Consider the following 72,089-nt stretch of genomic DNA (forward strand, 5'->3'; position numbering starts at 1 on the left):
TGATATGTGGCAGCATTTTCCACATACAGTAATGCATGAGCCAATTAAAATGATTTGGCATGGGCCAAGACATTGCAGCGATATATTTTATTTCCATGCGGTCAAGACTATAAACTAGCCTACTTTTTATTATAAAATAGCTTCACTGAATCAATTGCTTAAATAAAAACAAACCGATAGAGAATAAATTTTGATAAGGCAACAGTTTTGTCTATGATAGACGAACAGCAAGACATGTTGGAAGGGCATTTTTCCTCCTGTATGCTTGCCAATTTAAATCTCCCTCTCTCGGCGATGCAACTTCCGTTTTCAGCACCATGTACAGCGCCGTCATTCTCATTTTTTCATCGAGAGCTTATACGGCAGCTTGAGGCGGGGAGGTAAACTTTTGGCAATATCAGAGAGAAGGTTTATAGCCGTGTATACGACAGTGTTTGCGCGTCCTTAGGCCAATGTTCACCACAGTCCGTCGCAGCGATAAATAAGTGCGTCCACTGAAGACCGAGCGGAGAGGCACCGATATGAAATGAGGCTATGTACAGAGACGATTCCGTGAAACTGATCTTTCGCTTTCTGCTACTGGGTTGCTGAGGGATACAATAATTATAACAATAATAATTAAAAAAAAGAAAAAAAAGAAAAAAGAATCGAGCGAGTTGCAACGCAAAAGAGAGCCGGGAGGAAAGGACTGCTGTGCGGGGGGACGCAAAGGGACTCGATCTGCATGTGAGACCGCTGGTCCACACACACCGGAGGCAAGAGATGCAGCCTGCGAGCAAGCTCCTGACTCTGATTCTCCTCATCTTCATGGGCACAGAACTCACCCAAGTAGGTTTTTTAACGCCATTTTCCGCTTCCTGTATTAAAAGCTTAATTGGCTCCAGATCAGCCGAGAGATTACCCCCTTATACCTCGTATAAAGAGCCCCGGTGAATTAGCCCTCTACCCCGTTTAAACAGATTAACGGGTGGGATTACATGATGTGAATACATTGTGCTTGACGGGCGCGGATAGATCCAGCAGAGCCCTGTTCAGTTTCTCCACCACCGGGGCTGACAAACGTGCCAGATATAAGGGGGGTGTATTGATGATGACTGATGATGATCTGTCATTTTCCTCATCAGCAAATGGTCAGATTAATCAACTGCAAAGCTATTCTAATAGCCCACAATGTGTAGCCTGTAGCTAAAGAGGCCATTGTTGAATGATAGGTCTCTGCTCTTAAATCACGGCTTCACAATCAAATGCAGTGTCTCAAAGGAGGCGTTTTGAGCATGCTCAATGACCACAGTGTGACTTACTGTTGCCTATGTGAGGTGTGTGTGTGTGTGTGTGTGTGTGGGGGGGGGGGGGCATTTAGTCCAACAGTGTAAAGCCACCCAGCTCAGGAGTAGTAAACAAAATAACTGCTCAATAAAATGCATCTCTGTGCTTCTTTACTGGAACTTGTAATTACTTCCTGCTCCCTAAAAGACCATTTGCAGTACAATACAATAGTTTCTGGTGCATTAAGCTGCTGCCTTGACAAATTCACACAAACAGTATCACTGTAGGAAAGAAAGTGAGGGAGTGGATTTATTTATTGCCAGGCCCTGCCACCACTGGACTGAAACATTTGATGATTTAATTGTCCTTGCTTGAACAGAGAGACATATTTCATGGCCTTCACTGTTGTGTGAATCCAATTGTGGTTGGTAATTGGAGACAAAAAAAAAAAAAATCAAATGTGCCACTGAGGTACTATCAATACATTAATCTCTGTTCCCAGTGTATCTGTAATACTCTCCGAGTGACAAACTCAATAAAACGTGTTGCTGCGCAGGTCGCTGTAGACCCTGCTGGCCCTGACAACCAATGTGTTAGAACAATATTGATGTAATATTGCTTTGGCAGAAATGTGCCACCAATTGATTTCCTCAAATTTATGAGAAATGTCTGTGTGCCGTGAGCGGAACATTTTTTTATTCATAGAGCAACAGCTTGGTTTTGACATTCATGTGGAATTTGATTTGTAATTTCATCAAAGCTATGACCTTACAAACACTTATTGCTAGTGCGATTTAATCTCCCACGTTGAAGAATCAAATGGGCAGTCTATAATCTGAACTGGACATGCAGTGCAGCAGCAGAGTGCACAAAACTGCTGACACAATCGGACAATCGGGCCATTTGCACTGACTGATGGAAGCCATCAGTCAGAGGAGGGAGGAAGCGTGTTTCACTTCAGGTTTCATGACAGTCGGTTCGGGTCCTGCACGCCGCAGGTCAGGGCCTGCGTTACAGTGACACTCTGTCTCTGATGGCCTGAGAGAGTGTGTGTGTGTGTCATCTGTTTGAAGGTAAGTCAATAGCAGTCCACAGCCTTGCCTGTCCGCTCCCTTCCAGGAGAACAGAAACATAAGATACAATGACAGGCTCTATTTATACAGCCCCTGCTCTACAAACCTACAATACATTTCACTGTAGGAAGGCTAGGCCTCTCCACATCTCATCTGTTTGAAGACAGATAAAAAAAGTGAGAGGTGTATATAGACAGAAATATCGAGAGCTTTTTATTGCCAGGTTACTCATGAGAAGAAAAAGCCATCCAGGCAGTTAGGCCTCGACCTTTGATGCTGAACAATGACGCTCTCTTAATGACCACATTAAGCGCCTTGCTTTAGAAATCTGACCAAGTTTCAGACAGTGTGGGGTAGCTGCGACTCTTTTCTTAACATCTGGCCGAGGGATCAGGGAGACACCTGATTAGTAGTACACTCTCCTCTTCAATTCCGCCCCCATTTGTTCACCTCCATCCCCTCCGATGAAGGATTTGGCTTCTGCTTGATGTTCACACAGAGAAGAATAGTAAGCAGCCAAAGTGGCATCTGTTCCTCACCTAGTGGCTGCCCCATGACTTCAGGCCCACATCCTAAAGCATCTCACGGACACCTGACAAAACAGATGGTACCTATATAGCCGCCTCTTTGACACAATGCAACCTACATACCATAGTTCATCCTGCAAACAACCATGCAAAGAATTCCTGTAAAACACCTGCACGTGTTATGGTTTTAGATTTGCTTGCATGCACAATTAAGAATGTATTTTTTTTAATTAATGTAAAATGACATAAAATAAAAATATAGAGCCAATCTGGTAATTCACATGAAACAACTAAATCTACTTTGCCAAGACATCTGCTCACACTTAAACTATAAGGGCTCCAGCAGGGGGAACATTTTGAAACCGTTAGGGCTTTTTAATGTATGAAACAAACAAAAAAAAAATCTATCCAGTTTTATGTGAGAAACTGAGATGGAGTTGAGCTGAATTTCAATATGCGTGGGTGTGATTGGCAGCTGGGGTTGAAGCTATTTATTATTCAGTATGGTTGGTTGAGCGATGAAGCAAAGAGGGGAGAGAGAGAGAGAGAGAGAGAGACAGAGAGAGAGAGACAGAGAGCAAGCCAGCAGAAGAGGAGTAGGTGGAGATATGGTGCATTTTGTAGTTCACTTGCAGGCTGGAAATGGGATTTTTCGCTACTTTATGAACATGTATTACATAGGTTATTGAGTGTGTCGATGTGGTTCTCCTACTGTATAAATACAATCTAAACACCTGTTCGCTATGTAATGCAATAGCCCAGTCAGAAATACTACTTTTATGAAGCCTTAATGTTAAATTTTTCATGTTTGTTGGTAATTTCTGAGGCTGCTGTTTGTTGTATTTTTTTCCTTTATTATAATTATATATTATGTTGTAAGATGCACTAGCTTGTTTTTCCCTACAGGACACCACCCACATACTCTAAATCATGATTTCTGCCCTATATTGTAACGTGAAAATAACTTGGAAGGGTACAGTTACAGTATACAGTACAACACTACATTCTCAATTGTAATTCTCATACTTCTTGTAATTCTCATAATTCTCAATTCTCATACAAATTACTATATATTTTGATCAACTGCATAACTGATGATAGTGCAAGGGTTGCTTTTATCATGTTTGTATAGTTGAGATCTTATTACACCATTATAAAGCAATCCTTCCGCAATAAGTGTTGTAATGTTGTGCAATACTACTGAAAGATTCTGGTGTTAATTTATAAATCTTTCTATAAATCACTCTTGATAAACAGTCTGACTGTTTGATGACTAATGGATTTTTTTTCATTGGACCACTTGGAAAAATTTTATCAGCCCACCTGTGGCATTCCTCCTGATGTGTTAAATTCTGAGGTGTTTTATTAGTGGTAGCACCTAAACTTTTGATCTATGTGTTTCACCTCTACTGAAACCAAATTGGAGCTACATCTGTGAAGCTTAGAAAACTATCTCTATCCGTTTGAAGTATGGCAGTATGACATTAGAGGCTTCTGTGCTGTACGGACCTGCACCATACTAGACTGGACCCTGAACAACAATGCACAGTGGTGCGCTGACCCCTGCTGATACTTTGCATTCTGCGGAGCCATCACCACTTTGAGCTCTCACCTCAAAGGTCATAAAGAAGTGGGAGAGATAAGAGACACAAGAGAGAGGGTTTGGGGGGGGGGGGGGGGGGGGGGGGGGGGCGAGGTGCAGTGAGTGCTCACTTCTATCTTTCAGTTTACCAAGAAAATGCATTATAGAGCTGACAGAAATAGCTGTGGACACAGAGCCACTCTTGCTATTCTGAAGACTTCATGTATAATGCAGCATTGTAGTTTAGCCCATAGGCTGATGGCCTGTTGATGACTTAGTCTCTGGACCAGACCAATAAATTATTTGTCATTTCTGAGAGATGTAATTCTAAACAAAAATAAGCACAATTAACTGCATTTACTAATGCAACCCATGACAGGTTGAGTGTTCTTAATTATGGCATTTATATAGCCTAATGTAAAGTCAATACACATCGACGAGTTGTCTTTTTTAACACTGAGCATCGTTTTTAGATTAAAATATATAGCCTATATATATTGTGTTGCTTCCTTGCATTTTTAAAGCAAGCCCCTCCCTTTTGATTTCAGCAACGCCAAAATCAGCTACACGATGGCGCCAGAGTCACACGAATTGAAAGCTCGTCCTCCATCTGAGTCCAAGCCATCCAGTTATCTATCAATTAAGCACACCCTGTGTCCTACCGCCCCGCTGTCATTGACATGCAACATTGTGCGTTCGTTTTGACATGTGAGCTGTGCAGTCTGTCACTGCAGTGGTTGTTATAGTTTAAATGAAGGCCAGCATTACCATGCAGGGTCCGAGGAGGTTCGCCAAACAGTGTGCCCCCTGTCCTTTCGGGGCAGTGGAGAAAGAAATGTCACTGTCCGCTATACATAATCCCTCAGCGTCAGTGTCGGCCGACTTCAGCCGCACTGCTCATTGTCATTCCCCCTGGGGACAGCCAGTGGCAGCTATGGGCGAATCAGGCGCAATCCCAGATATTACCATGAACGGACCCCAACCTGGCTGACATCATTGCGTCTGGCGTTATAGATAGATCCGTAGTACCTCCTCCTTCCTCCTCTCATCCACTCGGAGCAGCCGATGTGTGTAGTCAGTGGCACTTAATCACAGAGCGCACCAAGGCAGGAGGCGGACCGTCGGGCGTGAACGAAATAGTAACTGTGAGCCGGAGAGGCAGCAGTGCGCGGGACAACGCAGAAAGAGGAGCTATCCAGAGGACGTTTCCAGCGGCTGCTCTCGACTGTCTCTGTCTTTATCTTCCACTGGATCAAGTGTTGCAGTTTTATCTCTGTCTCGACCCTGCCGTATCGCGTCCGACTTGTTCGCCGCCAGTGCTTCGTTGGAGATGTCCAAAAAAAGACCAGCCGAGCCGGAGTCCCGGGTGAAACAGCAAGCTTCTCTGGGCATCATGATTCGCCTCCCTTGTTTCTCACCGGAATCCGTAGAATGAAGACGGCTTAAATAAAGTCCAAGCAGAGCGCAAAGATGTCGGTGCCTTTGCTGAAGATCGGCGTCGTGCTCAGCACCATGGCGATGATCACCAACTGGATGTCGCAGACCCTCCCCTCTCTGGTGGGGCTCAATACTACCAAGCTCACGGCGGCACAGGGAGGGTACCCAGACCGGAGCACAGGAGTAAGTGCGCAAGTTTAGCTTGTTTTTTTAGGCTGGTTGGCTAAAATGAATGTCGACTGTTGCAAGCAAATCACAATTCGTTTTGGTGCGTTTGGTTCATAATTGAGGTGACGCGCTTGCCAGGCGCACGCAAAAGTAAAAAAAAAAGACTTGCAGTGGCATCATAAATATCTTCCTCCTGCGTTTGATGTTGCTCCAGCTGACACTGAGCTCCCGCTCCTGTCGATATGAGTAGCCCGCACTAAGTGGAAAGTTATAGGTTGCACCCCTCCAACTGATAAAAATAGGAGATTCGTAGTGGAAAATTAGGGGACTGACATGATACATTTCAAAGCAGACTTATTGTTTCCGTCTTAAACAGCGGGAGTCCTCATTCTTCCTTTCAGTGTGTGAATGAGAGAGGCGTTCAAAGCCAAGATACTGTTATAGAGTCAAGATGAAGCGTTTCTTTGTTTCTCTGTCAGGCTCCTGGCAGATTCTGAGCCGTTTCTGTGCCAGGATAACAATGAGCGCTCCTCAAGTGTTTGCACAGAAATTTAATACAATGGGTGTTGAAGGCAAATAAATAAATAAATAAATAGTTAAAGCAGTGGATGCAGCCAGCAGATTTACTCAGTTGTCCTCTTAAATGTGCTGTTTTTCTTTCATGGTTTTGAAAAGATGCAAGCATTTTTACATTGCTTTTGGGATTTTATTTGATCATTTTTGCCAGTGACCAGTGTAGCAGTCTGAGCAGTACAGAGGAACACTGAGATATCAAAGCAGGTGCTTGATAGTGATTTCTTTGTCTGGTCAGCACATCCTTTGGCAGAGAGCAGTGCAACTGACTGACAATCGCTGCGATTGCTCCTTTTGGATTTTGTGAAGTCACTCCTCACTAATTGAATGAATCAGCAGTGATTTTTATCGCTGATACGGTGATGAATATCTGTTTTTCAAAGTCACTTTCTCAGTAATATCTAATCAGGTTAGTAACTGGAGTTCTCTCTCTCAGAAAAAAAAAAAAACCTCTTTCTGACGTCATACACGTCACACTATGCACTCCAGGCTTTCACACACCCAACCTAGCGAATCCTGGGAGTAGCTTCAGCTGTCTTTATTGGCTGCATCTTCCCTTTGTGTGGCTTTAAACTACACTGTATGATGGTGCAAAGCGGATGGAGTCTGATGGTTTGTGGTGTAAAACTGGCACTTAATACACTTGATGGACAACCAGCAGCAAAGTGTCCTCCTTTCTCATTTCATTGACAAACAAACAAATAGTAGTATCCCCCTTAAGTTTTTTTTCTATTTTTGTCTGATTTTTCCTTGCCCCCCTCTCCTCCCGCATCGCTGTTCACCTGCCCCCTTTTTTCATTTATCCACTGCTTTGTCTTTAGGTGTTGCCAGCAAACCCAGAGGAATCGTGGCAGGTGTACAGCTCAGCCCAGGATAGTGAGGGAAGGTGTGTCTGCACTGTGGTGGCGCCGCAGCAGTCCATGTGTTCACGGGATGCCCGCACCAAACAACTGAGGCAGCTGTTAGAAAAGGTAATTACCGCTGACCTCCTCAGCAACACATGACCCTAGCTATCAAAGTCTTGCAATAACCATACTAACCGCCTTTACTCCTTTTACCAACAGTACTTCACACACAAAGACCTGCGCACACACACACATACGCTTATCCGTGTTTGTGGTTTTCCAGTCACCTCTCTGCCCGTTGGACAAGTATAGGAATCATGCTCTAATGAGCTCCCTGGAAACCTAACAGGCATCATGGGAGGCAGCTGTACACTCACTCTGTGCGAGTTTTTATTGTACAGCACACATCTAAAGCAACACATCTAATGACGCAACCCGTCTCAATGCCCATAGACTGAAAACTAAGTCAACCCCATTTACACAAAAGGAGCATTTAATCATGTTTATGGAAAATAATTTTTATCCAAAGATGGAGAAAATCCACAAATAATGCAGAGTAGCTCAGTGAGTCACGTAAGCTGCTAGAAAATACAGACAGCTACAGATCACTCCTGAATAAATAGAAAATATGTCATGTTTCTGGAGTTTCTGGACCACAACAGTTTTGGAGAAACCAAATGTCTTAACAGTATGTATTCTACACTTCCACCATGTGTCTGAGGCCCCTGACTAGTTGGCCTGATGTCAGAGTTTGTGAATCATTGCAAGAAGAAAGCCAAGCCAAAACAACATATTGAAAGTCTGTTGCGCTTTCTCATGCACACTGCTCTAATTAGAGCGTTGTAAATAGAGATTTAATTCATTAATCAGTCCAATGTGTCCACATGGCACCGCAGGTCCAGAACATGACCCAGTCTATCCAGGTGCTGGACCAGCGAACCCAGAGGGACCTGCAGTACGTGGAGAAGATGGAGGTCCAGCTCCGTGGTCTGGAGACTAAGTTCAAGCAGGTGGAGGAGAACCACAAGCAGAACATTGCCAAGCAATACAAGGTACAAAGCCAGATCTCCAGCCATTTACTGCCAACCGTCATTCCGTCATAGCTGCTTTGTAGCCCATTCCACACAGCCTTATCCATTTTGTGTTTGTGTGTTCCCACTGTGGAGATATGTCAGAATTGCCTAAACCCCCATTCCACATACCAAGAAATTCATAATGCATGCATCAAATAGGTTAAATAATTGGATACATCAACTCAGCTGCACGACTTAATATCCACATTTCACACCAATTGACTTTATAAAACTATGTGAATGCATTCAAAAGGAGGAGATTTAATTAACATGCACATGGGACACTAAACCCTTTTTTTCTTAAAGGGTTTACTCTCCAATAAAAATCACAAAGAGCTAATTAGATCATTTGAAATGTTTTGCAACTAGTGCTGTCACAGTTCATTGATTACTTGTCAGGAAATAGTGAAAAATACCATAATATCATATTTTCTTAAGGTGACGTCAGCAAATTGGTTGATTTATCCAACCAACAGTCCAAGACAGAGAAAAGCAATAAATCTTCACAATTAAGAAGCTGGAATTGAGGAATTTGGGGCATTTTTCAATGAAAAATTACATAAACCATTAACCAATTTTCTAAATAGTTGAAAATTATTTTGCTGTCAATTGACTGATTACTCGACTTTCAGCTCTCCATTTAACAAAATAAGTTCTCAAATGCTAATGTTATCTAAACATAAACAGAGTATTAAGAACTTTCAAGGAACGAATACACACATACACAAAGTACACAAGATTTTGAATGTGACAAGACATTCGATGCCACCTTTACCTACCTCAAAGTTTTTGCTACTCTGTGATACGAACACAGTTCAGAAGGCAACAAAAACCTAGCCCTTTTTGCAGTTACACACACAAATGCATTGTTTCCTGTGTTCTTACCTTTAGCACTTAAAGAGCAGTTTCAGCAGTTGTATCATTTCACACGCACCTCTACATCTGTGTGATCCCCTCGCCTATGCATGCTCAAAAACCTCATGCATCCAATGCCACATTCAGCGCATGTGTGTCATTTTTCTGTAACACGTCTGAAGTGAATATACTAAGTGTGTGTGCGTTTGTTTGTGTGTCTGTTAGCAAGGTTAGCAAGCTCTAGCCCGTGTCAACAGTTTGTCATTTTCTTGCTTGCAGGGCTAACTTTAAGACATGTAAAGAGAGCCACAGGGAAGAAGAGGCAGGTCAAATCCAGATTCCACTGAACTGGGCCACAGTACTGAGAGCATTTGGGCGTCAAAAAGTTAATTTATCTTTAGCACCATTAAGACTAAGAAACCCCACCCCTCTCCCAAACCAACCTACCACTGATCTCTTCCTGCATGTTACTGCTGTCAAAGTTTTCCATCTAAAAGCTTTTTTCAAACGTAAATACATTTATTCTTATTCTTCTTATTCTTCTTAATTGCTGTTATTCCTTTTTTATTTTCCTTTGGCTTTTGTCTATGCATATTTGGTTACTCAACAAATCTATACGTTAAACTATAGACGTAAAATTCGAGACACTTTGTTGTGTGTGACATGTAAAAGCATGTAACCCTTAATACGATGTTGCATTTTAAACGATGATGACCAATAAAGAGCTTTCCCAATTGTTGTCGGTGTACCGAGGGCTTGCTTTTTAACGGCTGGTCACTGCCGGGACGGAGCCACCTGTTCTGCTCGTCCAGCGGGTGGAGAATATTTTCCGGGTTTGTTTGCTCAGACACACATTGCACAGACAAAACACAGCTGTTCACACACAAACACTAAACATGGACACAAACAGGGGGTCCTCATGTCAGTGAAGAGGCAGGATAGAGTCAGAGTAGCCAGGTTCAGACAGGTGTTTTTTTTTTTTTCTTTTATGGACAGTCTCCTTTTGTCGCGCATGACACTCAACCGAGCTTATTCTAATCCTTTCAGGCAATAAAAGCGAAAATGGAGGAGCTTAGACCGTTGATACCAGTGTTGGAGGAGTACAAAGCCGATGCCAAATTGGTATTGCAGTTTAAGGAGGAGGTCCAGAATCTGACGTCAGTTCTAAACGAACTTCAGGAGGAGATGGGGGCCTATGACTACGAGGAGCTCCACAACAGAGTGTCAAATCTTGAGGAGAGACTCCGAGCATGCATGCAAAAATTAGGTAGGCACAGAAAGTTGTTGGCACACACTTTGCTTCAAACACGTGCATGCACAAACACCCCCACTGACGTCCAGTATGTTGTAACTGACCAGAAAGAGATCCTCAGGCATATTCACATGATTCAGAACATCACAGGAACATTATGTGTGGCTGCGATACTCCACCACTCAAATGCTTATTACACAGTCTTATAACACACTCGTAATTTACACTATATGGTTGTATTTCAAACGTGCTCACCCTCTATCTGACTTTGCTATTGGTATACTCTAACATGTTCAAGGTAAACCAAAAAGTCCATTACAGGGCTACGCATGCACACACAGAACTGGAGTTACATCCTGGTAACTTCTATATCTTCTGTACTTTTATCTCCTGGGGAAAAAAACAAGGCACTAGTGCTGAAACCGTTGGTCAATTGACAGAAAATTGACAATATTTATAAAATCGATTCAATCTAGAATAGTGAAAGACTTTTTTCACTGTTTCATGAAATTTTATGGAATAATTATTTATCGAAATCAAGTTCTGCATGAGTCTATAGTAGCGTCCCTCAAAACTGACTTCTTGTGATGAAATAGATGGGATGTTTAAATATGTCATTAGGCATGAGGTGTTTTACATGGTTCCGCAGGTACACACACAATCACACATGAGTCAAAGGAGGAAGAGAGATACTGATAGCGTTCTCAGTTTGCAAGTTCCCATCACAGTCTTATCTTTGCTTTTAGCTAGTCTCAGTCTCTTCACACCTCTGTCACAGCCCACAGTGCTAATAGATGCACACCCACATTACAGTGACTAAGATATATTACAAGAGCAGAGACACTTACATGCCGTATATCACGGGTATATTGTGTCCCCGTTTGAACTTATTCACAGGGCAAGAAGACAGCAAGAAACTGGAAAACCATTGGTTACAATGCCTACTGTTCTTTTTGGAAAGCTAATCAAGACAAAGTGATTGTATTTAAATTGAATATATAGAGTAAAACACCTGATCTCAGCTTCCCAGTTACTTCCTCTGTCATTATTTCTCTTTATCTATCCATACACATTTCTAATTTTTTTTTCAGTCTTGTCCATGCTTTCACTCTCAGTTCCATGCACATGCCGCTGCTCACATCTGTGGTCAGGCTGCCAAAGATAGGAGAGCAGGGAACTGCAGGAGTTACTCCAGTGTGTGTGTGTGTGTGTGTGTGACATCAGACGAGATAAAGGCGAGGTCACCCAGCGAGGGACTGGCTCAGGCAGAACAGAGGGTGGCTAACTCCTTTCATCTTCACACGATTGCAGAGGCACTCATGCATAGTGCACACAAATACACTCCAGTACACTCCCGTTATTGAGATTAAACTTGCGAAGGTCACTAGACAAATTTGCATCAGCAGATCAACAACAGGAGGGAAAAAGAGAAAAATCGAGAGGGCAGGATAAATTTGAGTATTGAGGAATAGAGAAATTGATAGACGGTGTTAAGGGGGAAGGAGAAAGAGTGATAAAGTGAAGGCAAGCAGGAAAAGTGAAAGAGAGTAACTAGCGTCCCCGCAGAGCTGTCCTTCAAGCTATTTTGTGCCGGAGAGACTAACAGCTCAGCGGCTGCTGGGACACAATGGCCATCGATCAAGGGAACATGCCAGCTTGCTGGGCAATAATCAAATAAATAAATCACCCTGTGTCATGCCCTAGCAATGTGGAGGCACAGAGAGCTTCAGGCAAATCCAGCCCCTTCACCCGTACTGATGAATGGAGTAGAAAAGTCATACCAGCACATAAACCCATCAGTTCCCTGCTCTGCAACTGTTGTTCTCACCTTTTATTTCCTCTGTAGAGAATTATAAAGCATTCTTATAGGCAACATTATAGCATGGCTCACTTGCCACAGGATGAATTTGTCTCTTTCCTATAGAAAGCTCAACCTATCTATTTACTTTAATTTTCCTTCTCCCTCATCTTTGTCAAAGAGTTTCATTTATTACTATTTTAATATAATTTTTTGTTGTTTCTTTCTGTTAATTGCTGTAATCTGGGAACAGGGACTCGTCACTAAAAATAATTAGATACGTTAAAAAAGTCCATTGAAAACTTGCTTTCAAATTTTTTATATATTTTTCTATAACATGAATTATTAATGACTAACGAAGCTAAGTTCAAGAAACAACTGTAGGTATTTATGCATCACTGTGTGGGTATGATGTCCAAAGAGCCTGCCAACAGCCATTAGAGTCTAATTCAAATGTAGCTAAAGTCTGATTGGTGCAAAGAAATATGATATCACCTTTTTCTAACTAAGCCCCATCAATGTCAAAACAGTGAGAAGAGTACAAAGAAATACAGAAATCTCTCATGTGAATTAACCAAAACTGTTCTAAATTAAACAGTGTTTGTGTAGGACCCCATCATTCCTAGTAAGAAGCTGAATATGTTTTCAGGGCCTTTAACCAAAACTGCATGTTCGGAAAGCTTAAATGGAGGAGGAAAGGAAGGCTAATGGTAAAATTACTGCACAAACTGTCAGTTGTAAACATCCACCACAATTAACAGATTGTTCAATCATACTTGCCGAAGTTGCAATGAGTGATTACTTTCGACAACAAAGGCAACAATTACAACGTCAGAAAATGAATTGGCAACTATTTCGATAATTAAATAAAAAATGTAAGCAAAAATAACATTTGCCAATCCCAGCTTCTCAAATGGGAGGTCTTGATGCTTTTCTTTGTCAGACTTAAGAGTAAACTGAATATCTTCGGGTTTGGACTGTTATACAAAAGTAATTTGAAGACAGAAAGAAATTGTAACAGGATTATAAACAATTTTATGGGCAAAACTATAAATTGATTAATCATGAAAATAATCAGAGGATTAATTGATTGATAAATCTGATTTGAAAATTAAAATATTGTTAGTTGCAGCTCTACCGTCGATATTTCAGGTGCGCTCACAAGCTGTCTGATTGTATGACCACTCGTCATTCTTGCCCTGTCGGACTTTGGCCTTGTCATGACAACATTGCAGCATTCCCAAATCTCACCAATTACTTACAGAGTTATCATTACTATAGAAACCTATAGCCAAAACTACAAATAAAAAAGCCCACGTTTAAATAAATAAAAACGATCCTTTAAAAACAAATAGCCCTCCTTCTCAGGAATTGAGTGTTCATTCTATATCTAAATCCTCACATTTCGGGATAAAGGCTGATGGTGTTTTTGTTATATCAGCTCCAGTTCCCATTAGGTTTTCCATTTGCTCTGCCCTCTGCTTCGGCCTTGGCAAATTCAGGCCAAAAGGGGATTAGACCTTGTGTGCATCTCCAGAATACAGATCCATCAGCGGGCTCCCCAGCAGCCTGCAATAGTAGTGTCATCTAAATAGAGGCCTGAGTAGATAAAAATAAATAAATAAATCAATGGCCAATGTATTACTGCGGTCTCTAATCCCACTGTGGCTTACATAAGGGACTCAACCCCCACTGGAAATAGTAGATGTTGCTCATGTGACCATGTGTTTGTCTCTCAGCTGCCGCGGAGGTGTGATCCCCACGCGTACTCACAGTCACGACATATGTTTCGCACAGAGATCCACAAGCACTCAAACGCATATGCAAAGCCATAATTTTCATTATAGAAGTGAACAAAATTTGACCGAATGAGACCACGGAGTCAGCCAGATAACTGAATGAGACTACCAGAGGAAAATCAAATCAAATCTGTTTAGTATGACGTAAAATGACATTCCAACAGAGAAGAGCAAGAGAGATGAAAGGAGTTAAAAAGAAAAAAGGGATGATGATTGTAATAGCTTCACAGAGAAAGATGTTAATGAAAACATAAAATGAGCCATTGTCACAGTCCCGCTCTTTAAATTAGCATATCAGAATGACTCATTACATTCATGAGATAAAGTTAACTCTTCAAATCGACCTTTGTCAAAAAACGGCCTTTGTCTAAATGAATAAATGTGCTGCACTGGTGTTGAGAAGTATTGTTACTTGGTAAAATCATGTCTCTCATTTGTAACTTTGCTCATTAGAAAGGGCACGTTAGTCTGACCAGCTCTCAGTTACCAGGGCCACAGAGACCAGTGTTAGTTATGTCAAATTCCCATTAACACCTCAATCAACACTAATTAACACTACAGCAGCCTACGAGTAGCACGCTGGAGCATAACACACAGAGGCTCCCCATTTCCTATTCCCTTTTCATCTCACTTTCTCACACATCCACACAGAGAGAGTAAAACAGGCATTAGCATGTGTGAATTGAATAATAAGCACCATTTGCACAGAACATCACATAAAGAGAAAGGCAGAGCTGTAACAAGCTGGACATCAACTCCCTCATCCTTCAGGCAAACACATTTGGATTTAAAGTAAATGAAAGTGAATCCCTTTTAATAGATCTGGAATAAGTCTAAATACCCAAATGGGTGTTGCTGTAGATGTTCCCATCTCTCTTCTTCCCTTGCAGCATGTGGCAAACTGACAGGTATCAGTGATCCCATCACCATCAAGACGTCTGGATCCAGGTTCGGCTCCTGGATGACTGACCCTCTGGCACCTGAAGGAGATACACGGGTATGTACAGTACCGCTGCACATAGTATGGATGGGAATTTCCTAATACGATAGTGAATGTACGACTCTCTATCAAACCAAAATGTATCCATAAAGCACAAATTCTCATGCTGGCATCGCGTTCTTGCTCAGAGTTGTATCTTCTTAGTTTACTGTACACCTCTCAGATTTAATCATAATTTTGCCAATTTGAGTGTTTTGCTTTATTCAGGCAAGGTTCTTGTATGAGTGATTGTGTTTAGACAGCATTTAACATTTTAGGTTTGTTTTCTTTTGCTCAATGAAAATCATTTCTCAAAGTAAGTATATTGAAAAAAATCGGATTAAATCAACTTAACCTTAGGTATTTTACCGTCTTTCAGTTCATTGTTTTGGTTTTATGGCACACACTATCTACCCTGCACGTGTAAATAGGCCAGTGTTTGATAACTTGTTTGCCATATCAACTTTGTGAAGTGATGTACAATTTTTGTCAATGTTGCTCCAAGTGGCCCAGCTTTAAGGTGCCCACATGTTTTAGGATCCTCTAGGTTGTGCAATACTGTAATATTCAGATTAAAGTATTTTATGTGATTATCTTTTTATATATGATGCAAAGAACATTCAGTTGATATTTTTAATTATATTGTACATTAAGTCCACAAAGCTTGATTCAGAATTTTATCTTCTTTCTTTTTCTACTTTAAAATATTGAAAAGCCAAAATAACAGCAGACAGCTAGAGTATTTGGGGTATTGTCATCCTGCATGTTTGGCTTTCCTTTCCATCTTGTAATTTGACCCTGCTGGTGCATGGTCTTATCAAGACATGAAAAAAAAAACATATGCACACACACACACTGTACATTCTTTCAGCATTGTTTTACACACTTTGATTATAGTTCAAATCAAAATTTGTGATATAAAAATTGTCTCGTTGAAAATTGCAATAGCAAAACAAAAATATATATAATTCCCCCCCCCCCTGGCCTAGCCACACATTTAAAAAAAAAAAACAATTTTGATTTACTTTTTAAGCAAAAAACACTGGTTTCAACTTTTCCAATGTAAATATTTTCTGCTTTTCTAAGTCTTCTACAGTATGAACACAATTTGAATATCAATTGGTTTTAAATTGTTGGTCAAACAACACAAGCAAGTTGAATATATCATCTTGGGTTTAGGAAATTGTAATTATTAGCAGATTAATTGTTATTGAAAATAATCTTTAGTTGCAGCCTCACAATATTTCACATGCACACATTGGAGGAGACAATGGATACTGTCACAGTGGCTGTAAACCTTTGCTAATGCACACTTTCCCCGTGCTTCATTTTACAAGAGACAGGTACCTGAAGATCTGCAACACAAATAGTTTTCCTAACTCTGAAGTAAGAGTTGACCTTGCAGGTGAAGATCAACTCTCATTGTGAAATTTAAAAAAGAATATCAGCTGAATGCATCTGAGCGATGCTTCTGTTGGCTCAATAAATTTGTCTACTTTCATTACCAAAACACATTAAAAAGAAATGCCAGGGATAAATGTATGTGGTTTTAACGGGAAAATGCCCAGCAGACAAGGAAGCGAGGGAGCTGGAAATAAAGACACATGCTCTTTGTGCACTGGCTTTATGAGACACATTAATAAGAGACAGAACTCTCAATGTCACATGGGAGAAAAAGGGATAAAAACTTTAAGAACAACCAGCAGCATAGGGCACCATAGTTTGTGTAAATTTGCAGTTTCCTAAAGGCTAATTGTCATGATAACACAGGTAAGTGTATATTTTAAAAGATACTCAGCAGGAAGGGCGAAGCTTACTGCTGACTAATATTATATTTAGCATACTGTAAAGGCTACTTTTTTGTAGAAACTAATACGTTTTGAACAGAAAACATGAAAGATGTTCTGCGTTATCAAAGGGCAGACTAAGAAGAATGAGTGTAATTGACGGGAGAAGACAGGTCTGCTCCATTTCTTTTTATCTCTTGGTTTCCTTACCTTGGGGTTTTTTCCTGGCCTGTGGAGACCTGCTTCCTTGATATAAATCATTTTTAAAGTCAATCACAGTAGCACATGGAAGCAGGTAGGAGAAGGGTGTCCTTAGTCTTAGTCCCACTGAGACTAAGGAAGTGTTTGAGCCTCTAGCAGCTCCGGAATAAGAGCTCTCTGCCCACCACCGCAGGGGCCAGCAGGAAGCAGGGTCGGAGCGGCTGAGACAGGCCTTTTAACTAGAATGATGGGCATTATCCCTGCGGGGCCCAGCTCATGCCACCCTGTGGCTGTCATCCTGACTGTTTGTATTGAGAAGCTGCCGGATCTCAGCTTCGTCTGCTCCTGGAGGAATTCTCAGTGCTAACTTAATTGGGATGCGTGTTGACGGTGTGATTTGATTTATTCTGTGTGTGATCTGCATAGAAGATTCTGATACCCAACGCACAATGACGAATGATCATGGTAGGGGTTTCTGGCTCTGAAGCTCTGCTTTGTTTAATCCTAATTCTTCCTTCTCCCTCTTGTCATGATGTTTAGGTTTGGTACATGGATGGTTATCATAACAACCGCTTTGTGCGGGAGTACAAGTCCATGCAAGACTTTATGGCGTCCGACAACTTCACGTCCCACCGGCTGCCGCACCCATGGTCAGGAACTGGTCAGGTGGTCTACAACGGCTCCATCTACTTCAACAAATTCCAGAGCCATGTCATCATCAAGTTCGACTTCCGCACCTCTTCCATCAGCAAGTCCCGGCAGCTCGACTATGCCGGCTTCAATAACGCGTATCACTACGCCTGGGGCGGACATTCCGACATTGACCTGATGGTGGACGAGGGAGGCCTGTGGGCTGTCTACGCCACCAACCAGAACGCCGGCAATATTGTTATCAGCAAGCTGAACCCCAACACGCTGCAGATCATCAAGAGCTGGACAACCAACCACCCGAAAAGGAGTGCTGGCGAGTCTTTTATGATCTGTGGCACGCTCTATGTCACCAATGGCTACTCAGGAGGCACCAAGGTCTACTACGCCTACTCCACCAACTCCTCTACCTATGAGTACATCGACATTGCCTTCCAGAATAAGTACTCGCATATCTCCATGTTGGACTACAACCCACGTGACCGTGCCCTCTATGCCTGGAACAATGGCCACCAGGTCCTCTACAATGTCACACTATTCCATGTTATCCGCTCAGAGGAACTGTAACCATGGAAAATGGATTACATACATAAATACATAGTGTCTGTGTAGAGATATCCCTATATACAAAAATATATCTGCGAAAGAAAAAGACTCTATGGAAAGAACAATCTATTTATAATATCAAATGACTTTTACTGAGAGACTGCATCAACAGTGAATGCGAAGTGGACTGAATGTGCATATACATGAGACTGAAAAAAAATCTAAAATTGAAGGGTTTCATTCCAAAATATATTTGTTATAGAAAAAAATGGGTTATCAGTTAATATCACAAAATCATAGTTGATTGTCGGAAAACTGTTTTGTAAATAAAAGGTCTGAATATGACTAACTAGTCTTTATTTTAATAGCTGCCATTATTTTGTTGGTATTTTATTTTGGAATGAAACTCTGTAATTGTTTGCTGCATAGAAAATGATTGTAAAAGTAGACTAATATATATGATTTAAAAGAATATGAACAGATGCCAAAAAAATAACATCACGCCTTTTTATATATATATATATATATATATATATATATATATATATGGAATATCAACATAAGCTCATTCCTGTGGCTCCGGTTCTCCTGCTGAAATGCTCCCAGCTGAACTTTTCTTTTGGTCAATGGGGGTCCTGAAACGAAGACTGTTTATTAAAACTGTTGGATCCCCAGGTCCAATGGACAGACAGAAAAGTGGGAGGTCAGCCTAGTCAGGAGACCTGATAGCCTAATGGGTGCAGCCTGTCATATTGTTTTTATCAAGTACAGTAGCAAATCAAAAGTCTGTAGAGAAACAGCAAACAACAATAACAACATCCACTAAAAGACCTGAAGGCACTGACTGTTGACAGCGCTGTTGTTTGAGATGATTTTCCTGTGTTAGTGACTATGTGTCAAAAAGGCTTTCTTTGCATGAGTGTTTTCTATCACTCCAGTCTGCTCTTCTGAATGTCTTTTGCTGTATGATACTATTTAAAAAAAAAAGGAGGGTGGAAGGGGGAACAAGATAGAATACCTTTGGGATTTTAGGATTTACAAAGAGACTCACTTTTGTTCCCTGCTTCTTTGTATTTAGTTCTTGTTTTGTTTATTTATATTTCTTTGCAATTGCAATCATTTTATTTTTCAAAAGTTCTTGTATCACTGTAACTGTTGGCACCGGTTTTGCCTCTCTGTATTTGTTTATTTGGACTGCGTGGGAGGAATCTATCTAGCTCACATCTCGCTGACGAAAAAAAAAAAATAGAATGTATCAAGTATTGTATCCTGGGAACTTGGTCCTCCCATCTTCAATTCACATCAAGCCCCTGTTGCAGGGAGTTTTCTTTTAGAGGATAATCCTGTCTTATGTCATGTTCCCCCCACCCCACTGCTAGTGAAGGATAATGCAGTTTAAATGTATACCCATGCAGAGGACAAAAGCTTTTCACTCTTTTTGCGCTTTGCTGGACATGTGTTGTATCTGAGATGAGATAGTTAATGATTCGTGTCAATAAAACAGAGAAATCTGATGCTCGGATTGTTGCCTTAAAAAGAGCTAGAAGCTGCCATGTGACGGCACACTTAGTGCATGATTGTCCATATAGAGATGGAACTAATAGTGTTATTTCCTGCATTTTGAGTTATTCTTCATTTAGACTGCACAGAGTGGACACTGTTCTTTTGTTGAGTTGTGGGAAAAGAGAACATAGCATTTACAGACCCTGTCACATGCGAGGCTATACACCTTTTGAATGAAGAAATTATTTCTCTAACAAATGAAAGGTTTAATCTATAAGAAATAAATACATTGTTGCTAAGTTTAGGTATTGTCTATCAGCTAGCAACCTTTAGCTTTGCCACTTGGTTTACATACATTTTCAGTATTTACTTTGATAATCCCAGCATTTGACACTGATTACTAGATATCAAATAGGTTTTAATGGTTTGCTAAACATTTCTTTTACTCAGATTTTCCTGCCTGACAGTGTTTTAACTGGAATAACCCCTATTTGTGTTTCTTTTCCATTACCTGACATGTTGGGATGTCTTCTTATTAAGGCAAAACGGTCCACTTTTAAGTCTCTCAACAATTTTCTCTCCTTCTTTGTTCTCCACTCCATTTCACTTACCCCCACAACCACCCTTTTTTTCCCCTCCGTTATCGCCTAGCCTGTCTATCTTTCCCGCTCTTTGTTGCTCCACTCCCTCACTGCCTCTTAGTCCTCTGATGTTTCAATCGATGAATAAATGATTGCTTCTATTTTCACTCCAAGTGCTTGGCCAACACAAGCTGCTTTGCTCCCCAGAAATAGTTAGAGATGGGAGGATTTGGGAGACAGACAGAGAAAAAAAAACACAGAGAGAGAAACATGTTCGGCGGAAGGTCTCACAGCGTATGACACGATGAGCTGTCAGTCAGGAGCTGAATTTATTTGCATCTTTAAGCAGTGATTGGCGCATCAAGAGACATAACGGCACTCTGTCTAGTCCCAGTTCCCCCTTCCCCAAACACACACACATACGCCTGTGAACCTGACAGTTGCATTTCATTTCATCATTTTGCATGTTGTCTCTCTCTTTTCATTTCTGCACCAATGTCTTATTTACTGCAGACTGAAATAGGTGGAGTAGGCTAATTACCTTGTGCATACCTTGCCCTCTAAATGCCATGTTTACTGCAGCACCACTTCTGGGAGTAAAGGACAGACACAGTGAGAGGTTTGACCTTGCTCGGACCAGCTGTAAGGGGTATTATTCCCCCAAGGACAAAACCACTTATCAGTGATAAAAAGCTAGTGTGTACATGCCAACAGGAGGCTTGCAAAAAGTGTTGCATAGCACTGCAGTTTACACTTACACGTTGTCATGATTGTAGACTTTTCCCCACACCATATTACATAATTTACCTTTACAAGTGACTCTCAGGACAGTGTCTCTATGGCCTCTTTGTTGTTGAGTTATGTAGTGCTATTAAAGCTGACACAAACTGCTAATTGATATTCAACTCAATGATTCATTTGTGCAGCTCCTTTTGCACTCAAGAAGTTGCTACAAATCTATGTAAAGCTATGTAATGTGAAAAGGGGAAATGTCTCAAAAACCATGATGACACACCAAAAACAGTGATCATAAATATACTTGACAGGACATTTGCTTGGTAACCTATGAGGCAGAGCATCAATTCAAGCAGAGCAATGAAGTTGTGCTTGCATTAGCTGATTGATCGGCATCAGCTGCTTCATCCATGCTTCATCATCAGTGGCTCATTCTGCTATGTTATACAGTTGGATAACCTGTTTAAATACAACCTTACACTTCTCAGTGTTACGGATACCTTCATGCAGTTGCTGTTTGCTGCTGCAAATCCCTCCACCACCCAAACATTGTTGGGTATTTAGTATTGAACTGTCCACTTTGAGATGTAGCAGATTGAATACACACGCCTGCAAATACCTGTGTTTTCTTGCCAGACTGTGACATGAATGTTATTGAAAGACCTGCAATTAGATGCTAGTGTCACTAAAAGAAAAGGCCAGACCAATTCGTAAATTGCGGAATCGCAATAATAATGCTTCAATATTAAAATCATCCCAAATTTCCAATACAAAGTGCAGTTTCATTTAATTTCTGTCACTTCAAACCACAAGTGCCAGACACAGTTGGTTTGGCGTCCCCCTTAAGTTCGGCAATCCACCAAATGGTAGTTTCATTTAAGATATGAAAACCTGATTAATCCCTAACTGTCAAGAGAACCAAAGCAGTAATAACATTTCCATGGCCTAGGACCTGCCCTGCACTCAAGCAATTACTGTGAGCCCTTTCAAATTTAATGCAAGATGACATATACTGACAGTTTCTCAAACACACTTTTTTTTTTACGGTTCCATTCCGAAATTTTCCATTTAGATTCATCAAACTGGCAGGGGAACAAAACAGAAATAAAGCCTAGGTCTCACGTTTTCATGGTAGCTGGGAGCAATCTTCAAGCTGAAATTATTACAAGCCCAGTGTGGGTTGGAATAACAGCCAATAATAAATCAATAGAACCATAAAGAATAGGACTGAGAGGGAAAAACAACAGCAATAAAGACAATTCATTTTAATTATGGTGCAATAAAAAAGCAAAGTAAAAAGAACTCTGATCCCTTTTGTGATTCTCAGTGCACTGGTTTCGTTTACAATTGTGTCCTTGTCAGCAATTCAAACACCTGCTCTGTAACAAAATGTCTCCTTAATTACCTTTTTTTAATGCACTGTTCTCAGAAGGGTTTGTGCATGTAAACACACACACACACACACACAGATGTGTGCACCACATATAGACACCACATTACTACACCAAAGCCAAATAAAAGTTTCGTTCTGCGTACAGAATAAGATATCAATCCTGTTTCCTGCAAAACATATTTACTAGTTTGCTTTTCCAAAACATTTAGGAAGAAACATAAATGCTGTCTGGATTAGTCACTGGTTAGTTTGACACAGGAAGCGTAATTTTCTTACACTTCACAGAAGTCAAAGGGAGGCAGTGAGGGTAGATTGTTGGGTATACAGTGCACAGATAGACACCTGAACCCAGGGTTTGTGACCCAATATTGTTAGACTTAGGTTACTGAAGCACTTGGTTAGGGAAAGACTGTGGTTTCAGTTACACAATATCTTTGTTATTTATCAGTTTTCCAATATTTAAACCAGTTAACTGACTTTTTGGTCATCCAGCAGACACACAGCAACTTTAATATTTATTAATAATATTTATTTGTTGCTGAAAACAGCACCCTGCTGCAACTGGAAATGACTGATGCAGTGAGACTGAACCAAGACAACAAAGTGGTGGAAAACCAAAACAATAAGCTGAAAGATGCCACAATACCCATAGAGCTGTGTGTTCATTACTAAACGTGGCCCCTTATACCTACGAGCAGTTATTTGATCTATTGTTAATATAAAATTATTTATTACAGCAGTTTTAACCAAGTGCTTTGAGTTGCCTCAACAGCACCATGAAAATGCTAATAATTGCCAGGAGCTATTTGTAGGGAAATAAGTTAAGTGCACACAGTCTAATTCACAGTGAATGTTTCCTCACTATGTCACTAAGTTGTATATGAATGTATTTTTTAAGGAAGTAAGGCAAGTTCTTTTAAAGTATATATGATCATAAAGGAGCACTAGCGCAGTCTATAAAATTACAGTCTAAAAAATTACACTCACTCATATCCTCAGCACATGGACAGAAGCTACTCTTGTATACATTTTTTTTTTTTATCTAATTAATCCAGACCTAGAAAAGAGTCTGCTTTGACCCTTTAAACCCCTGGCTGCCTGTGGGCTTGCTGAGGACTACTGAGCAAAGCACTGCCCATGCTTCCCACAAATCCTATACCTCAGTCAAAAGGCTTTGGGCATTTGTGGGTGCAACATTTTTATGCATATATGGGAATGCTGTCACGTATTCTTCATCGTGTGGAACGAACCATAACTGTGCTTCACCAAGCATGCAGTACACTTGCTTTCACACTTAAATGGCCACATGTAGTGATGACAATATTGGTGCTCTTTTGCCAAGGGTCAAGCCTTATGTGTTTGTGCATGTGTACTTGTACATGCGTGTGTATTAGTGTGTGGGTATGCATTACTAACAAGCTGTGGAGACAAAATGTGTGCCATCTGTGCACACGGGAGATTTCACACTCTTGTTCATGTTTGAGTTGTGCCAGTATTCTCATCAGGGACACTGGCCAATCATCACAGGGAAGCAAAGAGCAACAAGCTCCAGCTTGTTAGCCAGTCACTTGATGTTCAATAATATATGGTCTCCACCGGCTTCAGAAAGTGGTGTTATGCTTAATACTTGTTTGTGTTAGATTTTGTAAAAGTCCATTGTACATTGATTTTTCCAGCCTGACAAAGTTCTATCAGCTAAACAATTGGTGCTTTATCGTCTTAGTAAATGTAATTTCTCTTTTTAGGCATGCAAGTGAGGAAAAGTGTATCTACATCTTATGTAAGTAGATCATTCAGATGCGTCTTTTGTAACAAAATCTGTGAGCAGTGACTGAAATCTTGAGATTAGGATCAATGACTTCAGTGACTTTAAATTAGTCTTCGGTGAGGTGTGATCCACCAGAGTAGCCTGCGAGTGGTGACTCATGGCTTATGATTCAGTACAGGCATTTCTAATCCCTGCTTCCAGATGATTTGGGGGCAGGCTGCGCCAGAACAATGAATTATTCAGTATCAGCTGTTCACCTGGAATGAAACCAAGTGACAAAATCAAAATGCGGGTGATTGAAATTAAAGAGTGGCGCTGACAAAAAACAATCTCCCTTCCTCACTTGTTTCAGAGCCTATCACAGAGACTCACATTTCTTTAATATCACCACCTGCCTCTGATAAGGGACTTTAAATGGAGCCTCACAGATTGCTCACCTGTGGACAGACTCATTACAGCCGTGTGTCTTCCCTGATATGTGACTGTCTGGTGACTCCACCATGAGATGTCAATATCACAATTACTTTAATACCATAAGGGCCTGCTCACATAGAATGTCTAGCTATTGTCAAATATCTTCAATTTGGAAACTAATTCAGCGCTGTGTGCAACATTACTCAGCTGCTGTTCTGCAGGACTCCTGTCAACACAGCCTGATTACTCTGTTTCATCTGACACCGCGAGCCTTGACAGAAGCAGTGAGAACTGCTTTACATGTAACTGGATCAATACCTCCAGGCAATTTTACCCCATTGCACCCATCAACGCATAATTATGTGCTCAACCTTTCCACCTCAATCACATGAACAGTTTCTGACCTACACTCTAAAGGTTACAACACAAGCTTAAACACATATCTGTCTAATCTCTCGTAGAATTGTAACACTGTCGTGTTGCTGGTCTCCGTCGCCAACTCCACATTTTATCTCTCGCCGTCTCGGCCTCAGTCATCAAGAATGCAAATTCAGAGTGACAGAGCAATCGTGAATTCAATCAGAGAGATAGAGTGAAACAGCTTGGCCCAGATCTATGGGAGAAAGTCGACCGCATGTTAATGATTGAACTCTTTGGTATCTGTGGTTGTGTGTCATTTTGTGTGTCTGTCACGTGATGGATGTCATCTATAAATCTTGAAAAAATGAAAGCAATGAATCTCAGATTAGCCTTTAAATCATGACAAGCTTCAATCCTTACTCTAACATTATGATACATGATGCATAGTAAATCAACCTGAAATCAGAGATAGCAGTGCAGGTATACTTATCTGATGATGCCTGAACATCAATCAGCGTTGACAGATGAACTAATCCTAAACCAATTTTACATTCCAGCCTAAATCCCCCTGATCCCTCTACATACATCTGTACAAATGCACATTAGGGAAATTGGGACATCCATATGTACTTATGTGCGTATGCGTGCTGCCTTTAAGGAAATTTGTGATGCATTTTCAAAACCCTGCAACATCCACACACTGCCCTATACAGCTCTCCCCACCCCCATTTCTGCCCCCAGGTGTACTGAGGCACACAGCAGAATGGAGCAGAGCCGTGTGCGGTGACAGTGACATCCATCGCATGCAATGAATAATCAATGAACACCATCTGGTGCATACAACAGGGGAGCACAGCTCCAATCGTTTACTCCAGGATGGCTTTCACTCTCTCTCCCTCTGTCCCACACACTCTCTCTCTCACCCTACCTTTCCGACTTTTCCCACACATATTACCACTACACAGCTACTGTCTCGCTTTTTCTCATTGTCTTTGTCTCCATCTACATCTCCATCTCCATGCCCTGTTCTGCCCCCACCACCACTCACCATACTCCTCAGTGGCCTCTGTGACAGGCTAGTCATGGTATCCCTCATTCTAATTCAGTGGTACAATTCCCAGGCAGCTAATAAGGTGACCTGTTGGCCTTTAAAGGACACCAGCTTTTATGATTTATAGTAACTGAATAGCTAATTAGAATGGTCTAAAAGTACTGCAAAGACAGTCCAATTATATAATCTAAAGGATACCTGGTTTAGGAAAACTATTTCTTACACATAACTTACAAAGGTCTGACTATAATAGTTATCTTTTTATATTTCATCCCCCTTCTCTTCATTTTACAGCTTTTTTATGGCTTCAGAAATTAAGCAATAATACTGGTACTACCAGCCATTAGTGACTAGGTAGATTTGCATTTTACATTTTCATCAGATGCTGACCTCAGACTTATGCAACTACTGTATCTGGAGTAGCTGTCTGAGCAGGTCTATAACTCCTCTCTGGCTTGGCACTCTATTTAGCCCCCTGTATTTCATCCAGAACTGCTGTCTTGACTCGCCGTCAACCTCCCTTAACCCTCCAATGTCACCAATCCCTTCCATTTCCTCTTTGTGGAAGCCTCTAAAAAAACCCAAACTGGCAGGATCTTAAAATCTTATATATCCAACCCATATCAAAATCAAGGTTGTGCACTGAATCCAATTCATGACAGACGTTACCTCATTGCACTTTTCATATAAAGCAGGACATATTTACATTTACATACAATGAAATGGCTGCTCCAGGATGTCCAAACTCTTGTTATCCCATTTTGTTTATTCCAGTTTTCTCTGACAGGTCACTAAATTCCTCTCCTGAAAAGGGATTGTCCAATCATAGCTTAGCAAGCATAACTAGGCATGCAGGCCTGTTAAGAACGGGATTTCTCCACATGAACAAGAGACTGTAATAAACACGAGTGTGTGGATGGACAAAAAACACAAGCACAAAAGTGTAAAGAATGGATTAAACAGTGTGTTTATCTACTCTAATGTAAACCACAATCATTAGCACGGTCAGCTCATTATCATACACTGGCTCTACTATATACTACTAACAGTAATTTGGGTACGTGCTAATACTCATACTTCCATACTATTATTATGCCAGAAAAATATTTAGTGTCCCAATACATGTCAAACACAGATACCAGGATGTCCTACTATATCGGGTCGCATTTTGCAATATGCAAGCCAGCATGCAACCTCCTGAGGGTGGCTCCAAAAGCAAGTCAATCCCCATAGACTCCCATTTTAAAATGTCCAATTTTCCAGCAGTAATAAAGACATTTACAGCCTGGTACAAAAACTGTTTTATACAAATAGTATAGCTAATTTCTGTACAAGGGGGTGAATTTCTCCATAAGTCACCCTTTTAAATTATTTTAAGGCTTAAACTTATGCTTATACTCACGTTACTGTAATTGAGATGCTTGTTGGTGTACTTGTACTTTTTAAAGTTGTTTTTTAAATCAGTAATTTTACTTTTACTTAAGTATATTTTGTTTAAAGTATTGTACGTTGCTACATTTTCAATCACATCCGTTACTGAGTAAAAAAGAGCAAGGAAAAACTCAGGACTACTTTGGCTTCAAGTTCAAGAGAACAGCTTTATCATGTTGCATTAAGTTACTGCTAATATAAACTGACCATTTTCTGCTGCTGCAACTTCACATCAAAAGCATTTAACTTACTGGCGAAACACAAGTTGACTTTTATTTTGAAGTAGTCACAGGAAATGCAATCTGTTTGGAAACGCTGACCGCTCTCAATTCTTCAAAAATGCGTCTACACAGCAAGACAAACGTCATTTTCAACAGTTTTCTGACAGCGGACCAGTTTGAAATATTGCAGTGAGTAATGCAACAGTCAGGAGCAGCAGACACAGTGAGCTGTTAGAAAAAGAGCTGCAGGCAACAGGCTGCACACCTCCACCTTCTCAGCCAGGTAACCAACTCCTTTTACTTTTGCTGTTCGCAGACTCATGTTGTGTGCAGCATAAAGTCAGATCATGACTGCTCACAGAATTATGGAAAATACCAATAATGCTGAACAATACTTTGTTTAGCTGCCCCAGACTTCTGTTCTCTGTGCTATTAAAAGTCATCTGCAACCACCAATCGGCCTAACTACAGGTGTCTTATGCACAGTAATGGTGCATAGCATCAAAACTAGTTGATTAATGCCAATCAGAGGTCTAAGAGCATTTTCTAGATAATTAGGCCTATCTAGTAGCCAATTTAGACTCATCATTAAGGATTTAGGCCTACCATGTCTTTTAGCAGTCTGTTCACACTGATATAAGCTAATAAAAATGTTCATTTTAAGAAGGTTGAAAATATTAAACAGCAATATGGCTATTATTTTTGAAAGTCTGGCCCTACAGCGTCTGCTCAGAAAAATTTGTTCCTTTGAACAAATGTAGTTGAGGACCCCTGATGTAGAGGTCAGTTAAATAATAGCCTACTTCCATTGGTGGTTAAAAATAAGTTTTCATAGTTTGGTAAGATGCTTTGCTCCAAATAGCCAAAACGACATCAGTGCATGCAGAGTTGGCATTAGCAACTTGCTAGTAATTAGTTATTTATTGTGCTTATGATATCCCATTAAAATTACCACAATAAAAATATGGGTATGACTTATACAGTCCAGTGTTTCCTGTCTTCCCAGTCCATTTTGGCATGCCTGAGTCTAATTTGTTCCGCCACAGTTTCCTAATGAAGCAAAAACATTCTCAAACTTCTCATTATAACATAAAATGTCTTTGTTTTCATCTGTCAAACAAACTAAAATTGAAAGCGCCATATGGCTTTGTTCCTTTATCAAATCTCAAAAGACTGCAGTTTAACAAATCAGTATAAATAAGTTATTTTAGGAGGTTAAAAAAGTAACTAAGTAACTTTTACTGAGTACATTTTAAATGAGCTACTTTTTACTTTTACTTGAGTGGATTTTTATACTGGTAATTTTACCTGTACTTAAGTAAAAGTTCATCAAAGTAATCGTACTTTTACTTAAGTAGAATATTTTTGTACTCAAGAACAAATAGTATTTTCAACAAATTACCCTAATTTGTAAGCTCGTTAAAACTGACAGGCAGGGCAACAGTAACAAAGCTTGAGCAGGGTGTAGCAAAGAGTCAGTTGATTGTGTAATGCCAAACCTCAAATCATGGCTCATCCTTACAGTCTTGCCTGACACTTATTGTGGGTGGAAATGTTTTTCAATAAAGAGGGCTACATATTACAGAAAATACTCTGAACAGAAGTTGTCTGGTGTGTGACTAGACTGTCAAGGTCATGCTCCAGAAAATATATAATCAAATGTAATTTCATAAAGTTCAGTATTGTCTCTGAAAAGCTGAACAGGCCTGAAAACTGGCTGGTTGTATCACTTGATCATCTCTTTTGGCTTTAGTAGAAAAGCAGTATGTGTTCAATAAACATTCTGATTGTTTAGACCACAACATATCTACTAATGTAAAGTGTATTGTTGACAGATTTGCTTTTAGATAGATTTAATTTTCTCAGCAGCATTTCCTCAATTTGGTTTGTGCTATAAACATCCCATAGCGCAGTTTTAATTAAAACTACAAGTGTTCTCTTAGCAAGAGATGGTGGTGGGTGTTTTGTAAGCTAGTATCCTATAATACACATTTGTGCTCCTTTGGTAGGGGATATATCCTCCACTTCAGCGGTAGTTGTGGCAACCTTGAGATTTCATCTTAGTTCTTATTTTGTTACACAAGGTGTTCTACAAGAAGCCATTTACATTTGTTAAAGTTCAGTTTGTTCGAGATGGAAGACCACTTAGAAAAGGTGCACATGCATGCAAATAAGAAAAAGAGAATTAGGCTTGGATAGAGATATCAGACCAGTTGGAAGGACCGGTCTCCCAAATTGAAATATGTACAAAATGTGGGAAAGCAAGCAAAGGCTTCATTAGCCCCAGGGCTGAAGGGGAACTGCCAGATACAGGAAAATGCACTGAGAATTTTATGAAAGCTCATCAAGTCAGCATGCATAGAAAAAGCTTTCATTTCATCCTGGTACAGAACAGTTGTAAATTTAATTTGTGTTATGAAAATATGTTCTTGGCTTGTTAATATTATTGAATGAAATAAAATTTGTCTTTCTCTATTTATCCAATTAGTTTGCACTTATGTATGATATGATACCTGTCGGCATCACGTTCTACCCAAAATCCTATTTCACCATCAGATAAAAAGGCAAAATGCTATCAAAATGTCAATTTTCTCTCAAGTGTGTCCCATTACATAAGAAATGTTTCCTCCTTTTCTTCACTGCCTCATTCTTTCTTTCATATGGCCCAGGAACTGATGTACCAACATGATGAAAAAAACAACCACTTTGTTATCTCCCTTTAGCAGTTTCACTAAAGAATTGTGCTATCCTTTCACAATGTTTCTTTATGTCATGCTGCTAAAAGCTGCTACACCCAAATCAGAGTCCATGTGACACATGAGTAACAATGAATGACATTTTTGCTCACAGTACTGGTTGGCATGGGATCCGACATCTTACTTTTATTTAGGTGTTGCTACTCTACAATGTTTTTTACTACAGTCATTGCTATAGCTCAGCAGGACTTTCAACACTTTAAAAACAGGACTTTCACCTTGTAGGCCGCTCTCCATGTCACATTTGTTTTTCATTTGTTGAAATTCTCTTTACATCCCGACAGCAATCAATAAATCAAATGCTCTTACACATAAAAGAAAAATAAAATTCAGTATCTGTGGCTATCGCAGAAAGATTTAGCTGTCTCTTGCTAGTTTCTTATACGATGCCTACCCCAAATTTACATCACATGACTTACTTACATGACTTAACCTAACTTACTTACATACGTAATGTACTAAACTCAAACCATGATCTTTTCCTAAATGTAACGCAGTAGTTTTGGTGCCTAAATCTAACCATAATCCGGTATGCGCGTGGCAGATACTCTCCAACGGTCACATTTGTTGTTTTGGGAGTCATTGGCAAACAACCTATTCTGTCATTTAGGTAAGAGGACGTGTTGCAGACCATCAGCCTTGATGATCAAAGGAGAAACACTTTTGCTGTATCTGGTTCATTGTCAAAATCACACTTTTTGTCTTCATTTGTTTCAGCACTACAGCAGCATGAAAGTGAGTTAACATGTTTTTTAGACTGATTTTCTATTAAGATCATCATCTTACTTTAAGTAATGTTTTGAATTTTTGCCCACGAGATCGACAGGCTTTATAATTCACCATATGACTTACAACAAACAGTCAGGCTCACTGCAACATTTGACTGTGTACACATTACATCCTTTGTTTTTTTGAACAGCAGCTACTGCATGCTGGTCCTCTGTTGAGTGCCAGGTACTCTCCCAGAGAGACAAGGCTTTGACTTTAATTAATTTCCTGAATGATTGAGCATCGTTTAATCGTCATGTCCTAGCTGTCCAGTGGTGATAGCAATAAAAGCAGCCAAATGGGATGTAGAGGCTAGTTTTATAAAACAAAAAAATGGTCCTTTAAATGAACCTTGCCTCTATTTGGTTCTATGAGTTTTTCTAAACACCACTATTTAAAAGGGAATAAACTAAGCAGACAAACTCAAAAAAAAAATAGGTTACAGAGGGTGATGAGTTATTGAAATAGTAACTAAAATTTTATATATAGGAAGTGTCAGCAGATCCAAATGTGTGACTTTATTGCAAATGTAAAAGATGAGTATGTCTACATTGCCGCTGAGGAACCATGAATGTCACTCTTTGACCTGCTGGGATTTCTCTTTTGTAAGTCATAACTTCCTGAAAACACCAGGAAAGATTTTCCCCAAAACTCACTGGGACGAACTGCTGAGTTGTGCCTGTACTGGCCTAATGCAGACTGATCTGGCATGCAGCCCCTCAATGGCTGCCACACACAAACCAAATATGGCTGGAAGACAGGAGAAGAAAAACAGTCCTTTGTGTTTAGTTAATCCCAAATGTCCCATTGGTCTGAAATGATTTCAGCTTGTGGTTCTTGGCTTGAGATTATGAGCGGAGGTTTTCCAGCTCCCTCGCCATCTGATTGCTTTATTTTCTCTATGGAATGAAGTAATGCAGATGCCACCAGCTATTCAAACACTACATCACTATGGGCCATCAATTACATCCACACAACATGTTAACGAGACAATAACATTTTTACTTTTAATTACAGCTTAAAAACCAAAACAGAAAATTTCTTTCCATTCACCATAAAATGAAGATATATACTACTTTTTACCTTCCTGTTCCACATTCCCTCTCAGTTGGTGCACTTTATCCATCTTTAATTAAGGCAATTTAAGGGACACCCCCCACTGCTCCCTGGGCTGAGAGCTGCCACTGCTGCCAACCTCTTTGTATAAGGCGTAAAAGGATAGCAACATGGTTGAAGGTTGCTTTTAATTAGCTGTGAAGGAATCAATTATTTTTTTATTCCGTATATTATATTATTTCAAACTCAAGTACTGTCCTGGTGTACCTCTTTTTGTTAACTGAAGTGAAGCAGTCAATGCCACTAACTGATGTACTTTGGCAGACAAGCAGGGCCAGTAGACATTATGTTTGCAATTAAAAATGGAAAGAAATGTTTTAACTACACCGTGTTAATGACAAGTTTTATGTTCAAAATTTGCCTTATGCCACCATAAAAATACCTTTGTTCCTGTATGTGGCAAAATATTTGATAATGTGGTCTAACTCCAGCCTAACCTAGCATGTTTGACAGGAGAATATTCCTGTTTGTCATTAGTGAATGCATTCTGTTTCCCAAGCCTGGGGGGAACAGGATAGACTCACACAAAGCTGCAGGACTTGACACTGTATCACCTGGGCAACACTATGTCCTTGCAAGGTTTGATAGCCATTGGCTGGTAGAGCTCTTACATCTTTGGTCAGCCGGCAAGTCTCTTGGTACAGACAGTTCTCATTTGTGTGTGGCAAAGGTTTCGTAGCCCAAAACAACAAATTAAACAATCTTACCCCAACCTCCTTCCTCTGCAGACTTTGTAGTCCTCTAACAACACTGTCTCTTCCTTTGCTTTTGATGAACAACAGTTACAAATACACACATTTGAATGTAAACATATGTTGTTAACCAGTCAACATGCACAATCACAGTTTAGGCACACACCCCTGTGGTTAGGTTTAGGGTAAGGGGCTTCACGGGGCTATTAACACCTTTACCAGTAACATCTATAGCTAGCGCTGCTAATGCAAAGGTTAGCTAACGGCTAATGCTACAAAAACAATGCAAACATTAGCTAGCTAAGGCTACATAAAACGCTAATTAAAGCTTAAAATGCTAAAAATAAACACTACAAAATGCAAAAAAACACCAAAATTATTTCTAACACTAGCTAGCTATCACTAACAATAGCTTTCTGTTTCGCACAGGAACCAAACTCCGGTCTCCTCGGTGAAGTTAGCCTAATCTAACCATCCACCCTATCCACTACCACCAAAATAAGATTTTTGTGGTTATTTCCCACACTTGGTGTTTTTTTTCCACATGCACTTCCATTTTTACTGTGTTACACGGCCACAAGAGGCCGCCATTAATGTAAAATTTGGTCATCTTAAGCCCTTCAACTATTGACCTATGTTGTCGTTTTCTGGGTGAGGATGGGCTGCTGAAGACAGTTGTACAACTGAAGAGTTGGGTGTGTGGGTTAAAAACAGCATGTATTGACAATATAGCACTTTATATCTATAACATTTCGGTGCATCCTTGTTATTTCCTTTTTTCCAGCCTGTAGTATAGTGTGCCTACTGCTATAAAAGGAAACAAAAATAAATATTTAGCCTCAGGGGTAAATCAACAACACTGAAAAAAAAAATAAGTTTAAAAGCTACATACCGGTTGATCTATCATGGCTATCATGGTTTTGAGTGTAATAATTTCTTGTTTTGTTTTGATAAATCCTTTCTCATGCGTCTCTGTGTGCTTCACTTCTTGTCTCTGGTTTTCCTGCTTGTATGATTGTTTGCTCCACCCTAATTAACCCACCTGTGTCTTGATAATCACCTCTTTCTTGTATATTTAAGTCAGTGTTTTGCCCTTCTTTGTTCGTCTTCATCTCCTGTCAAGTGTTCCTGCATGTCTCCTGTGTTAGTAGCTGTCTCTGTACTAGATTTATCATGGCTTTTTGGAATCTGCCTATGCCTACTGGATTCGTTTGCCTTTTGTTCGGACTACTGTTCTGTTTTTGTGTAAGCTTGTTGACCTTTTGTTTTGTGATTTATTAAACAACTAAAGCGGAGCCTGCTCTGCCTGGGTGTCCTGCGTTTTAGTCTAAATCCCTTTCCTGTGTCTGCACTCGGCATACTGTGATACTAACACTTTTTCACCATTAATTAAAACTATAACAACAGTTGACTCACATCAGTGTGGTGTAAAGGGCATGTCATACCGTATTTATGAGTTGTTTTTTTTTATTCACCTACTGAATTGGATCTCTGCCATTCTGAATGGAAAATAATATTTGTATACAATACATTATTTATGGATTCTGCTGTACTCAAATACATAGATGAGATTTTTTGAAAATGTGCCTTTTTACTATATGCCACACTAACAGTGGAAAGAAAGAGAAGCTCTAGTGAGTGAAGAGCTGCAGACTGATGTGTGAAAACTGAGACAACTCACACAGGAAATGAGCTGACGGGATGTACTATAACTAACATTTGGCTGCGTTTCGATTAGTTTCCAATTTCCATGAATGCTATGGAGAAAATTTAATTCTAGAAGAGCAATGGGTTTAGGTTTTCATGGGCGCCAGACCATGGGTGTTACTTGGTAGGTTTTTAGCTCTGTATTTTTCCATTTACATCCCAACACTTGTAATGAGTGATCTACAGTACATTTGCCCTTCTCTCATGCTCTGTAGGAGCTTGGGGATACTGGTCTAATCTCAAAGAACGAATCCATTAATGCGCAACATAGCTTGGAGCCAGGGTCTTCACTGAAACCTCCAATGACCCCAGACAGTATATTGGCAGCACCTTTTTATGGCCTCATCTAGATCAGGCTTTAAACCAATGGCAATATACCCAGAACATTCTCAAATAAATGTTATAAAGCTGCCACTGCATTTAATTGAAAGAGGTTTCTTCCACAAGTCAAGATATTATAGCTCACATCCAATATATCTGTACAAACTGTTTAAAAAAACTCTGTGGAAAGTTTTAGAAAACACAGGCCCAAGCTCAGTGACTTTGTTGACTCCACAGATGTATTCTTGTAGCATCTATTTTTTCTTTGCAACTTTCAAACGCTAACAAAGCAGAATAGACACAAAAGGCTTCTTTTTTTTTGCTACATTCAGTCTTATGCAAAGTCGAACAATCATATTTTCCTCTTTTTACCTAATTTCTTCCTTCATTTCGTCCCCTTTTATCAGCAAAACAGAAACCCTGGAACCTACATTTCATCTTCCCCATTAATAGACACCAGCACTGCTTCAGTATGCAAATTCATAACAAAGACCTGTGGATAATCTAAATTGCTCATTTATGAGATTTCTCACATGATAGCATGGGGCGAATTGTTCAAATTCTGAATCAGAGCAGCAGATGCAAAAAATTCCTGGTACATTTTTCTACTATCTCTGCCCTGCTTATTTAAAAAAAAAAGGGTTTTGAGATTCTACAAGAAGTAATGGCATATCTTCAGAATGAAAGAAATCAAGCCTCACTAGTCTTTGACTCACTGTGAAGTCTTATCGCTGTCTGCAACAGCATCAGGGTGTGGAACGACATAACGATATACACACAAAGCAGCTGACAAACAAAGAGTGATGGCGAGACAAGGTCATGTTTTCTGTCGGGAAATAGGACGTCTCTGTCTGTTTACACAGAGAAAAGGAATCCTGGACATGGTCGGTTATACTGATTATCTGTCTCATCTGGCATGGAGCAGAGCTATAGACTTGCACTTTATTTTACAGTGACATTAATCAGAAGCAGGTAAGTAATAAACATCCAATGTGTTGCAGTTAGAAGAGTGAAGCTGATCAAAGTGGATGGTCACAGTAAAGCACAAATAGCATGGATATAGATTGTGAATCCATAAAGCCACAACTTTATCTTTGTAGGATAAAAGTCATCAGTGGCAACCACTTTTGAAATTTGACCTTAAAATCCTCACTGTTCTGCTTCATCAGGACTGTGCGGGTGGGGTTTGATCAGATTTGATTGTGGCCTGGCAACATAAGCCAACAACCCCGCAACTCTCAGCAGATTTTCACTTGAATATTTCTAAATTCTGATTGCTGCACAGAAGAATGTGACATAATGTTTCGCCCACTTCAAACCAGTTAGAAGAGCGTGGATAAACCAAAAAAGAAAAAAATCTCAAATATGAAATAACCAAAACATTTCTATCTTTGGCAGAAATTTTGTTTTCAAAGGAGCTACTTTTACAGGAAGATTGTTCTGTTATTATTCTTTCCTTAATCATGACCAAACCTGCCTGCAGCCCCCCAGTCGAGACACAAACCATTTTGGATCAAGATGAATACAACTGCAGTAAAACCTAATTCTGCCTAATTTTGTTCTTTTTTCTAAATTTTTTATTGATCCTTCACTGGGAAAATTCACTTGTTACAGCAGCACCAAATGCAACACAACAGATACATACAGAATAATAAACACAAATACAGATTAAATAAACTTGGATTAAAAAAATATAAAAGAAATTGAATGATAAGAAAAAGGGTGGTGTGTACACGTACGCTATACATACCTTTTATATGCAGATGTAACACTATATACCCCTTATATGCCAATGTTATTAGAGATTCAACATCCAGGCAGCTGGTGTTTCTCTATTCTCTGTAAATCTATTCAAGTTTAAGGTTTTTATGGTCTTGGGCAGTGCAGTTCAGGTTGTGGTTGATTACGTAACATTCTTTAGTTTTCTTGAATGTATTTCCCATTGTTTGTGAATAACGTGTTAAAGGGGACTCAACAATTTTACACATCAAAGTCTGTTTACAGGTCTTGGGGAGTTCTACTGCATATGTGAAAAAAAGTCTGATAAAGAGAGTCCTCTTGAGTCAGCGTCAGTTGGGGCTGAAGACTACAAGTTTTAAAAAAGTTTTTGAAACTCTCTGTAGTCCACTCCTCATCTCTGCTTGAGGTTAGCGGATTGAGGCTGCATTAGCTGCTACTAGCAGAAAACACCCAAATCTCCAACGGAACTGTCAATGCTCGAGTTGCGTTGTTGTTAATGCAGGTGCAAGATTTTGAATAAAAAAAAAAAACGCTGTAACGTCACCCAGTGGCCTTTTAGCCGTTGCCATTTTGATTTTTTGGAACCAGAAGTGACCATATTTGGACAAGAGAGTGGAGCTAGGGAGGAGCGAGGGGTGACATATAAATAAGATCCTCTCCAAACTTAGTTTGCTCATGAATGTAAGTTATCTGATGCTAATTTTGGCTAGAGAAAAACATGCTTAAAATAGCCGACTCCCTTACTGCTGGATTTCACAGGGCACGGCTAAATTGCGTTCCGGCTGCCAGATCGCGGCCATTCTAGACATGCTTGTGATTCCACCAGATGCGGTGCAGCGAATTTCAGAAGTGTCCCAAAAGCGGCTTTCCACTCTGCTCTGCGGAGAATCACCATAACACATGATGGTCCAGATCAGTCCAAGCAGACACTGTTGGCTCCGTTGGTTTCCTTCGTAATACTAATTCAGTTATAGAAAGCAGCAAAATAGAAAAGAAAACGTAATTGTCATAGTGTTGATATGAAGTGGGTGATGTTTCCTGGGCATACATTGACGCACAACACTGGTGATGTACACATGAGTTTGCAAATGTGCAAATATACCTGTAAAATAAAGGGAATAGTACAGACAGTAAATATTATTTCCCTTTCTGAACACATCCAAGGATCATCCATCATCTTTGTTATCCCATACTGGCTCCCTCCCACTACTTCTCTGTCTTCATCTCCTCCCCTCTGAGCTCTCACCATATCCACTAATTAATCAGCTCACACATTTTATCCCAGAATCATGAATAATGCATTTTTTTCCTTTCCTTTCTGGCAACAAAACATGCTCTTTTTTACACACAAAACACAGTGGGAGACAGACTATTCTGTGTGCATGCACTATCTACTTTAACACTATGCCTGCATATGAAGTCATGTTTTATGGGGGGATTACAAAGTGAGGGCAACACACCAGATCTCATTTGTTTGTTCTGATTTACTTTTAAAGGACGCACATTTCCTCCCCACATCACCTGGGAAATAGGAGAGAAGCAGCGGGAGAGAAAGTGGAGGTGGGGGTTGGGGATCTGATCAAAAGCACACTGTCTTATACAGCACATGAAGCCGTTTCATCATCTCTTGATCCTCATCTGACACCTCATATGATGGAGTGTTTGGTTCTGGGTATATATGTGTGTGTGTGTGTGTGTGTGTGTGTGTGTGTGTGTGTGTGTGTGTGTGTGTGTGTGTGTGTGCGCGCGTGTACAATGGATGGTTCAGACGATAATGCTGAAATGTCAATTTCCTTGCTGATCTCTAGTACTGTGGTTTCTGGGAGGCATTTCTGTCTCATGGCAACGTCATGATTTGTTTCATATAACTCCACCAGAGTCCACCAGATTTCCAACTCTATGTTCCAAAAAAATAAAAGTTACACTTATGTTAAAGTTAAATTATAGTAATCGTATAGTAGTTATAGTAGTTTTATGAAATCCAACTTCATTTTGATTCTATTTGCAATCAGCAATTTTTCTGCAACAGCCTTAGAATGTATTTACAGTTATTACCTTTTCTATTTAGTAGTTTAGATTTTTAGTGGCGGAGTCTGTCATTTACATGCTGGAATCAATCTGCCTTCGCACGCACAAGTAATTTGCAGGAAATGCTGCATGTATGTAAACTACAGTGTGTACCAAACTTGTTAATATCAGCCTCGCTCTTTACTTTCATCACTTTTTACACTGCATCATTGCTGTATTTACTTACTGCTAATGCAAACAACTGCAGTTTCATATTAAAAGCATTCAACTGGCGAATCACATGTTGACTTTTATTGTGGAGTAGTCACAGGAAATGCAATGTGTTTGTCAGTAAGGTTAGTGCTGATGCTATCATTCATCAAAAGTGCATGCACAACACAGGACAACAGCCATTTTCAGATTTCTTTGACAGCGGGTCAGTTTTACATATTACAGCCATTGCAAGCTGATAGATGAAGAACTGCAAGTGACAGGCTGCACATCTCCAACTTCTCAGCAGGGCAAGCAACTTCTTTCACAAGGCTCATTATTGCCTCACTTCTTAATAAAAACAACAATAGTTTGACTCACCATAAACAACCACACCAGTTTTTTTTTTGTTGTAGTTCTAAGAAAGTAGTTGTTTGAGCCATGTTTTGCTTGAACAGCTACACCTTGACTGGTGTACTTGTGCTGCACTGTTGAAGATAGGGTCAGTAAATGTACTTCAGTCTTGTTGTTAAATTCAGTTTTATCTGCCAAATACGCCAGTTTGTGAGCAAAGCCACAGAATCAAGTTCACTAATTAAGACTCATAGGCCAACACTAAGGCTGGTTATGAACAATGTTTTTCAAGTACTGTACATTATTTTCTTTAACCAAAATCTTTAAAAAATTTAAATTTCAAAAATAAAATTTTAAATAAAAGTGTTGTACTACATTTTTTCAGATATTTTAAAAGAACTTTTGATATTGTTGAAAAGGATATATCTGACTTTATTCTATAAGAAAAGAGTCCCCATTTTTCATAAAAGGCAGATATATTTATCATCAGCTATTTTAGGCTATGCAAGCTAAAATAATAATCAATCATCATTCTTCTATATGAATATTGGCATTAACTTAGATGTCCACAACCACGTTGTACTGTGCATGGCATCTGTTTAAATGGTCTGAAAACCTCAAACAATGCTCAAATTAAGGAAGAAGCACAGTATATAGTAATTTAAAAATAACTAATATGTTAAAGTTCAGGTGCACTATGGTCCTATACAGTGTCTAATGGACCCCCTAACCAAGTTTTTAAAATGTGGGACAAAGTTATCTACCTGTGCAATGCGGCATAAATCAATTATACATTACTGCAGGGTGGTACTTACTATAGTCGGTGTAATTTAATTTAACCTATGTTAGAATATTATTTCGCTTTTATACAATTATAGAAGTAGAGCCTGTAAACTAATGCATGGAAATACCATTCACATGTTTATTGCATACTTTTTAAATGCTTGCTTAGACCATAAAGCTTTTGCAGCAGCTAGGCTTTTATCTATAACTAAAGGAAGGAATCAGATATATCCTACTTTCACTGCCTCACTCTGGCTCTGGTTAACTTTTTTATTGAAAACTTTTAGAGTAATAAATAGCTTCTGCCCAGTTATTATTACAGAACTTTATAACTATGAACTTGTAACTCATTGTGTATGGAGACATATATCTTACATCTCCATAAAACGCTCACATCACAAACTATGATGAAAAAAAAATTATATTTCAAAATATGATTGATGACATCTATTTAACATTAAATCTCATTGTGACTCAGTGTTATTTCTTGTTATTGTTTTACTGGGTTGTGTTAAGGAATCATGTTTGGCTTTGAAGCTAAAACTGCAGCCCCTTTCCCCAACAATCTTATTTGCATGTATGTTTGTGCTTAAAACGTCAATTTCCTTAAAGGGGTACTCAGTATGCAATTTGTTAATTTTGTAACAATTTTACAATTTTGTAAACAAGAGGACTGGCATCCGGCTTCATAATGAAATATATATGGTTCAAATTTATGTCTACAGCTATGCTAGCAGCTCTGTTGGCTGTACTATGGGCACATCAGTTAGGTACAGCACATAAATCATTAAATGCTAATGTTAGGTTGTGAAAATAGTCGCATTGACATCTTTGTGGCGGACTACCAGCTGGTTGTAACACTAACATGCTGATATTAAGCAAGTATTAAGTATAATATTCACCATGTTTACCATTTTAGTTTGGTTTGTTAGCATGCCAATATTTGCTAATTAGTGATGATTGCAAAAGTTAAGGATTTGCCAAAGCGATCATAATTCATCTTAAGTGGGACCATGAATATCTGTACCAACATTTCATTTACCCAGTAGTTGTTGAGACATTTCACTCAAAACCACAAATATGAACCTGATGGTGATGTAACGGGAAAAGTCAGGTGATTACCAAAGTTAATGGGATTCATCCTCTGGGTACAAAGAATGTCTGTGCAAAATATAATTTCAATCCATTCAATAATTGTTGAGATATTTGAATCAAGACTGACACCACCATCCTAAAAGCTAAAAAGATATACTGTATGATCCAAATTAACGCGGCAGAGGGCAAGAATTTCATCAAAAATTAATACTACACAACTGTTTTCACAGGCTGAGTTGTACCCCCGAGTGACATGTAAACCAACCGTCAACTCTTATAAGGCAATACTTTTGTACTAAAAACGTTTCCAGTCTTCATTTTATTTATATTATTTTTATATTATTGGCATTGTGATTCTTTTTCAGCAACATAGCCATACAAAAGAAAGTTGGGGGTTCGAAACCTGGTTGCCCCGGCCTTTCTGTTGTCCCCGTGTCTGCGTGGATTCTCTCTGGGTGCTTCCTCCCACAGTCCAAAGACATGCGGACTAGATTAATTGGTGACTCTAAAATTGTCCTTAGGTGTGGTTGTTTGTCTGTGTGTGGCGCCCTGTGATGGATTGGCAACCTGTCCAGGGTGTCCACCTTTTACCCGATGACAGCTGGGATTGGCTCCAGCCCCCACGACCCTGTGCGCAGGATAAGCGGTTGATGGATGGATGGTATCATAATACTACAACATGAGGTGGTAGGGCTTACCTATCCAATGCCTCAACATATTTTCATATTTAATGTCAGCAAAGTAATAGGATTATGATTGTTCTAACATGTCATCATATACTGTCAAATTTACTGCTCACCTCTCCATGAGGAGGAAACAATGAGCATCTCAATTTAAAATAGTTGTGAATGATTCCCTTCCAACATAGGGAAAGTCTATTTTTGGAATAACAAAGGGGAGGGGGTAAAGAATCAGAGATTCTTCTACCAGTTATTGAATAATTTACAGACTTTGCCAGTGTACTCATTAAGGCTCTACAGTAGGCAGACAACGAGGAGGGGAGGGGAAGAGAGGGGAAGGGAAGAGATAGTGCTGTCAAATGGAGAGGGAGAGAGGAAGAAAGATTGGCTATTTGGTAAGACGGCCGTGAGGAGAGAGAAGAAGAGAGAGCAAGGGGGATGTTAAATACATGAGAAGAAAGATAAGGAGAACAGAAAATACTGGCATATCAAGGGAGATAGACTGAGAAAAAATAGTTTCTGTCAGTGTCATGATTAAAAGATTTATAGGAGTTGAAGGGGAGGGGGGGTGACTCTTCCCACAGCCACTCTTCCTTTTGTCTTCTTTGAACTTGGGATGTGTCGACAGGCTAAGGGAGTTTGGTTAAACCCGACTGATTGCAGATATGAGGTGCAGCGTAGTCTTTGAATAAGCGGGTCGCAGAACACACTCCGAGGGGAAGGGAGGAGAGAGGAGACGGAGAAAGGCAGAATGAGGGAGGTGGGGAGGGAGAAGAGGCACGAGGGATTGGAGGGTGGCTGAGGAAAAAGTTGGATTCATAGGACAGAGAGATAGATATATAGATAGATGAGGAGACGAGGAGTTGGGAGTTGTTGGTGGGGGTGGGTGGGTGAGAAAAGCTTTTACTGGAAGATCGTGATGCGCAATCCCATGATCCTCTTGTCTCTTGCAGCACCATTCTCTACCAGCTGAGACAAGGCAGAAGGATTTGTGGTGTACTATCATTAGCCGAGTCCACATAAAGGTACAGACGAAATGTCAACACTCTTGGCCTAATTTACCCCTGAGAGTTTACTGTTAATGTTTCTGTTGCTGCTCAACTCCCACACCAGGCGTTCAGTGTGTCATAAGAGGATTTACCATGTCCCCCCCCTCCCCAGTTCTCCTACTCTAGTAGCTCTCGGTTCATGCTCTGTTCCACAGCTCAGCACATATACTGTAAAATATGGAGCATCCAGATCATGACAAACCACCATGTATCTCCCTTTCCCTGTGTGTATCCCTGAATATTTCATAAATGGCACACAGCAGATGTTGTTGTAAAGCGCATCAATATTTGATGCACTCTCTGTCTCCCTTTCTGATATTTTGTATTCCGGTGACATTGGCGACGACATTCATGTTGACTGTGGTTTTGTCTATTATGAAGCATTAGGTTTGAGCCGTGTTCTGCTTGCTGGTTAATGGCGAAAACAAGTCACAACATTGTGCGAACGATAGCGGGATAATCAGTGTGCCTGTTTGCAGGTGGCTAATTAGAAAAGGCTTGCTCTTTTTTCACCCACGACCCCTCATTCCAGCATGTCATATTTCTCAATGAGCTCCTTTTAACTGCACCCTAACAGTGTTGATTAATTTCATCAGAAATTACAGTGGAGGTTTCAAGGAAAGCATTTGCATAATACACAAATTGTAGAGTGCTTTTTGAGTCACCCAGATGAATGGATTCAAGTTGGCAGAGCGACTGGCTATGAATGAACATGAGATACGATTGAAACATATTTCCAAATGTCAAACTATTCAGATTTTCTCAGCCTGTCTGGGCATGATGCGTAAACTAAATTTGTCAACACTATCACATATGCCCTGGCATGTTCTTACGCCATACACTGCTTGTTTTGGTTTAATACAGATTAGGAAAGTGGGGAGGGAAATCCCAATATAATCTGGATTACCAGCAGCCTCATCCCCTCTGGCTATGGCAATTCCCTGGAGAGTCAAAAGCCTGTGTGCAATGGCATTTTCTTTGACCCATTTGCAGCAGTGGTGGTATTGCAGGGTGAAATATGGAATATGGATGAGTGCCTCCTCCCATGAGAGCTTCCATTAGAGATCACTTAAGGGGCCCTGGTCCATTATTGAGAGGTTGCAGGGGTGTGAAGCAGCTCTCTTTGAAGTCAGAAGTGGTGGTGAAGTATGTGCATTAGCTGGAGTATGGCATCTCTATATCATGATGATAAATGTGTATCTAAAAATGTGAATGGCTTACAATAACTATCATTTACTAATTCAATTTTGCTCCACATATGACATTGAATTGGATACCATGAGTGTGGTGCATAGACAGAAAGTATAAATATAGTAAAAATATAAATTAATGCTAAAGCTAATTTCAATATTCTCTGAATTCTTTGTAAGCGTAGCTCTGCAATACTGATACATGCATCTCTGCTCTGAACACATTCTCTGGCCTTTCCCCTCTCCCCCACACACAAGTCGAACTGGCAGCCATTTCTCAGGGGAGGAGCTGTTACATAGCATCTAAGAGGTTATTAAGGCTACCGTGTCTGGGGGAGGATGAGCTGAAACTGCAAAGACAACCAGAAGGCAGCAGCAAAATGGCCTCTTTCGACAGGGCACTGTTCCTCTTACAGTACAGCAAATCTAGCTTAAGGTGCATTGTGGGCCATAATAGTTGTCACAAATAAGCCAGTAGTTTGTGGTGTTTGTGTGTGCGATTTGCCTTGGGGAGGGGAAGATATTTCATTTACATGCCTGTAATCATTACATTTTTCTTGTTGGTGGGGATCAGCTTAATCCCTCCTCCTGGTGAACATTTTATTCTGTCACAGTGAATCAAATATATTCATTTTCTTTATCTGACAAAAGATGACGCAAGCTTTGGCCAAGAACGTGTTCATTTACAGAGTTTGTCATCTCTCAGCAGCACCATTTAAGATAAAAAGGAATAAATAAAGGGAAGTGATTTTGCGTGGGCTCCATAGTGATTCAGTGTTAGTATTGTGTTCTCAATGTGGGTTTGAATATCAACTCTGAAATAAACGTCAAACAAGGACAAATTAAAAAAACCAACTAACTACAGGGAAGCAGATGCCACCTTTTGTCTGCATTAAACATTGCTGTGCAAGCAGGTGTTTTTCATGTCTATGACACTGACCAAGGGAAATTACTATGTACATGAACGCATGCTCTGCTGTAATATATTCAAAATAAATATGTTTGTCAATCCCAAAAAATGTTTATGAGCATAAGATAAAAACATATTGTTGAGGGTTTATGTGGGTTTTGAGTGTAACATCTATGTACAGTAAACATGAAGAATGTAAATAGGACCCTGAATGTCCCCTCAACCCTGGTTTCATCGTCCTCCCCCTCCAGCTGCAGATATCCTTGATCTATAACAGAGCTCACTTTAGCAGGAGAGTGGTAGCCTCTGCTATCATAGCCCTCAGCAAACTATCTCAATAACATTGTGAATTAGTTTTGATATAATTGGTTTATATGTCTCCAATGCCAATACGTCTGCATGCTGCTATACAACCTCAAGACCCTGGCTAACTTTCAAGTCTCTGTTCTTCTTCAGCCTTTCTCCACATTTTATGAAATATGTTTATAAATGTGTTTTTCTGCCTGCGCGTTAAATGAAAAAATCAATACCACTCTTATGTCTGTACGCTAAATATGAAGCAAGAGCCAGGAGACAAGTTGGCTTAGCATTTCTTGACTATTTCTTGGTCGAGACTTCCTGTAGTCTCGGCTGGTTAACTGGTAACCTCATGGTCGAGGAAGTCACTGATCTAAGCCAAGGAACAGCTAAGCTGCCCCCAACTATACAATTGTTTTTACAGTTCTGTTTTTGTATGGATTAAACAAACATGTTAATTTGCGAATTTTTGAGATGCTGGTGTATTTGTTTTTCTCATTGCTTCCAATCTTTACACTAAGCTAAGCTAACCACCTGCTGGCTCTTGCTTCATATTAAATGTACAGACTCACTCAACTAAAAGGACAAATTTCAAAGACATTGAACAATCCTTCGTCATATTTATTCAGTCATTATTGCATATTTAACTGGTGAACCTACCTTTAAAACAAAATGAGAGATCCCACTGATTAATGTATAAGTCTCAGTAAGTTTGCATCATTAACAAGCATATATTGGTCCAAGTACAAGTACATTTATGTACAGTGTCTTTTGTGTATACAACATTCTTCTCACTTCTTAAATCAGTTTTCTCTAAAACTGTTTTCATTTTGCTTTCTTTACTACAAAAATGCAGGCTAGATTTCTACAAGAGCATTCATAGGGGATGCATACATTAGAGCCTGCGCACTGATGTCGGAATTATAAAGAAAGATATGAGAAGTTACTTCATTATGGTTTGATGAAGGATGTTGTCCATTTCCATTTCATGTTTACACTCTAGTAATTTTTAAATGTACAAATAAGGAACAGGGTATTTGGCAAAAGAACATTTTTAAAAACTAAAATCCATCTTGAGCAGCCTGGAGATAATTACTTTCCGCAATATTTATGGTAATGAACTTGTGGTTATGTATTATTCAGTGTCATTTAGTCTTCTAATAGAGGTCTAGGGTTGTCTTGTGAGTGACGGTGCTGACATAAAGTAATTGCTTTATTAAAAGAGAAAAAAAAGTATCTAATGATGATAAGAGAGAGAGATTTATTATTCATCACAAGGCTGCTATTTGCACATATCCAAACATGGAATTTAACTTCTGAAGATCCCATATTGATGCACATTGTGTAAAGACCACGGGAATCGCACACACTGCAAATTAACTATATAAGATGTTCTATTGACTGTAGGTCCTCCCATTTATTATTATTTAAAATCAGTATACTATCTGCTCGCATGCTACAGTTTGCTATACAATGGTAGGTCTGCTGCTGTAAAAAAGGATGCAGTTGGTGACCATTAGCCTTAAAATCCCTATAACAAGATGCAAGTAAAAACAGAGAGTGGGATGATTTTGCTCAGGCAATAGGACCTTGCACTTGAAAAATTAAAAGCTCTCTCTATTTCTCACAACATGTTTAGTAGCAACAGAAGATTGTTCTAATAGTTTTAATAGTTTTGGCTGAATGGATAAACAATCTAAGAGTCTACAGCCATGCTAGCATTTTAGTGACGCTGTACATTTGTACAGTGTCATTTTAGTGACGCTGTACATTTGTACAGTGTCACTTTTGAGTTAAATTCTAACATACTCACCATGACTATGCCAATATGCTGATGTTAAGCAGGTATACTGTTGTTTACCATGTTCACCTTCAGTGTGTTAGCATGCTAACATTTGCTAATTAGGCAAATGTTAGCATGCTGCAGAGGCGATGGGAATGTCATTAGTTTTGCACTTATTTTAAGTCATAACGATTATTTACATCCTGTGGAGTCTGTAACAAATTTCATGGCAATCCATCCAATAGTTTCTCAAAACAATAGAGTAACTTACTATAGCATTTTTTAAGGAATTTTGCCACAGATGCACAGTTCTTAATATTGCTAATATACAAATATTGCAATACTTTCACCAGTGGCCATTCTGCGGGCTAGATGGGATGTGGCCCAATTGACGATCACTGATCTAGTAGATGATGAGATAATAGGTGCATTTAACATAAGGCATGCTGGTTAGAAATTGTGTCGGACTTTCGCCGACGCTGCAAAACGTTACCATGTCACATGACATTAAAACTTCGCGGGAGCAAGGCGGCTGCAGGTGCCGAGTCCGGCGGCCGCAGTTTCTTTTCTCTGGCTGCACAAAGTTGGAACCACACTATTGCCTGGTCTTGCGGCATTTGTCTTTGCAAATGACGCGAGATCAGTCACTGATCTCAGCTCACAGTAAATTGATGCAGGTAGAATGTGTCCGACTTCACGGCGCCATTTTTATACCTCGCCCCTGCAGTCACCTGCAGCTCAAGTCGGCGAAAGTCAGCCGGCGTCATCTCGAACACACCTAATAACATGTTTAAGATATGATTATTTTAAATGCTTGTGTGAACTCACTGTTAAAAAATGGTCGAAACTATGTACCAATTTACCAAAAGTTACCTGTAATATAAAACAAATTATAAAAAAGTCCAAGCAATTCTCTCTGCACTAGAAAATAACTTTAAATAATTTTGGAAAAGTTTCCTAGGTTATGTTTTCATTGTATTATTCATTCATTCATTCATTCATTCATTCCTGTTTTGTTGCTCATCTCTCTCATTTAAGATTACTTCCTGCCCTTATGCGTTTCCCACCTTGTCTACCCCAGCCTGATTGGTTTAATCTGTCCCTCGTTACCTTCCCCTCTCTAGTGTATGGTTTGTGTGTTCCCCTCACTCCGTGCCAGTTTGTCTAAGTACCCTATGTCTAGCGTTCCAGCCTTGTTTTCCCTGTGTTTAGTGTCACCTGGTTTTATACATCTATTTTAAATTAATAAAATCTTGCTCATTTCATATTTTATGAAATTCTGTATGCAGCTAGTAATGAAAAACTCACATTTAAACTACATTTATTTGTTTCAGCTGCACCACAGTCATCCTCACTCAGAAATATTGACATCGTATCCAGTTGATAACTACGAATGTTCCAATCAGTGCAACTACAATATGAAAGATTACTGTTCATTGATCAGTTTTGTACAGATTAGTTTAAACAGTGACTACTGCAGTTATGTAGCTCACAGTAAGTGTTTTTGTGCAACTGTTGCCAACCTGACAGCTGCCGTAATGTCCACAGAGTCACTGTGTTATAAAGAAGGTTATAGATTTTATTCTGTGCTGAGGATAAATCCACAATTTTCAAAGATAATTATCTCTCCCTAAATCGATGACAGATTGATCATAAGCTGCCATGGTCAAGATCATGTTTGGGTAAAACAAACAAAACAAAAAAGCCCATCTAACTGTGATATTGATGTTTCTAAAGACATAATTGCGTTCCAATAAGTGCTTTGATATCGACAGTATGAATAAGAAAATGTCAGACAGCCGCTTCAAGCTCCGCAGGAGGGGAGTCGTCAGAGAGAAACTCAACGTTTGTTGAAGTAAACCTCCTCCCGAGGAGGTTAGGTTCACAGCGTAAGTTGCCGGGGTTACTGACCTAGAGTTTATCTGATCTCGGTCTCTGAAACCAAAACCCCAGAGTTTCCCTCATCTTGGGCTTAACATACTTTTCACTAAACACTCTTTCTGAAACAGGGCAATGCCATCACATGGCTTCTATCCCTGCTATATTTCTGACCTTTTAGTACCCTTCGTGACAGTACATACATACTTTTAGATGTATTTCGTCTTTTCCAGAGGTCCGGATGAAAACTAAATAGGAAGAACATTTGCAGTCAAGAAATTAAAAGTCAAAGACATCGGGTCAGCCTTTCCTGATTTTAACTTGAGTTTTAATTTCCTTTGAATTACCCTTTATTTCCTCTAAAAATATATTTATTTTTCTTTCTTTGCCTGTTCCTACACCATATTGGTTTTTATACACAAAATTGTTGTATCTGTTTTCTGATGTTGATGATTTTTTGACTTTGTTTTATTTTGCTTTGTGAAGCACTTTGTGACTTGGAGATGTGCTCTATAAATAACACATACATTATACATTAGTATAATCTCACATCAGCTGTCTTGCTAACCTATGAAGACAAAAAACTTTCGCCATACAAAAGGAAAATGGGTTACAACCACATTACAAATATGGATATTTGAGAGATACGGATGAGACTATCTATGAAAAGAAGAACTACAAAACTGCACAGAAGGGCACCTTGTGTCTTGTGAGTTAAATTGCTATCGTCTTGCAACGTATTGCGGAAAGAAACTTTTCTAAGGGAAGTGGACAGCTGGAAAGCAATAATTAATTAATGAGACCACTCAGTTTCAGTTTGTCTCATCGTATCACAAACTATGGTACAAATTAACTAACACAGCCTGTGGACAAATCTGTGTGACACCTCTAGAAGGCTCTGCATAATTGGAACAAGGATGACGCTAATTTTATTCCAGTAATGTCTTGGTTTTGTCACCTTTAATCGGTGGGAGACAATTTCTTCATCAATACTCTGGGAACACTAGTAAACAGTAATTGATTATGTTCTGTGATGTGTATTTAAGTTCTTTGAGTTTCAGTGAATTTCTCTGAAACTGCAACCCAAAATAGCCTATGAACACTGTAAATACAAAATTTATTCTTTTGAGAATATACACACACACACACACACACACACACACACACTTCTCTTACAGGCTTTTGTGCCCAGTGAAAACTACTGGAATACATTAAGTTAAGTTACATCTAGTTACACTTTGCAGTGTGCTTTATTATTTTTCAAAACTAAAATCAAAAGTACAATCCTCAGTCATACAAGACTATTAGGCTACAGCCATGCTAGCGGCTCTGTGAGGCTATACCAAGTCATAACGGTGCTTTGAGCAAAATGGTTATGTTATGACCCTAGGGTTGTATGTTTGTTTTGGGGTATTTTTCCTATCTGTTTCTCTACTTTCTCAGGTAGTGGCCCTTCCCCCATGCCTCTGTTGCATGAGAGCGTGGCAGCAGGTGTGCCTGATTACCACTCAGGGCCGGGAGGTTAAGAAGGCTTGGGTTCTTCTTGCTGTTGAGAACACATTGTGGAACAGACCAGGAGCTGCAAACCAGTAAGCAGATCGCTGTCATCTATCCAGCCAGCCCAACGCACAGTGTACTGGATGGCAGACCGTTTAGCCAGTGGGTTGAATGATGGTTTAGGGTGTGAGGCTGAGCTCTGTGATTTCAGAACCATGTGTCTGGGTTAGCCTCCTCAGTGGAGGAAGGACTTTAATTGCATACTTGTTCAGTCAGTGTTGAACATAGCCCTTTTTGGGTTTTTTAACCTGTGTTAATTATTGCCTTTCCTGTTTCATCGCTTTCTTCTTTTAAGAGTAGTTTTGTGTTGGTGTAAACTTTTGTCAATATTGTAATATCTCTTTTGGTTTGCACATGACCCTGGTTCCCTGTTGTCTTTTGCCCTGGTTTTATTTTGCTCTTCCTCCCTCTGGACTTACCATCCGGAGGAATGTAACAGTATTGTCAGCATGCTCACAATGACAGTGGAAACATGCTGATATTTAGCAGTTTTAATCTTTACCCTGTTCACCATCTAAGTTCTCTTGCTAATTACCAATAAACAAAGTACATCTGGGGCTGAGGGGAAAGTCACTGTTTTGCATTTGGTCATACACCAATATATAACATTCTATTATTGACCTGATGATGGAGCTGGATAAATGGTCAGGGCATCAAGTTGTGAGAATTAATCCAGACCCTTAATGGCCTTCCAGCTGGTGTCTGGCTGCACTATTCAAGATTGTTTGTCCCTCAAGTCTCTATGACCCAGGAAGAACTTGTCTTCCTGTCCAGCCTCATTATCAAACCAAGGGCTGTGGTCAAAAAGTTAAAGAAATCTCCTTTCCTAACCACTTTTCCAGACCTTGATGGAAAACGTCATGAGGAAAGATGTCAAGGAGAATTCATGAGGACGTAGGAAAAGACGACCACAGGGCTCAGAGAATCCGACTGCTCTTTTCGTAATTATGCGACAGCGGTTGTTACTGCCGTGATGAAACTACAATGTTCTGAAGATGGACTACAAAAAGTGCATCTTTGACACTGCGCACCATGTTGTTGTAATGCAGGCCATCTTAAGGTGGACAACATGGTGGAATATATTAGGCTATTTCATAACCAAGATAGCAAAAAGGCATATGCCTCGAGGGTAGGCCAATGTTTCCCAACCTGATTTAACAGCTTTAGCAGTTCATAACGAGATGATCATTTCAATCAGCTGTGTGGGAGCAGGGAGAGATCTAAAACATGCAGGACTAGTGTGCCTCCAGGAGAGGGTTGGGAAACACTGGGGTAGGCTACCAGTCACCAAATAATGCAAAGGGTTGTCACATTGAGAATGCTTGCTCACACTGACCCTCCTGTCCACTCAAAATATTTATCAACATGAATCCCAATTATTGTATGTAAACACGGTGTTTCCAACAGAATGACAGCGTAACTGTGGTGACCGAGCGATAGGAGGTGCTGAGAGAATATATGCGCTGCACGCAGCACTGTGATTAAATAAATCAATAAATAAATCAATGTGTGGGAAACACTGAAATAATACATTTACTGTCGAGGTCATCCAGCTTGATCATTACCTTTTATTAAGTGACACATAAGTGTCAGTATCTGTGACTGAAGTAAAATTAACTAATGGTATTGCTGAAGGCTGATAATACATGACGTGAGCCTACACGCTGCAACTAGACTGGTAAGACTAGTAAGCTTGCATGGGTCTCAGTTATTGGTGACAGTTCAAGACATTTGCATTTTAGCAAGTTATAAGAGAAAAAGCTTAAAAGCCAATGGTAAATTACATGGTGATCAACATCCTTTATCCGCCATTGTCAAAGGATTACTCTTTTTTTATTGTAGAAAATTCAAATACATATAATACAAACACATATAAAACATTTTAGAGCATATTTCAACAATCTGAAACATAAAACGGTGGTGAAACAGAAAGGATGCATTGAGGCGCCTTTCCTTAGCTTTTAGAGAATTTGACCAGCTCTTATCATGGCTGCCACTGATATACTTTCGGATCATTTCACTCAGTTAGGAACTTTCCTAAGCAAAAAATACTTTTAGTCCGCAGCCCAGGTCTACTTCAAAATGTTCACCCCTCCTCTTCCTCTCTCAGCAATCCTACATGTTGCATTCATTTTCAAAATATGAGAGCTCATATTTATTATTAGTGTTTTAACAGATTAAGAACTTGGGTTAACTGTTAAAACAGGGTCAAATTGAGTGATGATTTTGGATTAAATGGCAGTGCTTTCCATGTCAACAAAAGGGATCGAGATATTTTATTCATGAGTGTGCCAATGTTTTTGTCCTGCTTAGTGTTTTGTTTTGTAGTGTTGTGAATAAAAAGCAGAAGCAATGGTTCTTGGATTAATGGTTTGGCATTTGATTTTGTAGGCACACTTACTACGGTAGATACATACGGGTAGCTTGTTGAGTTATTACCCTGGCTTTTAATACTGGTATAATCCTGTCTGTGACTCTCATCTGTCCTTTGAAAAGATTAAGACAGATTTAAAAGGCACCATGTGGAGTTTTCACTATAAACAAAGGAAGTTTTGATTACACTTCTTTCACACCAAAACACACTTAGTGTCCCCTAAAGGTATAATAAAACATTTCCAAAGCCTTTGAATATTTTAAGACCTCTCCTCTTTTATTAGTGTGTTTCTACCTTTTACAGCACACCAACAACAACAGCTTACTGCAGAAATGGGTGTTACATCACCTTCCATGCTTGTGATGTGCATGTGCGTTCACAATTTGAAAGCATAGTACAAACACTAAAGGCATCAGCTCATCAAAACATCCCAACTAGAGGTAAAAAAAAATCTGCAGGGTGCCTTTAACAGACCAAGAATATTGAAAAAGGTTGTCAAATCTAAAGTAATATGGGCCAATAGATGAGAAGGACAGCACTGGTGTATCTTTCTTGACTCTTGGATGTTGTTAGTAGTTAGTACAAACTTCTGGTTAGTAGTGTTGCCCCAGTTCAATTAAACTGAATGCTTACCAGGTAGAAAATTCAAACCACAGCAATTCAAACCTCAAGAGCACAGGAGTTGATGTAAAGTGGGGTTCTCTCCTCTCAGATGTATAGATGTAAACTATATGGGATGAAAATGGGATTTGCCATGTAGATGAAAGAAAGGATTCTGATTCTATTTGTATCAAGCCGAGCCAATGTTTTGTAGTATGCTCAGCTGAGCAGGAAGGCTCAGTCAGCAGGGTTCTCCTGGTGCTCCTCTCAGCCTCCTTGCCTTTCGTCTCTTCTGCCTACCAGACTGACACCTAAAGTGGCACTAATTGGCATGGGCTCTGACAGCTATCCAGTGTGCCTTGTGAAACTTTTAATGACACGCCTTACACCCAGCAGCATCCAGACTATCTTCCCTGTTACGGGGAGCCTGTAAAAATATACTCAAGCTGTGCATGCTCACTGGCAGTATGTTCACTCTTGCTTTCCCTTTCTTTTCCTCTTTCTTTCTTCCTCTTGCACAGACAAAAACGCACTAGCCTACACTAACACACACCCATCGAAGCACAGATGGATGCTGTCTGGCAAAGATGACGCATAGACCTAATCATTTATTTCTCTAACTTCTGGAACGAAGATGAATTATGCATGTTTTAAGAGGGCTAAAATACAGTACATGCTTATGAAATGCCATAAAACTCTAGCGCGTGCAATATAATCTGTATTACCTCCTTTTCTTTTGTGTATGGACCATAAAGCCTAATCTGTCTTTATATTCCTTAAGACTTAATCCATATTTTAAGGTTCCTTTCTACAAATGATTTTTGCACATTAGAAGAGAATACCCCATTTATCTTCTGGAATATATATGTTTAAAAGAAGTTGCTCTGCAAATGTAGATTCCATTCATCTTTAATCATGTGTGTATATACAGCCACCTTAACACACGAACAAGGATGCACAGATGCAGACTCAAGCACATAAATATATACTGTACATGCTCAAGAACATCTAAGTAGAAACCCAGAGAAGGCAAATATTTAAAGAGACAGACTTGGCCTAATTATTTCTTGCTCTTTCTTCCTCTGTCAGTTTTCTTTCTCTAATACTCCCATCGCCTTTAATCTAGTTGTACTCCCACATTCTCAGTATCACCCTCAAAGTGTTAGCACTCTGCAGCACTCTCCCAGTGTCAGACACTTAAGCCTCTCACAGCTACTCACACTTTTCTATCCCTCGTCTAACATGCAGACAGTGAAGCAGAAAGCAAAGTTTTGTGATGGAGATTAAATCCAGTCAGCAAAAGGCTAAGGATGTTATCTCAAACATTTCCTATTCCCTCCTTCCCCATGGACAGCAGTAGAGGATATGTCTGCCATACACCGTAGCATTTCTCCACACTGGGACTGAGTTTCTATTTACTTATGCCCTGCTATATATGGGAGTACATATCATTTCAGCTCATGAGATGGGGGTTGGGGGGAGAGGCAGAGAGGGAATTACCACTGCTGGGGAAAATAGGGTGGGGGGGGAGAGAGAGAGAAAAGAGAGGGAGAGAGAGAGGGGGGCGGGAGAGAGAGAGGGGGGAGAGAGAGAGAGAAGGGAGGATGATGGAAGAGAAACAAGGGGTGTTCAATCCACCACAGGTGCTTAAATAACCTCCTTCCTCTCACAGCTGGCCTTGGTTCAATTTGTAACAAATAAGATGGCTCTTACTACCATGAAGTCTGAGCTGTCTCAGCAGGGTCACCTTGTGGCCGCTTTGTATCAGCTGGTGGTAAACAAGCCATGTTACTGTATGTGAGGAGTCCAGCTAGCAATTAGGGATTGGCAGAGGTGGAAGAAGTATTCAAGCCTTTTAGAATAAGTAGCAATGAAACAACGCAATAATACACTTTAAATCTTAATTAAAAGTACAGAAATATTATCAGCACAATTTACTTTAAAAAAGTATTCATGCAGGAAAATGGCGCTTGTTAGTCTGATATTGTTATATTACTGGATTATACTGCATGGAAGCAGCATGTGTAGGTAGAACTAAGTTTAAATATTTTAGGTACTGTTGGATATTCTAATCTATAAATTATAGATTAGACTATAGCAATGCATTGTATGAGAAGCGTGTGTCTTATTCAGCACAGTAACTAGTAACTATAGCTAAATATGGTGGAGTATAAATACTTGCACCTTAAAGCAGCAGTTGGTAACAAGTGAATATACAATGCAAAACCTTACGCGTCTTTCTCCAATGCTTGTATCACTCTGCTAAGCACCATCCACCAAACCCACAAGAAGGAAACCTCAGCCAGCATTGCATGTCTTCTTGAGCATCAATAAAGTTTGGTTAAACTGAAAGCCCTTCATGTAGCAGTGAGTACAATGCAGTACAAGCTTGATTTCAGCTTCTTAAATATCTTTGATGGCTCTCTTTAACTATATTTTGTATTGTTGAATACCTTGTGTTGTGATATCCTCATTATTATGGACGTCATACTCATATTGGGAGTGTACTGCACTCCTGTATTACATTACCGATGCTGTAATCTATACATGTCCATGGTGTAAATAGATTGTGGATAGGCAGTACGTGGATATCCTTCCTCTTCATGGGCACATCCACTCTGTCGAGTTTGGTAACACCATGAGGAGGAGGGAGAATGTGAGACCCACATAAGTCAGTAGCTTTGCAGAGGTCTTGTTTCTGTCTCAGCCCACCTCAAATTTCAACATGTTGTTGTTTATAAATCTGCCCCAAGCCACAAACAAACCCTGTATTTCTTTTTCCGTCTCGGTTTTAGCTCCTTCTGTAAGGGTGTGAAATATTGATTGTCATGGGGTTCTGAGGACTTCAAATTTAATTGAAAAAGTCTTCAGATAAATCTGCTGCTGAACCTGCATGATTTATTCTTTGTCTCTGACTTGGCTGTTATCATCCAGCTTCGAGTAGTCACATACTGTACGTTTATAGCTAAAGCTAAAATCAAAAATCCTTGAATCTACAGCTGTTATCTGTGTCTATTAGTGTGTGTATGTCGATGAATTAAAGGGTCTGGGACATGGAGACCGTCATCCTCATGGCCAGCAGTGAGGCCTAAAAGATTGGATTCAGATCAAACACTTTCTGGATGCAGACGGTGGAAACAGGGCTGCAGCCCTCCAGCTCACAAACCCACCAAAACAACATGGGCATGTGTCTGCAAACATACACACATGATTTGAGGATATTGTGCACATACACATAAGTCTCCAACATTACAAGCGCAACACTCTCTCTCTCTGATGAAAGTGAATTTCATATCTCAAAAAATCATTCAAGGATATTCATAGAGCTGTCAAATGGTCATCTTCAGCAAAGCAAGTACACAAAAATGCATGCACATTATACACACATACAAGCACATATTATATGTTTATGTATTTGGGAATGACTTAATGCTGGCGAGCTAAGGCCATGTTTCCACTGTCTGCAACCAGTAAGCGTTTGATCTGACTCCAAGGTTCCAGCTGGCTTTGAGGATGGAGGTGTCCCTCTTCTTGGCCAACCTTTAAAGACACATGCTCAGTAATTAACATGAAGCACCTTCTACACCACATCATGTTAGATGTGGGGAAAAATGAAAAATAAAATATGTGAAACTAGGACTGGCATCAACATGAGCCATCATTATTTCAGTGTGTTCTAGTCTTGGGAGCAAAACACCAAGTATGTTAGCAACTGTGACCTGAATTTTAAACCCTTTGGATATAATAGAAGCAAGGTTTGTTAGTTGTGGTTATTTTACTTTGTCTCTGTTAACCGTGTCATTATGGTGGGATCAGAATTGCATTTTGTGCTCGAGATGGAACATAATGTGTTTATCGGAGATCGATCGTGAGGCAAGGTTTAATATGCGGTCCCTAGAGGGGGGAGTGCAGTAACGCCACTGGAGACGAGAGGAGGAGGAGGAGAAGGAGGAGGAGGAGAATGCTGAAACCTAAAGAGGGAGAAGAGATGGCTATGGAGGTGTAAAGTTTGAAGGAAGAGGGTGAATGAGACATTCTATGCAAATATCCTACACTACTTTATATTCCCCGACACATTTCTTCTTCTTGAGGTTGCCTTGTGGCTCAGGTTTTTGCACTGTTGCCTCAAAACTAAAGCAATCAGGATCTGATTCCTGCCTCTGTCTTTTTAAGACAGACAGGTGTTTGGATATCTGTTATATTATGTGATCCTGAGTAGGTTTGCCTTAAGAAAAGACAATAACTTTAAAGCTACACTAATATTTTTATACGTGCAATGAAAACAAAAAAATCACTGTAATATGTAATTACCACCAGACAGCAGTTCTCCTTAGCGCTGCAGAGTTTTAGCATCTTTAAGCTTGTTGTTTTGGTTTTACAGGCCACTACTTTTCTGTTTGGTTCACTCTAACCACTGTTATCAACCTCGTTTCCAGCAATATTAGCAAAAAAAAAAAGGCCTAATAAAGTTAGCAACTAGCTGGTTAACATAGTGCAGCATTTGGCTAAAGATGTCAAAGATGCACTATGATACTACAGAGCCAGATATTTCTAGAGAGCTGGTGGAGGCAACAATAGAGCAAAAAGGAGAGTGAATACTGAACGTACATCATATGGACAGGAACACGACTCCAAATCAATGCTAATGTTGCCCCCGATGTCATTGCCCATCCCGATGTTTCACTGTAGACATCGTCGGATGCCAATTTCATAGACATCATTCAACCCTAGTTTCTAGCCTGTTGAGCTCCCCCAAGCGGTCAAAAAATTAATTACTGCAGGTTTAAATTTATAGCTTAAAGGAATAGTTAAATATTTTGGAAAATATGCTTACTGTACTTGCTTTCTTGCTGAAAAGATAGATACCACTTGCATGTCTATCTCTATGTATGAAGCTGAAACCAAGGGGACAGTCAGCTTAGGTAATTTCAGAGACACTGGGTCAGAGAGAGACGATGAATGTGCTTGGGAGGCGAAAGCAAATCGAGCAAACACTGCTAGATGTCACATCCATCTGGAGGTGCCAATCTGTCGGTGTTCATTAGTCCTCAGTAGACCCCGCCATACCAGCAGACCACCTGCTCGCTAACGACACAACTCATGTTTAGAGGAGACGCGGCGCACAGCCGGGGCTACAGCCGCCAACTCAACATCTTCTCTATCTGTGTCTTTGAAAAAAAAAAATTCAAATGTTGTATTACTGAAGTGGGGAACTCTCTACGGGTACAAAGAAGAAGCAAACAGTGCTTAGCCTTTTTTCCCCAAATCAAGCACAGGAAAGTTTCTCTCTCTTCTTTCTCTCTCTCTCTCACAGTACTGAAGCAAAAAATTCTGTAGTATCCAGTCAAAAACTAGCACATTAATAATTAATTAATCAATATTATTGGGCAGTAACGCATTACTTTACTACTTTGACAGTATTGTGATTACTTTTTTCAGTAACGAGAAGTGTGAGGGATTACAATTTGAAATTCAGTAGTTGCGTAATAGTCACTAATCCCAGTAATATTTGCAGGTTGGCTTGTTTGCTGTCTTACCGGAAGTTAGATGGGTTACTATCAGTTTGGTCTTTCTGTGTTCAGTGGAGAGCTTCGTCGTTGACGCTGTCATATTAACTAGTTGTGTGTTCTTAGCTGGCTTGCCACGGGTACGGCGACATTCAGGATTCGGCATGCAGTCACTGATGCTAAGCTAGATGCAACTGGATGATAGTAAATCCCTCTAGGGAATTGGCTGCCTGCTTAAACCACAATGTCTGTAGTTTTCTGTCTGCATGCGTTAAATATAAAAGATGCAACGTGGGGATGTTGAGGATTTGGAGTGAGCTGGGTAATGATGCAGTAACAAGTAATGTAACACGTTTCTTTTGCTGCTGAGTCATTTGTAAAGTAATGCGGTTACTTTTTCAGTGTAACGTGTTATAACGTGCTTGTAAACACTGGTCATCAACATTGTGGCACATGCAGGGACTCAGTTTATTGACTCCACTTCACCTTGTGTTTGTCAACACTGTCATTGGAAACATTCAAATGCGATAGACTTTTCAATCAGCCTCAGGATTTATAAACACACAAACACAGTAGGTAATTGGAGTGCTGCTGCTCTCAGCCATGACCCTGGCCAGTTTTTACCACACACGAAAAGTTACAATTGCTTATCGATCTCTTCCAGATCATCGTCCCAATTAAGGCGGCTGCTGACGAAATGAGCGCATATGTACACAAGCACATGCTCATGCTGGGTGAGTGTGTAGGCATGCATTCACAAACATCATTTTCTCAGCAGCATCTTAATCACATTTGATATTTAATCACACGGCAAAGTGCTTTGATTAGAAAATTGGCTGTTTTGACACTGCATGAGCAAGAGAGAGGGGTTGAGAGAGATCTGCTGACGTAAGAGAAACGTATTCCCTGTAATGCAATTTTCTGCCTCTTTTTTCATTTCTCATGTGCATTGAGTCTCATGTGAGCTTTGGCCAAGAATTTTATCAAACCTCACGATGTTCATTCTGCCTTCACACTGTGATATTTATATCTACCCAGAGAAACCATCCTTTATGGCCTGGAAAGCAAAACTGCACATGCAACATACTGGATATAGTGGGAGTTGATACCTGCCAAACAACTCTTGTGTGACTTCAAACAGGGTTGCTTGGCCAGTGGAAAAGCACTGAAACAACTTAAAATGTGTTCCCCCACCCTCCTCTCAGTGTGTGTGTTGGCAGGGTCCATTAGCAAATGAGCAGTTGACCATTAGTTTCCTCTAAATGGAAAATAATGGTTCTTCCTGGAATCTACACAACACTTTGACCAATTTCTGCCAGTGCTATTTACATACAGCAATTCCTTTTCTTTTCTTTTTATTTGTGAAATTAACTGCAGTAGAATTATGGAAGAGATTCAGTCAGTTTCTTTAGTGTTTGATAATTCACACTAGTACTGAGGCTCTCCAAGTTGCCTATTTTTATGTCAGTGCTGATCCGTGCAGGCCACAAAATACTTTATTACTTCTCTATTTTGGTTTTGTGCTGATTCAATGCACCACTTCGATACATCTGTTTGCTTCAAATCCTCTTTGTTGCTCTAACGTCATCTTTGTGTTTTACATCTCTCTCATCATCTCTATTCTTTTTCCCCTCTCTCTCTCTGTTCCTCTTGCTCTCTTTCCCGCTTAGACACCATCTGTAAACATCCTGACAAGCCACATGCTAGAGCAGCGAGGCCTGATTGAAAGCGCACAACGAGGCGAGCAACAGTTCATGCATATCGAAGCAACAAAGATGGATGTGAAACATAGCCTTTCATAATGAACTTATAAATCAGACGCTGCATCCAAACTATATTTGAATCTATTGCCCTTGTCATTTTACGTGTCTTGTTGTTTTTCTACCGTATGTTCTGTTGTCACATAGCTTTTGTTCATTCATCTCAAGTGTTCAGAGCTGAGTTTTAATTTTGTTTTATTTGTTTCCTTGCTCGTTAGTTACTTTTTAACATATTTTGCAGAAACACAGCCTACACAGATTAGAGATTTATCTCCTCTCACTGCAAAAATAGTCCGAAACCAAAGCAATAAAACAACCTAAAGAGTGTGTCTATTCAAAGCTCCTACAACATAATTTAGGTGCATATTGACAGACTCAGGCAGGTGTTTTTTTTCCACCGTCTCTGGCCAGGAGTATGCTAGTGAAAGGTTATTATAGCTGTTCTCTGATCGATGCAGAGAGTGCCGTGGGCAATGCAATGATCCAGCTGTAGCTCTTCACCCTGTATCTTTCACCTCCTCAATCTGCACACACTATTGTTGGAGGACTGCATGTTGGACGGGTCGGGAGGTTAAGAAGGGCTGTTATCCATCAATCAAGGGATGCTGTTATGATATAAGCAAGAAGCGTGATAAACATAAATCCTGGGCTGAGGAAATGTGCGTGTGTGTCTGTGTGATTACAGTTTCCTTCATTCTCATTGGTCCAAAATAAAAAATAAAAGCTGATCCGACACAACCTGTTCACAGCAAAAACCTCAATATTCTGTAAATCCTATGCATCACATTTTACAGAAATATAGTACATGGGAGATGTGTTCCCTGGCAGTAAGGAATCAACATGGAACATGTGAAATTTCAGTTCAGAATAACTAATTATCCTCATTTTCAGAAAAGCACAGACGTTGTGCATCAGCTATTTTGTTGTTACTGCCCCAAAGCCATATTCTCTTGACATGTATGCGTGCAGAAAATCACTCAATATATCAGGTCTGAGCTCTGTGCTGGCAACAATCACCCATAACTACACCACTGCTATCAGCACACACATTGGTCCTGTAAAGGCTTAATGTGTGTGCTGATAGCTAAAAATGTTCAGGGCTGCTGAGAACAGATGAGGTATCAGCCTGCAACAGCCACAGCGATATTACTTTACTATAATTATGATAAATCTCCAATCTGAAATACCTGCTTGTTTATGCAGCTGATAAATGAGTTGGTTTTAATTACTTATTGAAATACAATGTGGGTTTTTTGGAATGTTTTAATATTGCCAGCAGCCACTACAGATATGGAAAAGCAGATAATGAACTTGATGCAATATGGCAACCACGATAGGAGGTAAATGTAAAAGCAGGAAAACTTCTTTTCAATTATATTACCTGTCCAAAAACACAATCCATGTTATAAATCAGATGAGTCACAATTTACCATATATTTCATTTTAAGAATATTACATTGCATCTATAACATATTTTCATAGACTGACAAAATGTACAGGGCTCTCATCTCCATTTGCATCTCCAAGAAAGCAAAAAAACTGCTTCTGCAGAGCTGGCTCCTGGGCAAAATCTCTAGTAATGTGTTTACAATAGCTGGCAAGAAAGTACAAAGCTACAATCCAAACACTTTTACCAACTGGGACCTACTGTAAGGTCAATTACAATACATGAAAGTCAATCTGTGTTTTATTCTGCTCCAGAAAGCTACTGTATAATGGTAAATAGCATTTGGAGGAAAAACGAATCACACTAAAAAATGTAATACTAAAGGAGTGAAAAGAAACTGCTAAAATGGAAGATAGTGCCACTAACTTGTGCCGCAGTGCACCTTGTGTGATTTGCGTAGGCATGCGTGTTTGCTGAAATGGACACATTAGGGAGACATTAGACACAATGAATGGAGATAATTAAGCTGAAGTTCAGGAAAGGACCACAACTCAAACAGTCCCTGGCCCTCAAACCTTAACCATAGCCCTGTCGCATCTTAAAACAGATTTATTTTTCAGCAGTGATTTGTAACTTGTTTTGAAGGCTTGGACAAATTATGTCGTCCTGTCCTGCCAATAGGGGGATCAGATCAGAAAACACGATGTGTTTTGTCGTTTGTCGTGGTGCGGTCTTTGCTCATGAATAAACACATTAAGCTTGCAAAATACACACAACACTTGCAACAAAGTTCACATACTTCCTTGCGTAATAGGAAGAACTGATGTTTCAGTGGTGGATGCAGGATGGATTTTGGATTGTGTCCAAAATTTTGGACCCATGAAGACCCATAATAAAAATAAAAATAAATCATATGACATTGTTACAGCACATATCAATTATCATACCTTCTATCAATGCCTTGTTGAAATAAGTTCCTTCTCTAAAAATGTAATCAGACAGAAAGTTCCATTGAGTCTTAATAGGCACTGTTAACGTTTGCTGGAAATATATCATTACTACTGGCAAATATCTTATTGGGTATTGGGGTGTTGAGATCACTCAGAAGGAGCAGTAGCAGCACCATCACAGTCTCCCTACAAAATTTTATGACAATGTTGTTAATGTTTGTTTTAGATCTTCTGAATGGAATCTTGCAGGCACAAAGCATTCATTTCAGAGGATGCACACAACTAACACAAACAAATGCAAGATACTTGGGGTAGCCAACGGGTACTTCAAAGTGTCTCTATCTGAGGCTTCAGGGCGAAGCTGCAACTTGTAACATGTGTAAGGACAGAGACACACTGCAGTACTGATTGGAGGTTTCCAGCTTCAGCTTGCAGAGACAGCAGCAAAAAAGGCCCAACAGCGTTTAAACATGCCTGATTGCACACAGACAACTGGCTATTGGAACGGATCGATCAAGTGCAGCTGGAACAAATCATACAGCCAGCCCGTCTCTAATCCTTCCCTTTCTCCTTCACACCCTCTTCTCTCTGTATATATCTGCCCCCTCTAAACTGTCTGTCTCATTTCTCTCCCATTTGTCCCCAAAGCTGTGTCCTCTTCTTGTTAAACCAATTCTACCTCGTCTCATCCACAATATTCACCCTCTTTTTACATACCGCACCCATTCCCTCTATGCACTATCAGGTTCCCCTCCGTGCTCCAAATGAATTTTCTTTCCTTTTTAATAAGCTAGATTAATGAGAAATATATGAGGATGGAATCTAGGACAAGACTTAACTAACTGTAATAATATGCTGTATCACACTCACATACTGGCATTATTTACATTTTACATTTATTTATTTAGCTGATGCTTTTATCCAAAGCGGCTTACAATTGCTATACATGTCAGAGGTCGCATGCCTCTGGAGCAACTATGGGTTAAGTGTCTTGCTCAGGGACACAATGGTGGATTGAACCCAGGTCTCCCACACCGAAGGCAAGCATCTTATCTATGCGCCATCACCACCCCAGACAATCTCCCATTCCATGCTAGCAAAACTTAGCTGTACCAGATGACCAGAACATATTACACATTTGTCAGTCCTTTTAATTTGTTTTTTTTCTTGACAGGGCTACAGATATTGAGTTGTGTGATTTCTCATTACCCATGCTGCAACCACCTTATGACCTCTGTTTCTCTCTTGGCTCCCTCTCACACCACCCTTCTCTGCAGAAGACATAATGAATATCCCAATTGACAGCATCTGGGCAGTAATTAGTGTAATAGTCTAGCCTCACCCTCTGTGAAGGTTACTTCTGAAAGGGATGTGTTATGACATCACAAACCTTCCTCTGTCTGAACCTCATGTCAACCTGCCAATTTTGTAAATAATCAGACTCTTTGCTGGCATTTTTGTTTCTTCACTTTTCTATTAATTGCTTTATTCATGCACTCAGATGAATACCAGCCAATAAGTCACACGAGGGGTAGAAATTATTTTGAGGTCACAACTTACAAATTTGAGGTAGAAGTAGTACTGCCTGCTTATCATTCTTTCATTATTTTGTGTAGATTATTTCTACAGAGTTTGTGCAAGTTAACAATTTTTTTCTGTTGTGTTCCTTAAAACTAAAAAGTTAATTTTTAACAGTTTTTCCCAAATAATTACCATGCAGTCTGTAATTAATTAAATGAATGCAAACTGCATATTGTGGGGAGTAGTTATGATATAAATTTTAACAAAATGATTTATATTATCTGCAACAGGTGGGATCCATATTAAAACTAATACACCTATTTGACTTTTATTTGATTGAAATCTCAACTAACTATTATTTGAAAGTTATAGATTGTATTGTACCCCATTTGCTATCAATTTTGAAAAGCTTGCAGACTACTGGTTGTGTCCCGGGTTACTTTAATATTGCTTGTGTCCCACTAGTCCTAAAGAAAATCCTGGGCTTGATGCTACCCTCCATCTTTTAAACATTCCAATCTGGCTTTCGTCAGCTTCATGGCACTGAGAAAGCCCTTATTGAGTGTTGCCACAGGCATGTGCTCAATTCCAGTGCTGATGGACTTAAGTGCTGCCTTTGATGCAATTAAGCATGGAATTTTTTATTAAATAGCTTAAGGCACTGGTGGGCATATCTGGTACTGTATTAAACTGATTTTCATCAAATTTGTCCCTCGGAAGTTATACAAAAAATTCATGTCATCTTTTTCAATTATGGTGTGCCTAATGGTGCAATTCTTGGACCAGTTTTGTTTTCCATGTATACGCTCCCCCTGGTTGTGATCCAGAGACATGGTATTTCTCTGCATTGCTATGTGGATGACGCACAGCAGTAGCTCCCTGTTTAACCTACTGACCTCAGTGTGCTGAGACCCCTACAGAACTGCCTGGCTGATATAAAAAATCTTGGTTATTAGACCCCAACACATCAGAAAACAAATACGGCCATCTATTGGTCACATGTCTCAACATATCAAGCCTGTTGCAATAAATCTTGTCTTTATTGATAACAATTTATTTTTTGAGCCATTTTCACTAAGCTTGCCCAGTCATGTTTTTATCACCTCAAAATTATTGCTAAGATAAGATCTATTTTAAATTGTAGAGGTGCAGAAACTGTTGTACAGGCTTGTTATTTCCTTATGCCTTGATTATTGCAAGAGCCTTTTCTCTAGTCAAAATCAAAAAACCTTGAAACGACTACAGGCTGAACCAAACTCAGCTGATAGGCTTTTAACCAGAACCAAGAGGTATGATCACATCAAACCTATTTGAGCCTCTTTACATTGGCTCACGGTATGTTTAAGAACTGATTTTATTCTCTAACTTCAAGAAGCTCTTGAAAACTCATCTCTTCCCAACAACACTTCCTCTTATAACACCTCTAACTCCTAACCTCTAACATGCACTTCCTGTGCTCTTCTTCTTCTATCCCCTACAATGATCTTGTATTGATTGCACTTTTTTGTTTTGATTGCACGTTTTGTTAACCTTCCCTAGGTATTTACCCCATTGATGTGATATGTACTATGAGCTCTTACTAGTACTTATTGCTGCTCTTACTAGTATGTATTGTCAGTTGTAGATCTGTATTTGATGCTCTGTTGATGCTTGTATGTTGTTCCTCAAATGTAAGTCGCTTTGGATAAAAGCGTCTGCCAAATGAGTAAATGTAAATGTAAGAATGTATTAATAACTTTCAAACGTTCTACATGACCTGGTTTCGGAGTATTTGTTGGACCTTTAAATCCCTTATGAACTAAACTAAGGGAGACTAAGCTAATGGTCTGCTGCCTCTATCTTCATACAAGCAAATAAGTATATATCCAAAAATGCTGAACTTTTAACTTAGTTTGTGTGTGCAGTTAGCATTAATTGCATATTATGTAGATTTGAGATATAGTATGTAAACACATTGACATTTCATTTCACAATCTGTACCATTTGATCACGAAGAGGTAAAAGAACAAAATATTTAAACTGTCTCCTACTGGATACAGCTGGATTCACTAAAGCCCAACTATGCAATTAGTTTTGACCACCTGCACATCAAAATAATCCAAAAAAGCAGATAAATAATACGTTTGCAAAAGAGCTCTCATTTTGAAACAAGAAGGATGAAAGGCTGAGACCTGCAGCTGTGTTACCAAGAAAAAATACACAACAGGCCATAGAAGCCTGATGGAACATAATGAGATTGGTCTGCTTGTATAATTCAATATTTCTCCTGTCGTATTCTGGTGGCTGTGTTTGTGTGTTGTCAATGTAGTGTGAAGCATGTGTGGATGTTCTGCCATTTATATGTTATGACAGATTACAGTCACCCTACTCCTGTTCCTGTTTTGTACAGTACAATCCTTTTCCACTATTGTCAATGCTCAATTAAAAAGTGATGGGGCAAAATGTAAACGCCACTAGTCACTGGACAGCTCAGAGCCTCAGCTACACTCTGTAAATAACACATCTGACTGCAAAAATAATTCAGACCCAATGTCTTTTGAGTTGATAAGTGTTGAGTAGCAGGTGATTATTTCATATTTAGAGTCATAAAGGATTTACTGCTATTAGCCTGAGCACTGTCTCTCTCACGGGTATGTCTGCAAGGCAAATTGTCAGCAGGTTTAACACTGTGCACTGCTTATTTCACCATGCAGCAGGGGACTCATCTTTCACAGCAGAGAGCGGAGCACCGATAAATGGCCTAAATTATAGTCATGCAGTCAACAGCATAGCAGAGTTTTGAATGTGATAAAAAATATATATATATACACATACACACACACACACACACACACACACACACACACACACACACACACACTGGAGTTTATACCATGCCATTTTGCATACTGAGCTTCTATTTCAAGAGAAGAGTCGGTTTCTATATGGGTTTTCAAGGCTTAGCACCATGCTTAATACCATGTGTGCAGTTATCAGGGATTTTTCCATTCATTACCTGTGACTGATAAATCAATAGTAAAGCAATTAGCAAATAATGCATGAAGTTGCTTTTTCAAAGTGCTTTATAACCTATTAGCTTCATCCTGAACATCATTTTATGGGTCAACCACAAGGTGAAGTTGTTTAGTCAACAAGCCTGACAGATGGAGCAGTGTAATAACTGAATTGTAATATTTAAATGTCTTCTGTCAGTTAGAGCTGGATTCATTAATTTTTTAAAACCACAGATGTTACAGGTTTAGGGTTAATGAACTTCATATCGCTCAGTTAATGTCTCTCTTGATCAATTTATTTTTACTAGATTACTCATTTACCCAGTTATTGAGTGTTTTCTCATTTATTAGCTTCATCACTCATGCAATTTGATTTATTGATACAAACCTCATTGATGTTAGTTCTTGCAATGAGTTGATTTTGTTGAAATTGATAAGGTTTTGGCTGTATACAGTTTTAATCAAATCAATGCATTTTTGTCAGCCACATGAATGTTGTGGCTCCATGGATGGTAATGTTGGTCGGTTGGTCAAACACTTTTGTCCAGACTGAACCAGACCTCAGGATGAATTGTAATAACTCTAGTGAGCCCCTGATTTTTCTTCTAGCGCCGTCATCAGGCCAAATTTCTATGTGTCCAATACGCTGTTGTAACAAATTATGGTTGTTAGAGCCACCTGAGGCAATCTCTGAATGACCATTGTTGGAATCTTCACCTGAGGCTAAAGTGAACATTTCTTTAGTTTCCTGGGAAGTTATGAAAGGACAGCATTGTAAGTGGAGGACAAGTGGTGTGGCAGAACCCCTCCCCTGTTAAGTGATGGCTTCACAACCCGGGTGTAAAAGGCTTCCTTGACACCTATTTCAAACCATCCATCTTCTGTCTAAAATGTACACTTGGTCAAACAATTGTCCTTTATCCTTCAGATGTACAGTAGGTAAACTGCAGAGTCTTGGCCTGAATAGTTGGCCCTTCTGAGTTGAGCCATGCGTTTGTGTAATGGTTGTTTAGTTTCCCAATATACAGGGCTGCGCATTCCTCCCTGCGCAATCACCTTCCTAGGATAACTATGACCTGGATGACTGAGAACACTCACAGACAGCATTGTCATTGTGAGCCTGTTGGCAAGCTGACATTAGTATTGAGGTCAAAGCACTGCTGTGCCTAAGTACAGCCTCACAGAGCGGCCAGCATGGCTGCAAACTCTGTCTTGTTTTAGAAAACATCCGCCTACCTACAAAGCGTGTAATCCAAAAATGTACAGCCACATAAGAAACTGTTGTGTGTGAAACATCACCTTTGTCCCTTGCTGTTGATAGAAAGTAGGGGTAGCAGAAGACATTTCCACAAACAATTTCCCCAAGAATCCTGTAATACTGTGGTATCGATCACCCAGCCTTCACCATGCCTCTACTCTTGCAAAGCTGCAGATCAATAGCGTTGAAAACCCAGATAAAGATAGCCCAAACTATCACATTGCCGAACTGAGCACAATCTAAAAATGTTGTGTGGAAATACCAACAGGGCATTCCTTGTGGCTGAAATAAAGGAAAAAGAAACCTAATCCTTCACTGAGCCACAAAAAGACAACAGATTTGGAGCAGTCTATCTGAGAGGCTTTGGGTCTTGTTCTAAAAGATGTCAGCATGTAGCGTAGCACTTCATTTTTGATTTAATCTACTAATAAGGTCCATTTAAAGGATTTTTAAAAATCTTCCTCCCATCAGATGTAAAGCTTTTGCAGAGGACCAAGTCCTTTGTATCTCCTTGTATGTGGAACAAATTAGAAGAGAGACTTGAGCAAATGCAACCTCTCCACTCTGTAACAAAGGCAAAAAAAAAAATACAAAAGGCATAATCATTGCATACTTTTTGAAGATGCACATTCCTGATTTCCCTGTTCCCAAATGCCAACAATATGCAGATGATGAACCAACTCTAAATTTTGCAACATCCCTCTTCCCACCCCCTCATAATCTTAAGGAATCTGTCAAATCTGCCTACAAGCCTTATGCTCATATAATTAGATGTTTGTCTGATTTGAGTGGGGCGGTTCTAGCAGGTCCATCTTTAGCCTTGGCTCTGGGACAGAGCTTAAGGTTCAAACCGGGTTACGTCTCGACTCTCCCTGGTCTCAGAAGAGTTCCTCTCAGGGAGTGAACTGCTGAGTGATGAATAAAAGCACAAGCATGATTCGCAGTCAGTGCTGTTTTCATGGTTCAGATCAAAACGATAAGGAAGAGCAGCTTTGAGAAAATCTCATCATTAGTCCTCTCACAGGCCACGATTTAATTAACTCGACATCCAAATCGTCCGCTTCCCCCTTCTCAGCAGATTATTCTGCTCCTGAAGGATAATAACCACGGTGCCTTTCACCTCTTGCTTTGCCTGCATGGTAAAACGGCAAAATACTGATTTCCTCTTTGTGTGTGTGGCTCCCCACATACTCGTCTTGTTTAATTTTCCTTGATAGGGGGATGGTCGGATTGGTTGGGTGATGAATAGGTGTGTGTGCAGCTCGTGTTTCTGGGCATGTGCCAGCGTGCGTGTACGAGTGTGTTGGGAAGCCCTAGAAATAGGTTCATGTAAAATTAATCTTCAGACAGAAAATTGACCCAGATGTAGAGGAATCTCATTGTGCCTTACTACATCAAATGGATCCCATGACAAAGACAGTGTTAACAGCGACAAGAGGAGCTAAACAAGGCTTGCTGATTAAGAGATAACAAAAGAGAAGGAGGACACAAGAAAAACAGAGGGAGGGAGGAGGGAGTATTAGTGGCAGGCTGAAGTGAGAAGAAGAAGAAAGTGAAGACAGCGAGGAGAGCTGGTACCTCCTCAGAGAGCACCAGAATGCAGCTGCCTTATGTCTTAATGTTGATCACACTGACTCTGGTGGGACCTCATTAGCTCAAGGCAAAGAAATGTGTTCAACCATCTATTTTCATGCAGAGAAACGAGATGTAATATGATAACATTAGCTCATGGCTACGACTAAAGACCGGTAGTCTTTTCTATCCCTGAAGTCTGCTAAGCATTTATTGGTAGCGTGAGAATGGTTGGGAGGGTTCATTCTTACAGGACAATTGACTTATCGCCATAGTTCCATCATTTCCATCGGTAATGATAATATTGTACCAACACAATGACTGCGGTCTGGGAAACAGGCAATATCCCTAATGCTGAGTAGCCACCGTACAAATTAAGCAAGGCTTATTTTAACCAGGAATTGGTTGCCCTTATTTATTTTAGAATCAGGCTGAATTTCTACCATCATCAGTCATCATTTGACTTAAAAACTTTGCTTGCCTGTACACCTCTAACTACATTTTGACACAGGGGTCCTCTACAAGACATGGCTACAAAACTGGCCAATTCTTTTATGGTTTTTGATACCGTATGATGTTTGATATTGTATATTAGTGGTGCAAATTCTGAAACAAAATAGCAATTAATCAAATTACAAAACTATTGCCGTGAACCAGGGGTTTGGGGCACCAGACTATGTCCACTTTTCCCAGTTGATAATCTAGTTGGGGGGGGGTCACAAAATCTGATTTATTACCCACACAATCTGGTAATTTGATGATTGGATGGATTTTCAGCATGTTTGTCGAAATTTTGTCAGCTCACAGTTTAAGCAGCTCCGTAATCCAATTTCCCTCATGGCTGCTGTTATAAACTGTAGAGAGCTTGTTTTAATGTTTTTGGAATAGTATTTTACATGTTGTGCCTCAGTGTAGTCTTGACTAAGACTGTGGTGGGATAGAAATAAAATGAAGTCAGAACACACCATATTGTCTGCATCTTCCCAGCCATCTGCCTGTCCATATTCTTTTTTTTTTTTTCCCCTTTTTGATTTCAGTTCAAAGTAGAACTGCACAAAATAATGTTTCTCTTTCTCTTTTTTGTTTTCATTTTGACATTTTGAGGATGCAGCTCTCTTTTCTGAGTCTGTCTATGATGGGTTTTGTTCAGAATGAGACAGAATTATTAGACAGGATATAATAATTACATACACAACTTAATAATTTTACAGTTAATTTTCTCTTCTGAAAAAGTTTGCCTTTAACTTAGGGGTTTGTTTAAAACACGTGTAATTGTCTGACTGCCCCATTACCCTTTTGGTGATGTTCACTTTCTCAGATATAAGCAATTGACTTGATGAGCACGATGTAATGCCATTATTACCTATACGAATGATTGCCAAAACTACAAAATAAGAGCAAAGTTGTA

The 72,089-nt window shown here is 39.7% G+C and overlaps 1 protein-coding gene across 2 annotated transcripts; it reads left to right on the forward strand.

Annotated features, from left to right (window-relative positions):
• Positions 1-319: 319 nt before the first annotated feature.
• On the forward strand, positions 320-19,923 carry olfm1b (olfactomedin 1b). 2 transcript variants are annotated; one of them, XM_038733766.1, is made up of 6 exons: positions 320-828; positions 7,448-7,597; positions 8,368-8,523; positions 10,447-10,666; positions 15,139-15,245; positions 17,756-19,923. In XM_038733766.1, the coding sequence occupies exons 1-6, from the start codon at positions 763-765 to the stop codon at positions 18,428-18,430; spliced, it is 1,374 nt and encodes a 457-aa protein (XP_038589694.1). In that variant the 5' UTR covers positions 320-762; the 3' UTR covers positions 18,431-19,923. The 2 variants fall into 2 exon arrangements, with proteins under 2 accessions (XP_038589694.1, XP_038589693.1); XM_038733765.1 differs by lacking the exon at positions 320-828 and adding an exon at positions 5,554-6,068.
• The last annotated feature ends 52,166 nt before the right edge of the window (positions 19,924-72,089 follow it).

The sequence above is a fragment of the Micropterus salmoides genome, unplaced genomic scaffold (genome assembly GCF_014851395.1).
Source record: "Micropterus salmoides isolate LMB-PRFRI ecotype aquatic unplaced genomic scaffold, ASM1485139v1 Ms_hic_scaffold_20, whole genome shotgun sequence".
Classification (NCBI taxonomy): Eukaryota; Metazoa; Chordata; class Actinopteri; order Centrarchiformes; family Centrarchidae; genus Micropterus; species Micropterus salmoides.

Coding starts and splice junctions, on each gene's coding strand:
- olfm1b (XM_038733765.1), top strand. CDS start 5,919: ATGTCGGTGCCTTTGCTGAAGATCGGCGTCGTGCTCAGCACCATGGCG. Junction 7,598..8,367: donor TGAGGCAGCTGTTAGAAAAG/GTAATTACCGCT, acceptor ATGGCACCGCAG/GTCCAGAACATGACCCAGTC. Junction 15,246..17,755: donor CACCTGAAGGAGATACACGG/GTATGTACAGTA, acceptor CATGATGTTTAG/GTTTGGTACATGGATGGTTA.